Source organism: Mustela lutreola, chromosome 14 (assembly GCF_030435805.1).
Source record: "Mustela lutreola isolate mMusLut2 chromosome 14, mMusLut2.pri, whole genome shotgun sequence".
Classification (NCBI taxonomy): domain Eukaryota; kingdom Metazoa; phylum Chordata; class Mammalia; order Carnivora; family Mustelidae; genus Mustela; species Mustela lutreola.
The window spans coordinates 47,210,467-47,280,474 of record NC_081303.1 but is presented as its reverse complement, the minus strand read 5'-3'; the positions used below and the strand labels follow the sequence as shown (position 1 = coordinate 47,280,474).

At 53.2% G+C, this 70,008-nt stretch overlaps 1 protein-coding gene across 1 annotated transcript; it reads right to left on the bottom strand.

Annotated features, from left to right (window-relative positions):
- Positions 1–19,658: 19,658 nt before the first annotated feature.
- Positions 19,659–69,767, bottom strand: PKP1 (plakophilin 1). The gene is made up of 14 exons (XM_059146340.1): positions 69,166–69,767; positions 59,052–59,158; positions 38,573–38,967; positions 36,053–36,197; positions 34,941–35,148; positions 33,939–34,116; positions 32,548–32,662; positions 30,752–30,907; positions 29,749–29,925; positions 28,540–28,693; positions 27,976–28,162; positions 27,277–27,361; positions 23,758–23,864; positions 19,659–22,571 (listed from the first exon to the last, which is right to left on the bottom strand). Exons 1-13 carry the CDS (start codon positions 69,365–69,367, stop codon positions 23,790–23,792), a joined length of 2,184 nt encoding a protein of 727 aa, XP_059002323.1. The 5' UTR covers positions 69,368–69,767; the 3' UTR covers positions 19,659–22,571; positions 23,758–23,789.
- Positions 69,768–70,008: the final 241 nt, after the last annotated feature.

Sequence of the window (70,008 nt, the reverse complement as noted above, 5' to 3'; positions counted from 1 at the left end):
TCCCTCCATCCATCCCTCCATCTATCTGTCCATCGGTCCATCCATCCATCCATCCATCCTATAAATGTCTCCTGAGCACCAAGAGGTGCTAGACACTGTGTCAGGTGGAGGGGATGTTGTGATTTAATAAGCACATCCCCACCCTTGTGGAGATCATAGCTCATGGGAGAGAGGCAGCCAACAGAAAATTCCAGCCCCGTGTCACAGTTGGCAGGGCAGAAGGTGCTGGGGAGGCACAGACAAGAGGCAGACAAAGCAGGAGGGCTTTCTGGAGGAAAGGGTTTCTACATCAAGTTTCAGAGTCTGAGAAGAAGAAAGCCAAAGACAGGGGTCAGGGATGGGAAGAGGGAATAGCACATAGAAAGCCCTAGAAGTAAGGGGTGGCCTGGTGTGTTTGCGGAGCCCCAGTTACCACAGAATCCAAGGGCTTTGGCTGGGGAACCAGAAGGGCCTCTGGAAGTGACCACAAGGCCGGAGGTGGGAGCTCCATGTCTCTGCAGCCCCATCCTCTCTGCTACCAGAGACAGGGGCATGGAGTCCAGAACTGAAACTCCAGAGTTTCCAACCGCCAAATCCCCAGGGGGGCTCCACCTCCTGTCGCAGCCTCTCCTCAGAGCAGCAGGAGGGACTGAGGGTGCAGTCCTGGGTCCGGCTTCCTGCGCCTCCTTTCCCACCAGGGTCTCCTCGTGGTCAACCCCACTGCCCTGGTAGGTGTGATCTCTTCTTCCATTGCTGTGTTCCGAGGGGACACGAAGGCAGCCTTGCTGCTGTCTTACTCTGAGACTCCTTGAGGCCAGGTCCCATGTATCTTTTCTCCTGGAGTCACCTGGTGTTTAGGGAAGACCCTGTGAGTGCCCTGGACCGTGTCCCCACACAGGGCTTTTCCCACTCTGACTCAGCGACACCCAGGTGAGGTCCCCATCCCCTGGTCACAGCAGGGTGACCTGGGTGTTGTCTTTAGATGGGAGCCCCGCAGATCCCTGGTCTGCATGGGGCCTGGGGCATTTGTCCCTAAGTGAAGAGAATGGGCAGGTGGCCCTGTCCTGTCCTACTCGCTGAGGAGAGAGCAGATGAGGGTCAGGGTACAGGGGCACACCTGGGTAATCAGCCCAAGGCAGGGGCCCTTCCAAATCCAACAGGCAAGGGCTCTGGACCTCGTTGGCCTGTGCTTTCCCCATGACGTTCCTAGGGAACGGGGGCACCACGGATAAGTGCACAGAAGCACACTGTGATGGGTTCAGGAGCGAGTGGCAAGATGCCGAGAGGCATGCATGTGTCCCTGCTGGTTCAGTCACGAGTCTCTCACTCCGGTGCTCACCATGCAGCGGGACCCGAACCAGACACTCAGGGAGTGAGTAGTCCTGGGCCTCCTGACCACTCAGGAGCTGGCTGAGGCTGCAGCGGGACGACTGTGCCACCAGACAGCCTGATTCCCCCCTGCATCGTCCCCTGTGATCCCCCGGGCACCACTGTCTCCACAACATTCCCGCCTCCCTCTGCTCTGGGTGTACCCCTCACCGGGCCGATCTCTGGGCACCCCGGGTATACGCTCAGGGAAATGACCTCCAAGTTCTGCTCGGCCCTGGGTCAGAGAGATGAAGGTCCCTGTGCCCCCGCTGTCCTCCATCATCAGATTTTCTCTCCAAACAAGCTCAGGTCATGAATACATTCCCATGATAAGCCCACTTTTTTTTTTTTTTTTTTTTAAGATTTTATTTATTTGACAGAGATCACAAGTAGGCAAAGCAGCAGGCAGAGAGAGAGAGGGAAGCAGGCTCCCTGCTGAGCAGAGAGCCCGATGCAGGGCTCGATCCCAGGACCCTGGGATCATGACCTGAGCAGAAGGCAGAGGCTTAACCCACTGAGCCACCCAGGCGCCCCTATAAGCCCACTTTTGAGGAGGAAAAGCCGGGAGAGGGTGATGGATTCTCCAGGGGCTGCCTGCCTTGGCATCCAGCTCTTCCAGCGGGAGACTCCAGGCTCCGAAGCTAGAGTCTCACTTTCTTTCGTCAAATTCCCGCCCTACCCCTTCCCAGCTCTGCAACCCGGGGCGAGTTATCTCCCTTCTCTGTGCCCGAGTTCGCTTATGCGAAAAACAGGGATTGTCAGGAAGGCTGATGAGACAGTGTGTCTGGTAACTGGAGGGGCGCTTGGTGCATGGTAAGTGGGGAGCGCACCTCAGCCATTGATGCGCCCATTTTAGTGGTACCTTGTCACCAGTCCCTTTCAAGGGCTCAAGGTTTGGAAAAGCCGAGTCAGGCATGCTGGGTCCGAGCTGGCTAGTCCTTGTCTGTGGGGTTTCCTGGAGCCCCTGGAAGCCTCTCTTCCATCTGTGTTTCAGGGTCAGGTCTTCTGCCTGACCAGACCACTGGGAGCCCGGGGTGGTGGGTGGCCGGAGCCTGCTGCTGCTGCTGCTGACGGTCCTTCCCAGTGGCCGTGACACGTGGCTGTCCCAGGTTTGTGCACTGGCTGGACAGAGGTGTGCAGAACTCACTCCCAGGTAGAGTTCCACCCCTGACACGGCGGCCCGGTTTCAGGAAAGGGTGGGGCAACACCCATCCTTGCGGGGAGGGGGGGGGCTGGCTGGCCCTCCTCTGTGCTGGGCTCAAGCCCCAGGGCCAGGCTCTCGGGTCAGCGCAGGCTGGGGGGCAGGGGTTGGCCAGAAGTTCAGGGCAGACCATGCTGGCGTCCGTGTCCCCACAGGACGGCTGTGGGTCATCGCCATGGGCTTGGCTTCTCCTCAGAAAGTCCTGCCTGCCCCGTCGGCCCTACCAGGAGAAAGACTGAGTGGGAATTGGGGGATGATGCTGCTGGCTGGGGTGGTAACCCACCCTTTCTCCTACAGAACATCCCCTCCTGTGTTTCTCACCCTGGCCCCTGCGCCAGGCCCTGTGTTGGCCACTGGACACATACTCACTTCGGCCAACTCCCTCCCCTCCCCACCCCTGCCACTGCCATGGCCCTCAGGTCTCGTCCTCACGGTCTTAGGAGGACACTGAAGTTTGACGGTTTGAGCAACATGTCAAGGGCCATTCAGTCAGTAAGTGGTGAAGCTGGGAGTTGAACCCAGGCTTATGGCTTCAGAGCCAGGACATGAACCTTGTGGATCAAGACCTCAGATCTCCCAGAGCCACCTGTGGGCCGCTGGAGGTGGGTCCAGGCTCAGCATTCTCTGCCCCAGCACCATTCCCACCCCTGCCATCAGCCCCCAGCCCAGGGAGACAGCAGCTCCTCCCAGCAGCCTGTCTGCCCTGTGCCCATCAGCCAGCAAGGCTAGCTGTTCTGCCCCACAGGAAGCCCCGGGGTCTGATGGGAAGAGAGGGGCACATCCAGCATGAGAGGGGGCTTTGTCCAGAGTTGGAAGAGCACAGTCAGTGAGCGTCCTCCTTCTGGGGGTTGATGACAGCCCATGCCTGTGTCCACGGGCGCTTAGGGGGATGAGTGGATCATGGAAGCACCTGTCATTACTTTGCCAATGGGTCACCCCTCAATCCTGCAAAGAGAGGGAACCCAGGGTGGATAGAGGTTTGGCCTGTAAACAAAAGCAGTGTGTTGGTCCAGCTGCTGTTGGCGAGGCGGGCCTGATCCAGAGACATCCTCTTGCCCCCTTAGTCTACCTGCAGTGCTACTGCTCAGCCAGAGGGAGCTAGGAGTTTTGTGCCCCCCCCCCCCCCCCATAGCCCATGCTCTCCTCCGCAATGCTCTTTCTTAACACTAGAACGCCCTAGCTCCTTCTCCACCTACCCAACCTTTCCCCACCTCTCAGGTTAGGGCTCCAGGGGCAGTTTCTGCAAGAAGTCAGGGGGCCTCCTCCTGAGGACAATGCCCCCATTGCTGCCTTGAGAACCCCACACTGAGGCCCATTCACCCGGGGCTTGTGATTCACAGAAACCAGGTCGGGCTGCCCGGCCCCGCCCCGCCCTCCCCGCCTGGAGGCCGCTTCAGCCCCACCCACCTACTCATCCCGGTTCTCAGCCCCCACCCCGACAACTACAGGAATTTCAGCTGCTCTCAGCTGAAGAACTCAGGAGAAAAACGTTTCCACCTTGTGCAAAGCCCCCCTCTCCCCCGCCCCCCCACCGGGGGAGTCGCCCTGCCCCCTGGCCCTACGTGGGCCACACCAGCCACACCTTCAGCACACCCGAAGCAGTTTCCCCGGCAAAGTCAGGCCTGGGCAACGCACATCTGCGGGAGGCGGTGGGGCTGGGGTTGCTCTTCAGGAAAGAGGAGGGCGGGCCGGGAGAGGTGGTGAGATTCCCAGGCTGGCTCCGGGGCTCAGATTGTGCTGGGCTTGCGGAAGGTGTGTCAGGGAGACTTGTTTAGCATGGAGCTGCCTTACCCCTCCCTCATCCCCACCCACCCCTACTCTGCCAATTCCCCAAAGAAGCCAGCCTCCTGGGGTGCAGGTCCCTGAGGATGAAGGAGGGGGAGGTTGTTGCTTGGGGGTCATGCACACACAGAGTCTTCCCTCTGAACTTGACACAGAGACCCCTCTGGCCCCACATCTCTCAGCATTCTGGGGTCCAGGGGTGGTGGTGAGCAGTGGACCTCACTGGGAGAGACTGGACATAATTTATAAGCCGGCTTCATGATCATGTTAATAAATGATATCAGCCTCTACCTATCAGCACCTACTATGTGCCAGGCAAGGTGCAGCACAGTTTACGTGCACTCTCCAGTTACAGGAAGGACCCTGAGAGCTCCACGTTACAGGTGAGGATGCTGGGGCTCAAAGCAGTTAAGTGACTCATCCAAGGTCATACAGGGCTGGATCCCAATTGTCCTGCTTATGATTTTTTTATTTGCACGGTATACTTTCCACCAAATAAAACTGGTTATCTGATAGAAACAAAGAAAAGCGTAGTTTAAATTATTTCTGTATTTTAGCTAACAAATATTTGAGGGGTTTGTGACAATGTAATGCAAAGTATGTGTGCATTGATCCTTATAAGGAAACTCTGTGGAAGAATGCTCTGATTGGCCTATGGCAGACTTTTGATCACTCCCAGGGGCAGCCCAGGATGAGAGTGCAATCTTACTCATCTTAGGGCTGTTTCTTGCTCAGATAAAATGACTTGCTAATGAACAAAGTGGGGGTGGTTCCCATCCCCCCCCCGCCCCCCCCCCCCAGCCCCCAACAATGCCTGCTGCATTGTTGATTTCCTCATTGCTCTCCAGGTCTAGATGGCTGGGCATGGGCAGGGGGCGGGGCTCCTGGCTTGTTCGTCCTGAGGTCCCAGAGCCCCTCCATACCAGTTGAACGAATGTAGGAGAAAATCATTCTCATTCAGCAGATCTTGTATGGTATTTAGTCATTAGATTGTCCAATATTGATGGAGAGGAAAACTATGGTGAAACAGTTGCCTTATGGTTGTATTGTCTTTGATAGTTGTCAAAGCGCTGCAAGTCAAAACAAAACAATGGAAACCAGAAAAAGAAAAACTGATCTTAAAAGGTTTGGATGTCTACCTCACTCACGTGAATCAGTGTTAGCACGGAGTCTGCTGGATGACTAACGTGTCCGTTGTTGAGGGTTTGTTCATTCACCGGTTCAGTCCTTCCGTAAAAGTAACACGTATTTATGGAGCACATACTCTGGAACGTGGGAAGTGGCAAACCTGATGGGTGTGGCTCAGGAGAGAATTCCCAGAGGGGCCTTTTGAGCCCCGTCTGGGCCCCTCTGAGTTAACAGACCGCAAGACAGAAGAGCGGGAGCCTCCACGGGCAACAGTGGGACACCCATGGGAAGGAACCAAGGAAGAGCAGGTGCCTTCGCTTTCCCTGGTGCCTTCCCAGCCTGAGAGGGATCTGTGTGGTCAAGGGGCGTGTGAGAGAGCTCAGCCCAGCCCCCTCCCCCAAGTCTAGTCCCTGCAGGCCAGTGGGGGATGGGAAGCTGTGAATCAAATGGGAAGTTGGGATTTGAAGCCAATAAGGTTGAAGCCTTAGTAACTACAGTGGGGCTGTTGAAAGAATCAAAAGTGGCTGTTGAGTTTTGGAACCTTTACTGGAACCCACCAGAGCCCAGGTGGTAGCAGTTATGGAGAGAACAATGAGAGTTCGTAATCAAGCCTCCTCTGACCAGGTCTTTATTCAGCCTCCGCTGTAGGTGCTGTCCACCCCTGGCCATAAGGCAAAGATTATTGTACGCTCCCTTCCATTCCCTACCTCTGGTCCCTACCCCCCCATCTTGTTTTTGGTCTACTATGAGCTCCGGAAGACCCAGAGTTTTTTGTTCACTGCTGAATCCCCAGCACCGGGAAGGTGCCTGGAACCTGGGGCGCTCTGTAGCTACTGAATGAAGGAAGGAATTGTCATGTATCCCCAAGGAATCAAGACCTGACACTGGACAGGTCACGTATACACGGTTGTCTAAAAAGCCCAGAGATAATCTTTCTGCTTGGAAAGGTGAATAGAGAGATTTGGGGGCTCTGGGGCAGGGTCTCTTTGACATGGATATTTGACACTGAAGAAATGGACATTCTGAACATTTGCAGAATTTTAAGCTCGTGGAGATGAAGAGGCCAGGGCTTCAATGCCCTCAATGAATGACCGGGGTGGGGAAACACCAGTTGGAAAGGAGTTTTTCCCCAAGAAATCAGGTTGCCTTGCCACACCTGATGGATTGGTACTGGTGGCCGGCCACCAACAAGCCATTCTGCCTCCCAGTTGAGCAGACGGTGGGGCAGAGGGTGGAAGAGAAGTCTTATGTGCCCCAGAATCTGTTGTCTTCTAGAGAGTGCTTAAGGGCACCAAACTCCCTGGAGTCATTCCCCATTCTACGGTGTAGTCACTGCATGACCTTGGCCAAGCTACGGTCTCCGTCCGTTTCGTTTAATCTATAAGGTGGGGATGATATGAGCAACTGCCTCGTTGGGTTTTGGAGGATGAAACGAGCTTCTATAAATATAAGTTGCTCAGAACGGTGCCTAGCATGTGGCACAAGCCTATGGGTGTTTGCTGTTACCACTGGGATGTCGTGGAGATCCAAAGACTTCCCTCCCCCCAGTGTGTCTCCTTTGTCCTTTTCTCTCCCTGCAGTGTCTACTCCCCCTTCTCCCTCCTCTCAGATTCCCCCAGTGTAGGCCCCCCAGTTTAGGAGACTTTGGGCAGGCCTTGGCCAGCCCTTCCTTCCCGCCCTCTTCTTCCCTGAGCCGAGCCTGGGCCCCGCTGGTCAAGGGAAGATGGGCCTGGCTGGTGAGTCAGCCCATCTCGCCTCGCCCGCAGCCACCAGGGACGGGAAGCCCGGGGAAGAGGCTGAGGACATTCCCATCTCCTGCCAGGACATCAGAGATCTCTTCCGTAGAATGGGGAGACATGGAGCTCACGCGGCCACAGTCTCCTTCTGAGGGATTATCACTCAGGTCCCTAGGCCCTGCCCCAGAATTATTGTCAACCTCACTTGTGTGGCCACAGGGGTGGGATTGGGTGGAATTTGCTAGCTGCTCAACCTTGCTGTCCATCCTCCAGCCCTCGTCTGTGCCTCTTGGCCCATGCCTAGCTTTAAAATCTGAGCCCCAGACCTTGGCTTCCTTTTTCCCACCATCCTGTCTCAACTTCCGTCTCTCCCCATTCTCTCAGGATTCTGCAGCCCCAGCCCAGCTCTCTGGTAACTCTTCCCTCAAGTCTCCCTTCTTACTGTAGGCCTTCTCTTCCAGAAAGACTTCCTACTCTGGCTGGGACCTATCTACTCAACAGGTGGTCCATGGATGGACGCCTGGTAGCAACAATGTCCACCTAGGGGCTCCCAGAAACGCCTCATCTCAGAATCTGCATTGTAACACGGCCCCCAGGGATCCGCAGGTGCAATACAGTTTCAGAGTCATGGAGCTAGGTGACTCTTGCTCTTCCAATCCCTGAGAAGATGGAGACGCTGGGACTCTGGGTCAGCTGGTATCAGGCCGGCTGGAGACAGAAGAGAGAATTTCATCCTGTAAATGACGATATGGTCCCTGCTCTGCTCTACCATCCCTGCATCTGATTTTTGAATGGCCTTCCCACCAGCAACCCCCCCCCACCCCCCAGCTGGCTGAAGGCCGGGCACACCAGAATTACCCCGACCCTTGGTCAGCTGCAAGAAAGGTCTCATCGGTTGGCCATTTACTGTTCGAGAAGGACCTCTGCCCGGGATTCCAGAATCTCCCTTGGAAAGTAAGCTTAGCCAGTCTGAGTGTGCCCCAGACCGGCTCTCTGGAACACAACTATTCTGCCAAGAAGTGTTCCTCCATGAAACAAGTTCAGGAAGGACTTCCGGTCACCCCCACTTTCTCTCTCTTTCTCCTGTCCTCTCTCTGCTGGGACGCACATCAGCACCTTAAAGTTTCTGGGAAATAGGAGTAAAACAAAACTGTTTAACTTCATTTATCCCAGAGTGTCTAAAATGTAGACTTATTCTGTCACTTGACATCTATAAATGTCCCGTGGTAATACCTTTGGGAAATGCTAGCCTAATTCCCTTCTACACGCACACTTGCACACACACACGCACACGCACAGATACACAAACACTGAAATCTTGATGTGAGGCTCTCTGGTGCTAAGGGGTCCCTTGCCTCCATTTTCTGTGGTGAGAAACTGAGTCTGGTGGCTAAGGGGAGGGTCTTGTTGGGGGGTCCGGCCGGCCCCAGTGGGTGTAGGCAGTGTCACTTAGCCCAGAGTCCATGGGGCCCGTTGTTCTCACCAGCTTTTGTTCCAGATCGCAACTGCTGGTGTCCCCCAAGTCTACCAGCCTCGTCTGGAGCTGGCGTGCTGTCCCCACCAGCAGGGAAAATGCTGTTCCCATGGGCCCGATGGCCATTATAAAAGAAGGTGTAACTCCCTCCTGAGGGAGAGGGAGGGAGGGAAGAGCTTTCGCAAATCCAGCAGCTGACCTGGGCTTCTGCAGGAAAGCTCTATGCCTTGCCCACCTGGAGAATGTGTGGCAGCGGCTGGAAGAGGTTTCTAGCCCAAACCTGGCCTGGGCTTCTGCTGACACCGTGGTTAGATGGAACGTGGAACTGGCAGGGCCAGTTCTGACAGCCTGACTCACCAGCTTCTTCGGCCTCCCGCCTCTTGCAACCGGCACAGTGTGGCTGAGGAGGCCGAGGTGGGGCCGGTGTGGGGATCTGTACAGCAATGCCAGAGTGTGGGTTCCGTGGCCCCTGCCGTGGAGCTGGGGAAGGCTGGGACCACAGTCTGGAGTTCGTGGAGACCTTGGGGGAATCGGGGAGCCTGGGGAAAGGAGTCTTGGAGAACCCTGATGCTTTGAGAATCATCAGGTATAAGCCCAGAGAGGCAGAAGTGCACAGGACCCTAGACACCCCATTTTAGTGGAGAGGAAATGGGTGAGGAGGCTTTCCCAAGGCCATCCAGTGACTCTGTGGCAGAGCTGGGATTTCCTGGTGATTATACTGAGACACCATGTTTTGTGGCTTCTGATCACTTCCCCAGCTGGAACTAAATTACCTGAGAATAAATTTATTCCAAAGCTGGATCCGTCCACACTGGAGAATCCCATTTCCAAATACCAGCAAACACATGCCCAGTTTCCTGGCTTCTTATGAGTCCCAGCTCCCTGAGGAAACTCAGAATAGGATCCACCACAGGTCTGGGCCCCCTGCAGTCAAGAAAGACCTCTGCGGGAGTTTCCAAGGGACCAGAGCTCAGAGAGGCCAGGAACCCTGGGATTTCAGGGCTGGATGACTAGGTAGACTAGACATGTGAGCCTCATATTAGAGAGGTCCCATTCCACCGGTCCTGGTACCACTCAGGCCACATCCGGTGTCCTAGACCCCATTCATAGCCCCAGTTCTTAACAGGGATGATGATAATGGGAAATGTATCCAGGAGGGCGACCCAGACAGTGAAGGGAAGCTAACCCATGCCTGATAAGCAAAGTCTGAAGAGCCTGAAGAAGTCGTAGGATGGGTATGAGACCACGCAGAGGCACAGGATGGCAGCGCTCAGATATTGAGAGAACTGCCTGGAGGCCCCAGGGAGGGAAGCCAAGGACCAGCGAGGGCAAGCCATGGGAGGGACACCTCTAACAGCCAGGACAGCTTTGAGGGGACTTTCTCTGGAGAGGATCAGAGGGCGCTTGGCCAACTTGGAGGCTATCAGTGTGGACCTTTGAAATCAGATAGAGGGGAGGAAGGCCTGGGAAGCTTTTAAGACCCGTGCAACGCGAGATGAACCCAGAATCCTCTTTGATTCCGCGTCTATGCAGGCCAGAGCCCATGCTCCCTGCTGGACACTGGGCTAGGTGTGGAGTAAGGACATAAAAATGAGTAAGTCACTGTTGCTGCCCACAAAGGAACTCCGCGTTCCACAGAGGGCAAAAATAGAACCGTGTGCAAGTCAAGACCCGATCGGGGCCTCCGCGCAGGTGCAAACACGCAGGCCCCGCAGAGAGAAGGACATGTGAGTTGGGCCTCAAAGGATAAACTGGATTTTGACAGGCAGAGCTAGGCGGAGGGTGCACTGGGCAGGAGACACACACAAGGACAGTGGGATTAAACAGGCATGTCGTGTTCGGGGAGATGCCTTGCATGGGCGGAGTGGAGAGAGTAAGTGGATGGGAGGGAGCCAGAGACAGACAGGGTGGATGGGGACCAGCCAGGGAAAGCCTGGGGTGACAGGCTAAGAATTCTAGTTGCAGAAAATTGGGAGCGGGCAGATGTTTTTACACAGAGGAAGGATTTCTTCAGCATTGCTTTTAGTGATTGGGCTCATGGTGGCGCGCTCTGGTGGCTGGGAGGTCGGTGAGGGGAGCAAGAATTGGAGGGGCCGATTGGAGGAGCAGGTGTCTTGAAATGGTCAAGACCAGGCTTGCGAGGGGCCCAGTTTAGGACAGCAGTGGTGGGTATGGAGAGGAGGTGACATCTCAGCGCCGTCACGGGCTTGGTGCCCAGATGGGAAAGGAAGTATTAAAGATGAGGCTAGCGTTTCTTGCTCGGATGAGTGGGTAGGTGGTGATTTCATTAGCCTTTGTCTTTTGTTTCTCAAAAGCAAACACCCCAAAATATGTGTGGTTCAAGCTGGTTTTAAGCTTGGTGGAGCTCTGAGTAGAGAAAGGAAGGCCTAGGGAGGTGCCGGCAAGCTGGGAAGAAGCTCTCAGGGCAGCCATGAAAGGTCTGAGGTTTGCTCTCTGGGCTCTCCCCTCTTGGTGCCTCATTTTCTCTGAATGTGCAGCAGAAGCAGATGCAATGTCCTGGCTTTCTAGCAAAGCCCCAGACCTTCTCGTCTGCCTCCCTCTCTCTCGCCTGGTGCACTCCACACCCCTCTGCCAAACTCCACAGCTCTCTTCTCAAGATAAACAGGTAGACTGACAATGAAGTGTGTTTGCTGGGCTCCCTGCACTGGCCCCTGCCCGTGGCCTTGCTGGGAGTTAGCTTGCCCACCAGCTGGGCACTTGGACCCACAGGGCTCAGAACCACCAGCAGTGAAGTATGGATCCCTTCTCACTGTAATCTCAAACAGTGGTTTGTTCTTAGTGGCTCTAAGTTGTTTTCTTAGAGAATTTGGGGAAGAGCTCATCTTTATCACCAGAAGATACTTGTGCATTGACTAGACACTACTATAGGTAGAATCCAGGAGAGAAGAAAGTCTGGGGCTGCCTTGGACTTTGACTTCAGTTTCGTTAAACACTATCAACCTGTGCAGCTACTATCCACTGGCGCAGTCATGTAGAGACCCCCAGGCCATTTCCCTCATTCCCCCGAAGACTTTAGTTCCAGTCCACCATCACTTTCTCAATATGAGTTCTGTTTAAATTCTTGGTGATTTCAATGTCCGGGAGTATGATCTTTCCAATATCCTGGCCTCTTGGTTCCTTGATCTCCTGTCCACTGGTGATTCTTCCTCTGTACTGTCTTAGCTACGCACTCTCACGGTCAGCTCGTCTAATTGTTACCAATGATGACACTTTGCATCTTTTCCACTTCAAGCAATATGCTCTATGACTTCCTACCTTTCAGCTCACTCCTCAAGTCCTCTGACTCCCATAATTCTTCAGACCCCATAATCCATTCATTCTACTGCCTTAACTTTAATCAACTCTCAAAGCCCTCATGTTTTCTCCTTACTTGCCCAGGTTAAAGTTCTCAGGCCATCTCTAGTCACTCCTTTATATGCAGCCTTAACTCCCTTACTCCTCTTTTGCCTCATTGTACTTTCTTGGAAAAATCTCTGGTTAAATACTCTTCACCTATTCTACACTAGCAGCTGTGTGGTAGCAAAATGTGGGTGTAGAAAATCCAGGCCTACGCTGACTCTTTTCAAATTCATGACATTGACCTCAAGAGGGTTCTTAGCACTACTCAGCATTCCTACTATATTTTGTTAGTTCCTTAGTTCTTCTACTTTCCTAGAAAACTCTTTCATGCCTCCTCCCCGTCTCCCAAGTATCTAATACATCCCCCTCGATCCTCACTCTCAGATAATAATTGGGCTTCCTATCTTGCTGAGAACATGGAAATGAAACAAAGGGAACTCCAACTGGCCTGCTCCCCCACATCTACCCATCCACCTGCCACTGCGTGTGTAGACAAACTGTCCATAATCTATCCAAGGCCATTATACAGGTCCTATCTTCTCTCATCTGTTCAAGAACATCGTGCCAGCAATTCTTCCCTCTTTTTCTGTATCATCAACTTTTCCTTCTCTGCTGGATTATTGTCATCAACACAGAAGACATGCTTTTATCTTACAAAATGGCCTCTCTTGACACCACATCCACCTCCGGAAATGACTTGGTTTCTCTCTCCCTCTACAACAAAACCATTCATGAAACTGTAAATATTTACTCTCCATAATTTCATTTTCCCCATTTTCTCAAGAATCCACTCTAGTCAAGTTTCTGCTCTTACCATGTAACCAAAATTGCTCCTATCGAGGCACCAATGGCTTTCATGTCACTAAATTTGATGGTCAGAAGGTTCCATTTGCAGTGATGGTAGAGTAGAGCCTATCAAATCATCTTTCTTGCAGGTAATGGCTTAAAACTGCCCAAAATATGATAAGTAACAACTACATGAGGGTATTAAAGCATGGCCAAAAAAGCAGTCAGAAAATGCAGGGGAGTTAACACTAAGAAGAATAACAATGCATTGAGTAAGTTTTCTCTTTTTATAGTTTTCCTCCCAATGGTCGGCTGTAGTTGGCTCCATTCAGGCTGTCAGAAGCTTGAGTAGAAGCTCATAGTCTTACTGGATAGAAGAATTAGAGGCAAAAATTTGATGGAGTTGGAAAGCAGAGGAGGGAAAAATTGAAAGGAGAGTCACAGAGAGAGTTCCACAAATTCTGAATGTAAACTCTGCCCAAACCTCTAGGTGACCTTTGAATTATGTATGTGTGGAAAAGAATCCAAACAGCCCAACAAAACTAAATGAATTGAACAGAGATTTTAGCTGCTGCTCACCACAAAGGGAATTTGAGTCCAGCCAGTTAATTTCCTGTTTAAAAAAAAAAATTAATACTCTTCAAGGGAATATAACACAATCCAGAAGGTATACAATTTATCATTCATAAAATCCAGAATGTAACCCAAATTTACTAACAGAATAAGAAGTAAGAAACTGTAACCTGTACTTGAAAGAAAAGGCAACAAATGGAGACTGATCATGAATGTGGATAAAGATTTAATTTTTTAATTTTTTAAAAGACTTTATTTATTTATTTATTTATTTGACAGAGAGAAAGATCACAAGTAGGCAGAGAGGCAGGTAGAGAGGGGTTAGGGATGCAGGTTCCCTGCCAAGCACAGAGCCCGATGTGGGGCTCCATCCCAGGACCCTGAGATCATGACCCAAGCCGAAGGCAGAGGCTTAACCCACTGAGCCACCCTGGTGCCCCTAATTTTTTAATTTTTAAAACAGATTTATTTGTTTTTTTATTTTGGGGGGAGGGGGTGGAGGGAGAGAGAGAGAAATAATGCCAAGCCGACTCCTCACTGAATGTGGAGCCTGATATGGAGCCCAGTCTCATGATCCTAAGATCACAACCTGAGCCAAAATCAAAGTTGGATGCTCAACCGACTGAGACACCCAGGTACCCCAGCAGACAGAGATTTTATTTTATTTTGTTTTTTTTAATTTGTTACCCCGCTCTGATACTGCATTATCTTTTTATTGTGGAATTAATTTTTTAATCTTTTAAAATATCTTTAAAATAAAAAATCTTTAAAATCAAAGATTTTAAAGTAAAGATTATAACTTTGCTCAAAGATATAAAGGAAAAAATACTTGTAAATAATAAATAAATAGAAATTAGTAGAAAATATTATCAAAGAAATATAGAGTATTAAATAGCACCCAATAGAAATTCTAAGACTGGAAAATATAGTATGTAAAATAAAAACTCACTGGATGAACTCAACAGCACATTTACAATGATGGAAAACATTGTCAGTGGACTTGAAGATAGGTCACTAAAAATGAACTAATCTGAAGAACAGAGAATAGAAATAAACAGACAATGATCTGTGGGAAAATATATAAAGGCCTACTAATATACAGGTAATTGTCCTCTCTGTCTGATAGGACAGAGAAAACAGAAACATAAAAATAACTGAAGAAATAATGGCCCCAATTTCCCTAAACAAGGTGAAAGATTAGGCTTAGCACACCCCAAGCAAGATATATGCAAAGAAAATCATCCTTAGGCACATTATAGTCAAATCACCCAAAGCCACAAAGATAAGAGAAATTCTGGAAAGCAAGACCAAGGAAAATGATATGATATATACAAGGAACAGTAATATGTGTGACTGCTGGAGTCTCAGCAGATATAATGGAGGCCAGAAGATAGTGGAACAGCATCTTTATTTATTTTTCATTTTTGAAAGATTTTATTTATTTATTTGATACACAGAGAGAAAGCACAGTAGGCAGAGCAGCAGGCAGAGGGAGAAGGAGAAGCAGGCTCTCTATTGAGCAGGGAGCCTGATGTGGGGCTCTATCCCAGGACCCTGGGATCATGCCCTGAGCCGAAGGCAGCCACTTAATGGACTGAGCCACCCAGGTGCCCTGGAACAGCATCTTTAAAGAGATGAGAGAAAAAAGACACCAAGACTCTGGGACCATAACCTGAGCCGAAGGCAGATGTCTAATCAGCAGAGCCACCGAAGTGCCCCTTGTCTTATGGTTTAAAAGCTCTCACATCTTTCCTCAAAATGTCTGGTGTCTGGTTCCAGTTATTCTACATTCTCTTTAAGATATGGGACACCTGGCATCAATTTGTCCCCTGCTGTGTCCTGGTCACCAATGCTGGGACTAAAAGAAAGGTCCTCCTTAATCATATAGTGGCAAAAACACCAAAGACTCTGCTCTGTGCCCACGTGGTGCCAGGTGCTGTCACAGATGCTCCAATCAGCATGCGGCCGTGTGTGTGTGTGTGTGTGTGTGTGTGTGTGTGTGTGTATGTGTGTGTATGCGCGCACTGTCTAGCCTCTTCTCTGTGCTGGGGATCACCGCGCTCGAGGAGCTCACAGTCTAGTGCAGGAGGAGACGATGGGCTGCTACAGTTACCCAGGGTGGGTGTCATGCTATGTTCCAGCAGAGCACTGGGGGGTCGGCGTGAGCACCAGAAGGTACATGTGGTCCAGTGGGGGAGGCGAGGGCAGTGTAGGAGAAAGGATCTGGCCTGCTATTTGAGGCCCGAGCTCTAGACCTGGTTCTGCTACCAGAGCTTCTGTGTGACCCCACCTGTATCTCCATTTCCTTACCTGCAAAACCAGGAGCTGGACTAGACCAGAGATTTTCCAACAGCTCCTTGGAGCCTGGGGTTCTGAAGATTCCCCCTCCCAGGAAGACAGGGGTGGGCAGTTGGAGCTCCTTCAAAAAGGCTGCTTAGGTCTTAGCTGTTGGGGGCTTCAGGCTTCCATGTAGGATGTAACTCACCGAAAGGGTTCTGTGGCTGAAAACTATGTGAAAATCACCTAACAAGGGGAATCCTGAGGTCCCCCCCAATTCTGACAGTCTGAGACTCTGATAAGGGCCAGTTCCAAAGGGTGGGTCCCAGCTGCTGGATGGTGACGCCGGGGTGTCCCCTGAGTCCCGCTCCCTGCCAGCCTGCCTTCCAGCCCCTGGCTCGGGAGGGCTACAGCTCCCCCTCTGCCGGACTGTCCAGCCATCCAGGAGCTCTGGTTTGTTGAGATCCAGAGTAAAGGCTCTGCCCCAAGGGGGCCCCAAACTCAGGCAGGCCCAGGGTCCCGGGAGGGCCAGCTCTGGGCTGGCAAAGGAAAAACAGATGGCGACTTTGGACAAGAAGGGCTTCTCTCAGAGTTAGAACTGGCCACTTGTCTGCGAAATGGCTTTTTATCAGCTTGGAGGAGCCAGTGAGGTCGCAGGGGGCGGGGGTAGGGTTTGACTCGTAGTTTTGTCTCAAGAGTCTTTTTGGAGGACAAGAATTTTTTTACCCAGGAGTTTCTTGAATTAAAAAAAGAAAAAGTGAGCAGTGTGTGTCCAGGGCACAGGTAGGTGCTTGCTCTAGCCTCTGACCCAGGTTACGGAGGCTCAGAGCAGGAACTACGGTCAAAGGACAGTCCTGAGAGGGATCCCAGGGTCCTGGGATCGAGCCCCGCATTGGGCTCTCTGCTCAGTGGGGAGCCTGCTTCCTCCTCTCTCTCTCTGCCTGCCTCTCTGCCTACTTGTGATCTGTCAAATAAATAAATAAAAATCTTTAAAAAATAATAAATAAATGCGGTTATAGTGAACGGGGGAGAAGAGCGGTGACGGCCTCAGACTTGGTTCGAATTCTGAGTCCATCACGTACTAGCTGTGTGACCCTGAACAAATAACTAGGCTTCTCTGAACCCGAGTTTCATTATCTGTGAAATGGGGATGGTCAAACCTGCTTTGTGGCATCGCTATGAAGACGAAACATAATGGCATAATTAATATGAGGTTACTCCTCTCTAGGTCTACACCTGTGCCCCACAGCCCAGCTGTCCCCCAGGAAAACTTTGGGTCCTAGAATGCAGGAATGTGAGCTTGGGAGGATCCAGAATGACCCACCAGGGCTGCATTCGGCCTTGGAGAGCTGGTGGAAGCTTCCTTTCTGAGTGAGGTATCGAGAGCAGTATTTTAATGGTTTTGTGTAGAGGGGGTAGGATTACAGCCCAGAGATTTGAGCCTTGATTAATATGGAAAATTTTTAAAATTCTCCGGTCATGAAACTTCTTAATGGTTGACTCATGGGCCTGGAACATTGGGAGCAGGCAGCCCTTTCTTACATGGAATGTGTCTGCTGATCTGCCATCTGTGGAGTTCATCGCCTTTGAGGCGAGGGTAGACGTACTACTTGGTGACATTTGTACTTTGCTGATGAAGACACAGGTGTCTGAAGGATGACCGGTTAGGGTAGGGCAGGCCTGCTGGGGTTCATTGGCCCCATATGCTGACCTACCAAACCAGGTGGCCCCAGACTAGATGATCACCACCGTGGTTTCAGGTACCTGATATGCCACAAACCAGAACTTTCTACTCATCAGAACGTCTGCATAGCAACCCATGCTCATACGACGAGCAGTCTTAGCGTGCCTCAAGGTGGCGTAAGCTTCTGGGCCACTGGGCTGAAATGTGCACAGTCCTGTATTTGTATCGGGGTCTTATCCTGTCCTAAGTCCCCAACAGTTGGGAAGGCTCACGGGAGTCGATCAGAGCACACGCCTGGGCTGGGACAGGCTGCTTGTGGTTCTGCCACACACTTAACAACGTGAGTCTGGGTAAGACAATTTTTCTCTTAATCTACACATTGGAATGTAATACTCAGAGCTCTGCTTGTCTCACTAGAATGAGGCAAAGCTCAAAACAGAAAATGAATACCTTAAGGTTAACGGGGTGATTTTTTGGCCCCTTAATTAAAAAGACTATTGTTTTTTAACAACTTCTTTCATTCTTTCTTTGAGGCAACAGAATGACCTGCATTTTGAGAAGTGAGGCACAAAGATTGCTTTGTCTCCAGAGTAGCTGGGACTACCGAGGGGATCTGGGCCGTGGGCCAGGCCATCCGCAAAGGGACAGGAGGAAATGACTTCAATGCTCAGGGACAGAGAGCCGTCTGCAGCCTGCCCATGGGGGTCTGGGAGAGTCTTTCTCTAGGACCCTGGGACCCTTCCCTTGGCACCATCTAAGCTTCCAGTTGCTCCCGGTGGCTCCCCAGTTTTGTCCTGCCCTCTGCTCCTGGACCGCAGGGCCCTCCCTTGTTCATAGGCTAGTCGCCTGAGGGGCCAGCAAGGGGTCTGTCACTCTCTTGGCCAGGGATGGCCAATGCAGGACCTTTGGAGCCCTTTGCAATGCCAACACATTAGATGCACCCACACCCACATCAAGTGAAACTTCTTTGCTGTTAGTTTTAATTTCCCAGTGATCACGCCACATGTGGGAACTTTGGGGGAAGGGAGGTGGGGGAAGGGAGATGGCTAATCCGTACATTACTTCCAGATGCTTAGAAATCCTAGATATAACCATGATGGTGCTGTCAGACCGTATGTTGCGTTGCAGCGTTGTCCTGCGTTGGACTCCCAAGTTCACAGCTGTGAAGGTGACATATGATAGTAATGGATGAACCTGATGCCCACGAGCTAGGGAAGCTGGTCACAGCAAGCTACAGCCCGACTCCATTCATACAGAACGCCAAAAAGGCAAAATGACTCTTCGGTGTTACAAGTCTGGATAGTGGGGACTTCGGGTGCTGGTAACGTTTCGTTCTTGATCTGGGTGTTGGTTGCATGGGGTGTTAGTTTGCAAAGATTCGGAGAGCAGCACACATGTAATTTGTGTGTTTGTGTGTGTGCACTATTGGAGGGAAAGCTTAACCATCTGACATTCCTTGATTTTGAATTTGTAATTGGAGCTCACACCTCAGAGCCAATACATGTCTTCAGGTCTCAAGGCATTTTCCAGGGCCTCAGACTGAGTGTATTAACAATCTAGGCCATAGACAGGCCACCTTCCTCTCCCTGCGCTGAGGTGCAGACTCTCCTTCCTGGTTGCCCTGACCATTACGGAGCCCAGAGATGGCCCAGAAAGTCAGGGTCATGGATCTCTAGAGAGCCCATGCCAGGAACCACAGGAAGAGCTGGGCTCTTCCTGGGCTGGGAAGAGCTCCTCTTTAACACTTTCCTCAGCTTTCTCAGCCTTCCCCACCCAGAGGGCCCTGACACTCAGTGATGGCCTACAGTGGTTATGTCCAGACCACCACTTGGAATTTACCAGCTGTGTCTTAGAAAGTTCCCCAGGTGTGTCTATGGTGTATGGTCTATGGTGTATGGCCCTCTTGTGGCCGAGGCCCACTGCATCCTCTGCTTTTGTGATGCTCCAAGCACCCCATACGGGACGCAGGTAGGATGCACTTTCAATAAACTTGGGTTCTTCTAATGCCCTTGAAGTTCCTTTCCCTGCAGCTGCTCTGCCTGGTGCGTTCATGGGTGGGGCGCCTTTCCCCTCTCCAAGCTCTGTGATATGGGCGTACTCTCTCCCACTGGAGGGAGGGTGCTGGTGTCATGGAGCCCCTGTGGGGCTCAGATGTGCGGACATGGGGCAGGCACCTTTTCGTGGTGGTCCCCGTCTCCCTCAGGTGGTGCTCAGTCCTAGCCTGGCACAGGCTCAGTGAGAGTAGAGCCTGGGAGTGAGTAAGCAGCTCTTCTTTCCTCAACGGCACCCCCAAATAATCCACTGCTTGAAGAAGTTCAAAGAAATGCCAGCAATTTATTGATTTCCTATATTTCCACAAAAGCAAATACATAGTGCATCACACAGGGAAACTGGGCCTGGCCAGCGTGAGGTCCTTATACAAACATGGGGCAAAGGGAAGGCTGGGCTCTAGATGGGTTCCAGGATACCTCCAGCATCACCCCTCGGGCTTCCCTCTGCCCATCTCCCCCTGCCCATGCCATCCTCCCAGCCTTCCTCCTCCTGGCCATCCCACCTTTCAGCCAGGCTCTGGGGGTGGACAAGAGAGACTATCACTGTCTCCATATCTGGAGAAAACCTTTCACTGCATCATGAGGGAAAGCATGGGGTCTGCGACGCTGGTCTGGCCGCCCCCCTGGAGAGGCTGCTGGCGGTCAATGACCAGATCTATCTGAAGCACAGGAGATCCTGGGGTCAGGGCCAGGACAGGCAGAGACGGAGTGGTCTATGCCCTTCCTCATTGGCCCCAAATTAGAATGCCTTGCTTGGGGTGTCAGCCCTGCTAGGGTGAGGCCAGTGTGGGCGGAAGATACCAAGCCATCCCTGGGCAAACCCCTCCTCCCTGACTTTAGGAAATGCAGCCTCAGGACTCTCTCAGTGCTGTCTCTTCCAAAGGGACAGCCACGGGTCAGAGGCCCAGGTGTCGGGTCCAGCTGGCCAGCCAGAGAAAGCACGAGAGAGAATACAAAATCAGGTCTGGCCTAACTGTTCATCTTAGCCCGCTGCTCCCCAAGGCAGAGGGCTGGGCCCAGCTGGCCCACTCCACTCCAGCCGAGGATCGGAGTGGCAGGAAGTGAGGGCAGCGCTAAGGGAAGGGGCACTTCCCTGGGGGCCACTCACCACAGACTCACTGGTCGTGGGCTCTTTCCCTCACGCCCTGACTGGACAATCCACTCACACTGGGAGGGGGATCCCCACAGTCAAGTACCCCATGTGTCCTCCTTCCTCTCTGAGAATGTAAGCTGCACGAAAACGGGGCTGTGGTCTGTTTGTTCATGGATGTATGCTGAGGGCTTACAACACTGCCTGGCATATCTTGGTGCTCTGTATGTATTTTGTTTTTTTAAAGAAATGACTTCCTCTGAGCCCTGGTCACCAGAGGAGTCATCCTAGAACCTACGCCCAGGACGGCCTGGTGGGACCACACTCCCATGTGGCCCCTGAGAGAGATGGAGTCAGGAGGAGGCCTTCCATCATGAGCAAAAAGGGGGGAGGGCATCGTGGACCCACAGCAGCAGGGGACACTGATTAAACGGCCCGTTATCACAGGTCTGGCCGCAGTCTGTTACATGCCTTAGCAGGCACATCCTTCGTCCAGAAGGGTACTTTTCAGTTTTGACTGCTGGGGTAAGAAGCGGGGTTGGATGGGGGGTAGAGCCTGGTGGGGAGCAGGGGGCCTGGGAGGCTGATGAGGAGGAAAGAAGAGTGAGAAGCACCTTTTATTCTTCTAGAGAAGGCTGTGGACCAGGCAGCTAATTCCTAGCTGACACCAACAGTGTTAGTACGGGAGATGGAGGCAGACGTCAGGAAGCCTTGGGAACCCATGTTCTGCTCTACCCTATAGCGTACACCGAGGGCTGCTGACAGCGAGCTTTCCCTTAGGGAGTTGGGAGGTCCTTCTATTACTACTTCTCTGAAATGCACAAGAGTCTGGGGCGTTGGGGTGGCAGGTGCCCCTGACAAGCTTCTTCTATCACATCCTCTGTGCTTTTCCCCAAGACAGTGGAGATGGGAAGGCTGGGGTTCAGGGGAAGGTAGGATCAGCCTTGGGCTGGGGCTTGTTGGTGCCCTGAAGTGACAGCTTCCTTTCCTGGTCTATCCAAATTTCCACCTTCCAAGTGTCCTGAGACCCAGAACACTCCCTCTCTTGGGTCTCAGCAGGGAAGTCAGCTCCTGGTTAACTTCCAAGCCGCCAGCTGTCCCACAGGAGCCTGGCACGGCTGCCTGTCCAACACAGCCTATCCCCCTCCCCACCAGGGATATGAAGACCTAACAGCCATTCTCCAAATAGCTCTTTGGCTTTGAGCACCATTTTGCCTTCTTTCTCCCGAAACAAACAGATGACAAGCCCCCGAAGGCTGGGGCTTTGTAGGCTGAGCCCCCTCTGACAGGTGTGCAGCCCAAGACCGTGGCCAGTCCCATCCCTCTGGCTCCTACGCCCCCAGAGCAGACTTCAGATAGCAAAGCAAGCGTGACTGTCCTTGCCCGTCCCCTGGAGCCCCAACCCCATCCAGCCCCAGGTCCTGTGGCCCTACGGGAAGGGAGGCGTGATCAGACAACTAAAGTTTCCTATGAGCTGAACTTGAACAACCCTGCCAACCACCCTCCCGGCAGGACCCCGGCCCCAGTTACGCCCCCCTCCCACCTCCCCTTGCCCCAGGGATGGTTCCCTCGAGGCTTCTCGTGGACCCGACCCTGGTACGAGCCTCTTGCCCTGGCATGACACATTTTGGGAACTACGGACAGCTCAACCAAGAGCACAAGTCGTGGAAGAAATGTGGGAGAGTGAGAGTCCTTTTGACCACCTCATCAGCGGCAGAAGTGGCTTACTTAGCTCCTTGAAGTTTGTGGTCGTGCTTTTAGGCACTCACGCACAAGCATGCGCGCGTGCACACACACACACTTACATTATACATATATATATACATACCATTTCTCAGCGAAAGAAGTATTGACATGAAACATAAGCCCCTTTAAGTCAAGGAAAGTCCCCCCGCCCACCCTTCCCAACCCCCCTTGCCTGCCAGTTCCCCCAAGGAAAAAAAAAAATCTAAAAATATTTCCATCAGCCACAGTTTTGAGGTTTGCTTTCAATTGCAGTGGAACTTTTCCAAAACTGCACAGGGTGCGAAGAATCACCCTTCCAGCAAGGCCTGAGGTCGTCTCCACTGGGTTGTATCATTTCTGGAAAAGGAGAGGTCATCCGGTCAGCATTTCCAGGGAGACACCCCCACACCAGTAGGTCTAGCCAATGTTGCCCCCCCCTTTTCATCCACATCCACCAGGATATGCCCCGAGGCCAGCCAGGGCATTCCCAGTCGCCCTTGACACATCTGTAGGTTGCTCTTGATAACCAGAAGTGTGTCGGCTTTGTGCCTTCCCACCACGCCCACCCTGTTGGGCCAGCACTGGGCCCCGCACAGCGCTGAGGGTCCAGACTTCCCTCGCTGAGAATCTATTGACTTTTTTCTTCTCTCTTTTCCCATCCTCATGTTGTTGAAGCTCTTCTGCCAGGAGAAGGTGTCTGATGTATTTACTTTCGCCTGGACCACAGTCACAGCCACCTCCCCCACCAGGACCCTTCTCAGGTGATGGCATGCCGGCACAGAGCCAGGGTGCTGAGAAGTTCCCTTCAGGTCAGGAGGCCCTGTCCTCGCCCCCGACTCTCTGCGATGGCTCCCCACCAAGGCCATCTCTGGTGACCCTCTAGGGAATGTTGGTGATGTCACCTGCCTCAGAAACTCCTGGGATGATTGTTTAGTAATGTACTTTCCAGAGTCAGAACTGCTGGGATTGGGGCCAGGAGTGTGTGTTTTAGGAAGCACCAGGTGATGCCACTGGAAGCTAAGGCTTGCAGGCCTTTGTCATAGATACTGGTTCTGAGTTTTTGGTCCCTGGAATCAACAGCTGGAAATAAGCTTATCCACATTAGGCACGTGCAGACTGGAAAGTGAATTATGAAAAGGATAAGAAAGTGAGCTGTAGGTGTGCAAACCCAGACTGACATATTGTATCACTGCAGGGCGGGGGGCATTCATACCATATCCACGTGTAGGGCACCACCTAGGTTGTGCAGTGTGTAACCTACACAGCCTTACCTAGAAGTTCTGCCCAGACCTCTGGCCTGCTGATGCTATCAGGACATCATATATCCCTAATGTACTGTGATGGGACAGCCCACGGCTCCCTGACCGAGTAGCTATACAGCTGTCATCATAGGCCTTGTGTTGGCCACAGTTAGGCTATCTGTCAGATCAAAGGATTCTTCTGTGCCCCTGGGGAGCACAGGCCTGGCCTCTCCCTCTGAGACCAGCTGAGGCTGCTGCAGGCGTCCTGGATGTGCCTCTGCCCTGGGGAAGCCGATCCTTACCTGCGATCTGTACTTGCTGGGGCAGCCCCTTCTTAGAATCGGGAGGTGAAGTTCCTGAGGCTGTTGGGTCCGGCTAAGCTTCCCAGCATGTTCCTATCCAAGCCTTGCTGCAGGGGAAAGAAACGGCGACTGCGTGAAACACTCTAGGGTGAGAGTATGTGACTTCCGACGGGGCCAGACACTGCCCTCCCAGAGTGTCCTTGACCTTGAACCAGACACTGCCCTCCCAGAGTGTCCTTGACCTTGAGCCAGACACTGCCCTCCCAGAGTGTCCTTGACCTTGAACCAGACACTGCCTTCCCAGAGTGTCCTTGACCTTGAGCCAGACACTGCCCTCCCAGAGTGTCCTTGACCTTGAGCCAGACAAGGCCCTCCCAGAATGTCCTTGGCCTTGAGCCAGACACTGCCCTCCCAGAGTGTCCTTCACCTTGAACCAGACACTGCCTTCCCAGAGTGTCCTTGACCTTGAGCCAGACAAGGCCCTCCCAGAGTGTCCTTGGCCTTGAGCCAGAGCCCTCTGGATTCATTAGATATGTGTGTCTGGGCTAAACCTGGCCCGATTAAATGTGCAACCAAACATAAGGCCATTGACATCCATGGGTCAGTGAACTGTCTTGGTGTCTGGGCTCCCACCAGCGCTTCTGAATATCCTAGGCAGATCCGCAGAAATCTGAATTAAGGCATAAGGATTTAAGCTCTTATTCATTACTCTCTACACAGAACAATAACCAAAGTCAGATTAGAAAAGCTGTTTGTGGGGCGCCTGAGTGGCTCAGTGGGTTAAAGCCTCTGCCTTCAGCTCAGGTCATGATCTCAGGGTCCTGGGATTGAGCCCCGAATCGGGCTCTTTGCTCAGCAGGGAGCCTGCTTCCCTTCCTCTCTCTGCCTGCCTCTCTGCCTGCTTGTGATCTCTCTCTGTCAAGTAAATAAAAATAAAATATTTTTTTAAAAAAAGAAAAGAAAAGCTGTTTGTTTTTCCTCCCTCTGACTGTCCCTGTTCTTTTTTTTTCTTTTCCCCCAAGTCTTGACCGAGCTCTCGGCAACGAGGACATGTCCACCAGAGAGGCGTCTGGTGCTGGTAGCGAGGAGGCGCCGTGCCATGGGCTCGGGTTACCTGTCTGCTCTCCCACCTGCAGCCCCACCAGTCCCTGAGCTCCTGCTGGGGAGTGACAGAATCTTGTTTCTGTTATGTCTCCTGGCATACTGCAGGTGCTCAATAAATGCTTTGGAGTGCATGGGGATAGCAGATGGGGCCCAGACGTCCTTGAGAAGGGCTCTGAGAGTCTGTCAGCTCTCACTGGCCTGTGGGAACATGAGAGATCCAGACACCAGGTGGTTCAAAGCCCGAGGCCTACTTGGTCTGGGCCTGAATCATATGACGTTGGTTTTTCCCCTACAGATCGGCTTGCTCGTTCCTGTTGAGCTTGGCTGGATTTGGTGGAAAGAGCCCAAGAGTGGGAATTCCTGGGTCCCAGCCCTGCTCCTGCCCTGACCCACAGCATCAAGGCAAACTCCCATTCTGTGGGGTGCAACCAAGCCCCACGGTTGGCTTCACTGTGGTTGCAAGGACCCAGGGGGCAGTGCAAGTGCAGGAGCTCTGGGGACAGAAACACGACCCTTGTCATGTCCAAGCTGCTGTGAAGCATGGCTAGAGGGAGCCACAGGGACTGGATGACGAGGCTGGTTCCCACTGACACTGAACACAAGCATGCTGGCAAGGGGACTCTCTGGGGGCCTTAGGGTGGGTGTCGTGTCAGTATTTCTGGGTGAGCTGAACTTTCTGGACCACTACGGAACAGCTTGAGGAAGTTCTCACCCAGTCTCTTTACCTGCCTCCCTTCTATGGAGTCTCTCTGGCAGCTGTCATATGGCCAAGCCTGCCCACACCGTGGTGTTGCCAGGAAAGAGCACTGGGTTGTCCAACAGAGGACATGGACCACCACTGGCTGTGGCCTTCAGACTTCCCCAGTCGACCTTGACCACCTGGTCCTTCCTGTCTCCCTGCCCTGCTGGAGAAAGGGTTAGTTCCTCCTTCTGCCCCAGGGCAGGTGTCCTCCCATCTCCTCTCCTACATGATCAGGCCATCCCTGACCCTCTGTGGCCTCTCTGTTCTGTGGTCTTCCTCATCCTCCTGCCCCTTCACTGTCTCCTGCTCTGCCCATTCTTCATCTCATGACAGAGATGCTTGGGTCCCCTCTGTCATTAAACAGGGGCCTTTTACCCATGCCTTTTCTCTCCCCTTTCTGGGCCACACTGAGGAGAGCGGTTCTCCCCTCTGCCCCCCTCCACCTCTCCCCATCCCCATCCCTCCGTGCCCATGGCAGGGGCCCCAAGGGCTCCCCCTGCTTTGCCAACAGTGCTCTTACTGTGGCCTGGGACTTGAGATCGCCCCATTCAGGGGCCTCCCTGGTTTCCATCCTGCCAGCTGCCTCAGTGGTCCTCGGAACTGCCACTCACCTGCTCCCGCTCCTGGGCTTTCTCCTCCCACATGGGCTGCAGCCCCCTCCTGGCTAGGTGGTACAGCTCCTCCTGGCTCCTGGTCTTTCGCTATCTTTGTCCCCTAGGTGAAGGTCTTCTCCAAGCTTCTGCCCTTATTCTCCAAGGCTCACCCACACACCTGTGCCCCATGATGGTCCTGCCTGCTCTTGGGGCTTCCACCTGCCCTGTGCTCCTGTCTGGGTGGGAGCCTGGCCTCTCTCCTCAGGTCCCACCCCCGCACCCCAGTCCAATCCCCTCAGACTTGACCTCTTAAAATTGGAACTGCTCTTTCTCTCCCCACAAAGCCTACTTGGCCTCTCCCCAACCGATCTCTTTCTGCGCATGTGACCACAGGCTCTCCAGGCTTGCACTCGAGCATGGTCAGTCTGGCCAGTCTGTCTCTTCTGCATCCTGTCCTTGTTCTGGCCTCAGCACTGTTGACGTCTCTGTCTAAAGAATGGTGACACAGGAGTGGGAGAGGCCGGTGTGGAGAGGTTTGGTGAACTAAGACCCAAGGTAGGACTTTGTGTTTGATGAGGTTGGGAGGCGTTGAGAACAGAGAGGAGTGAGGGTCACCACTGGACAAATCCAGCTGCCCCAGCATCTTTCGGTCCCCTCTGCCCTGCCCCTGGCAATGAGGGAGATTGCCAAATGTTGCTTTAATCATGACACTCTCTACCTAAAATCCTCAATGGCTCCCCAGTGCTAAGGGCAAACTCTCACAGAGATTCAAGGGGTTTGTAATCAAACCCCTCTGCAGCCACAGAGCACATCACATTTTCTCAATTCCCTCTGCCCTCTGGGCACTAGGCATCCTCCCAGAATTCTAGCCTAGGGGTTTGTTCGGAGTGTGATCAAGTTCATCATCACACACATTGGTCTCTTAGCTCTGGTTCTCTCTGTCTGGAGTATAGCTCCCTCTCCCCCATGGGGTGGGGCGGACCATTCTGCCTCTCTCTCCTTGCCCCACTCGGACTTGATTCCATGCAGGGGCAGTGCAGGAGGGTCTCCTGGGGAGGGGTCAACAGTGTGGGCCCTTACCTGTCTGAGGACTCCCTGAAGTTCCTTGCTGGACCACATGTCAGACAGGAGGAGGCGGGCAGCTTCTGCAGCCTTGGGTGAGGCACTGGGCAGGCAGGAAGTTCATTTGTGAGGTGAGACTCAGGGAGGCGTGAGAATGAGCCCCCTCCTCCCTCCTTCCCTCCCCTTCAGGTCTTAGAGACGTGGGAGGCCCCAGAGGTGCCTGAGAAAGGAGCCCCATCAGGCTCGCTCTGCGCAGTGGGCAGGACCCCACGGCCCTGCCCACTTAGAGGTATCCTAGGATTTTCCTTGCGGGCTGTAAGGGGGAAGGTCCCCCAGCCCTTGTCCGGGGAGGAGAAAATCCCCTGGAGCAGAATAAAGTTCCCCCATGTAGGGTCTGCTGCTCCATGCCTCCTGCTGATGCTCTAAGGATCCAGTGTCCTCTGGTGACCCGCAGTGGAGAACGCACTGCCTCTGTCCCCTTTGTGCAGCCCCAGGACCTGCCTGCTGGACTCAGCCCCACAGTGCTCCTGGCTTCTGGAACTTCTCTGCACCCAAGCTTCCCTCCGCCCCCACCCCACCCTGGCTCTCCTGTCTATTCTAGCTACTGCTTCCGCCTTGCCTCTGAGACTTTGCAGGGAGTCATAGGAAAGCCTGCGTGGGGTGAATGGTGAGGGGGTGTGGGGGGCTGGGGAGGAGACCGCCCGCTGCCCCGCCCACCTGCTACGGCACAAGTTGATGACGTTGTTGACCATGCTGCTGGTGAAGTACTGCTTGGCCATCTGCGGCTGGGATGCCATCAGGTTCCTCACAGTGTAGCAGGCTGAGGACAGGATGTCTTCTGAGTTGCTGGTGTTCCCAGTGTGACTGGTGAGGAGCCTGGTCACCTCTGGGAATACTTGGTTCCCTGAGAGAGAAAGCATTGGAAGGCAGGGGCTCAGATGACTGAGGGAGAGAGGCGCTGAGGGGCTCCCTCCTGAGGCCAGAGTCCCGGCTGCCCTCAACCAGATTCCTAGACAGGTGACCCCTCAAGGCTCCATTCTAGCTCCAAGTAAGGGGTTAGGACCCAGATGGGACCTCTGCGCACCTGCACCCCAGACCCCCATCTCCAGGGGACCTGCCCTTTCCTACCTCCATGCCCCTCGTGAGCCAGTTTCCCCTCTTGGAATGTGAGGGAAAATTTAGAGGGGGACCTTCCAGCAGGCTCTGGAAAGCGGGGTTCTGCCAAGTCCTAGCTGGTGGCCCCGGGGAGAGGGCTGACCAGATGCTGTGGAGGGCGCTTACCCATCGCGCGGTGCAGCACAGGGTGGCGGGACATGTTGCTCAGGAGGGAGGCTCCGGACCTCACCACATCAGAGTTGCCAGATTGCAGGAGGCGAGCGATTTGGGGCAGGCCTTTTTCCTTGAGCCCAATCAACTGGCTCATGCCACTGGACATCTGAGGAAGAAGGGCCGAGTGAGGACCTAGCCTGTGGCTTCCCAGGCACTGTGGTGGAAGCAAGCCAGGTAATCCCAAATGAAAAAAACCCAGAATCTTTTCTCTTCCGTGTTGGAAGTGCGGACAAAGAGAGACACAAATGTGCTCATGCGCCGGCAACAGACAGAGCACCCAGGCAGAAATGCACCCCGACCTCTCCTGACCTTGAGCTCTACTCCCGGATCAGCCTGGAGGCAAGATGGGTGATGAGAGGGTAGTCTCAGACCCCTTGCTCCCCGGGGCCCTGAATCGGCTCCCAGTCTAACAGAAGGGTCAGATACCATCTAGGGGCCCCTAGAAGTAGGCCAGCTCTAGCAACAAAGCCATCCTGGCTGTAATCTGGTCCCGGCTGGTCTGGAGTTCTTGAAGACCCCTAGACCCATCCTCTCATAGTCAAGAAAGTTCCTTCCTTACCTCAATTCACCCTGGTCCTGCTTCCAACTGATTCTCTTTTGTCCTAAGTAAAGATGAAGGATTGTTGGCTGCCTCCCCATCTAAATGCTTGTTGATTGCAACAGGCCTCCTATGGCTCAGGGCCATTCCGTCGTGTCCTCCAAACTATATTTGGTTTCAAAATCTCTGCTGATCTTGCCACATTTCCCTCTAGATCTGTTCATGCTCCAAACCCTCTATTTTTCCCTCTGCCAGTTCAACACCTAAGAGACTCTTCCCACCACAAACATACCCTTCATCCCTGTCCTCCACCCCAGACAGGGCCAGCGTGGGGGCAGGAATCACAACGCTAAGGGGGCTCTGTGGGTACAGACAGAATCCTGCAGGAGTGGGTTTGCTTTGCCACGGCCTGGGAGTTCCCAGAGGGCGGGGCTATTTCTCCTCCCTCATCTCCCCCATATCACATAGGACGTTGTCTCTATTCGTGCAGGCAGAACGGAGCTCTGCAGGCCACAGGTGTTTGCTAGGACTCAGACCGGGGACGTGCTCGTGGGAGAACCGGGAAGGGAGCCGAGCCTGCCCTGAGTTGGAGGAATGGGGGTGGGGCGGGGGCCACTCCTCACCAGCCCCTTGCTGGCGGTCAGGTTCTGCAGGGCCCCCGCGCAGGCCTCCAAGGTGGCATCTTTCTTGCTCTTGCCCATGAGGTTCAGGTAGGTGCGGATGGCATCTGAATGGTACAGCCAGCTGCTGCCCTTGGGGCTGGTCTCCTCCTCCGGGAGGGGGCAGTCGTAGTTGTTGTTCTGAGGACAAAGGGTAGGTCAGCAGGGAGCCTTGGGAAGGGAGCCAACCCAAGCCTTCTGTGTGCCTCCCAGCTCTAGGGTCCTGGGTCCTGATAGGAGGGACCGGGGAAGCACCTTCCTGGTGTCCCTTTTCTCACTACGGCAGCTCCGCAGAAGTGAGGTAGGACAGGGGACCTGCTCCTTCGGGCGGTCTCCGAGGGAGGCAGAGGACAATTTTGGGATCCCGGGGAGTGTGCTGCTGGCCACCTTCTGCCCAAACTTTCCAGCTGCTTTTGGGTCTCACACCATGATCCTTCCTCCCCTCCCAGAGTCAGACTCCGAGCCGGACCCACCCTGGGCCAGCAGGTGTGGCCCAGAGCCCAGTTTCCATAGTTGTACCCAGTGGGGAAGACTGACCCTCCCTCCACAGCACCCTCCTGCTTCTGGGGGACCTGGGAGGCCTGGGATCTGGTGGGAACCAGGCCAGAGAGGGCTTAGAGTCCTGGCTCCTCCAAACCTTCCAGGGCAATGGACAAGATGGGGTCAAGCTTATCAATCACAGGTAAGAGAGGATAAGCTCTGCCAATGGAGGGCGGGAGCTTTTGACCTCCGGGTAGTCTGAGGTCTTACAGTCTCAAGTACACAGATCCCCTCTGAAGACCAGACGAATGCCCTCTACTCAGCTTCTGGAGCGCGACACCAGCCTGAGACCAGGGCTTCGGCCTGGGCTTGGCCCTTCTTGCTGGTTTCAGGCTTGAGGGAGAGAGGAAAGCAGGCGCCGGGCAGCTGAGTCCAGCGGGCTGCCTGGTGGGGAGCAGGCCCTGACTCTGTCATCACCATCACTCACCATTGTCTTGTCGCTCTTGTTGCTGAAGCAGCCCGTGGAGGACTTCTCGGTATAGGCGTTGCGCGCGTTGTACTCCAGCTGGCGGTAGCGGGTGGGCACCTCGGCGTCCAGGCGGTAGGACAGGTTGTGCAGGATACACATGCAGTTCTCCACGGACTGGGGGCCAAGCAGAAGTGTGGCACCTGAGCCCGGGCCTCCCCAACACCCCGATGGCATCCCGGGCTCCCCCACCGCCCTTGCTCACGAGAGAGAGGCAGCCCCTCAGTGGCTTCAGGACAGAGGAACACGGGCCTGCGTGAAAATCTCCCTCCCACTGTCATGCTCCCTGGGGTCTGGACTCGAACCCAGGTCTGTTGCTTCCTAGCTGCGTGAACTGGAGGGGCTTGCTTTACCTTCCAGGCCCCGGTTTTCTCAGTGGCAAAATGGGACTGAAGTCACCTGCTTCACAGGGCTCCTGGGAAGGCCTACCCGGAAGTACCTGTCACAGGGCCCCCCACACAGGAGGATACGACAGAGAGCGGCACCGCTTCTGCGTGACAGCCACGGTACCAGTGGTCGGGCTGGGCTATTGAAGAACACACCTCTGTTCTCACACATTCTCCCTCGGGAGCCGCTGGACTTATCTAGGTTCCAAAGCCCTACGCCTGCCCTGTGTTGTAGCTGGCTCGTCCTCAGCTTCCAGCAGCAGAGATGCTGAACCATCCCAAGTCCACACAGGCAGTGAGACCCGCACCTGAGACTTGGCTGTGGCAGCTTCTCCTAGGCCTTTGCCTTTGTCCTCAGTTAACAGGCTGCTGTTTGGGCCAGCAGACTGACTGTCCAATGGCCCTGCTAGGATTTAAGGGACTCTGAGTCACTGGGTCTGGGTCACACAGGTAGAGGGGATGCTGCATCCGCAGCAAAAGAAAACATGACGACCCCTGGGACCTGGCTGAGCCTCCACGGGACTGTCTCTCTCCTGAGGCCCTGTTGTTACTTTCAGGGGAGGAGCAGGCCGCTGGGAAACTGTATGCCAGACCCAGAGCCCATGGTGTGCAGAGAGTCCCCTGGTCACCTGGGGACTGTGGGAACTCACTATTCTCCCAAGTTGCTGTCCTGCCGTGATGGAAACATCCAGCCTTCAGTTCCTCTTCCCTCCATGATTTTTCCTGTCTATGTGTGCTAGTGTGTCCCAAAGCTCAAAGGGGACAGGAGGGCAGTCTGGCCAGTGGCCTCACTGGGGGGCAGTGGGAAACCAGTGTAGCAGAGGGAGCCTTGGTGCAGGTAGGATCCCTGGGGTATCAGTGGGGCTCCTCGGGGCCGTCTGCTGGGCTTGGCACTAGTGACAGTAATGGCTCATGGGGCGCTCTCTTGGCCACAGGCCCACTTTGAGTCTTGCTTATGAACTAACTGAGCCTTAAACCAACCCAGGAGGCAGATAGGATATGATCATCTCCATTGGAATAAAGTGCACACTGAGGAACAGAGATGTCACCAAGTGTCCCCATTCACACAGCCTCTAATTGAGGGACGGGGAGCTGCCCTGTAACCACTCTCCCCGGCAAGCAGAGCACTCTGCAGCCAGCCGTCCCCTTCACCGGCCCATCTCTGGGCCTCTGTCCTGTCACTGGACCATACCTTAAAGGCCACCTCAAGGGCAGACCTGCCTCGTGGAGCCTGGGAGAGAAAAATGCCAGGACCTAGAGCCCAAGGAGCTGCCCTCACTGATTCTGGGGAGGCCCTGGGCCTTGGAGTGCTGTACCGAGAGGAGGACTGGGGTCCAGGGCCGGAGTGGGGCGCTGCCTGGGTGCGCTCACCTTGTCATCACAGCGGCTGGCGGCCACGCAGTTCTGGACATAGGCCATGAGGGAATCAATGAGCCCCGTGTAGTTTCGCATGGTCTGGCGGCCCGCATCGGCAGAGCTCAGGTTCCTGCGGGAGAGAGCCGAGAGGGGGTGAGGAGGCAGGGGAGGAGGGGTAGGGGTGGAGAGTGGTTGGGGGGCACGCAGGGAGGAGAGCAGGTGGCAGAAGGGGGCCCGAGGGGATGGGGATGAGGTTGGAGGTTTGGTAGGACGAGAGCAGAGCAAAAGGCACGAGGAAGAAGTAAGGAAAGATAATTCAGGCCATTCCGCCCCATCGTGGTGGAGGCTGGACGGGCTCTCATCTGCACTGAGCTCTTTCCACCCCTCCTTCCGCCCACCTGGGCCCCAGGCCTGTAACTTTTATGACCGTCGAGGGCTCTAATGCAGCTAGCACCCCAAGACACATGCGCTACCACTAGTGGGCACCTGTTAACGGGGGCTGGAAGCTTCCCCTGCCCAGTTTCTCTGTGGGGCCAGGGGCTAGATCTGGGAAAGGAGCTGAGGGGTGCTCGGCTGGGGCCACATGCCCCGTCCCTGTGGAAGCTGTGTTCTGCCCCAGCAGCGGGCTCCTTCCGGGCCTGTTTGCCTGGTGCCTGCCAAGTGTGGTTCCTGTTGCCACCAATAGCCCTGCAGCCCATCAGGTCCCTAACACCCCAGTTTTGCTCACTGGAGCCCACTGCTGGAGGCTGACAGGGAGGAGCCCCAGCTGAAACACCGCACCCCTCACTCTGCAGCATCCAGGAGCTGGAGGAGACAGACGCCATCAGAGCAGGGTATGATCCTCAAAGGAGATCCGTTCTACGGCTTCACCTCCATACCAGCACCCACAACCCAGCCTGTAACTGCACTCCTGGAGCGAGCGTACCCGCATCCCTCCTCCCTGCCAAGGGGGGACGCAGGAGACTCTGGGCAGAGCCATGCCATCTTCATGCCGATGAATGTGGCAGTTAGCACCATGGCTGGGAAATGACTCATTAGGAGCCCATCAGCCGCCTTTTGTCTAAAAGCACACTCTTCAAGATAGTACCAGAAATGGATTTTTGGGAAACAGAGGAGAGGGAAATGGTTGAAGCAGTTTGGGTATTCAGATCTGGCACTTCCACTCTTAGATTTCTAAGAAGTCATTTGCGGTCCCTTAAAGGAGGTCATGGAGTCCCGATCCTTATCTGGGTGCAGGGACATCAGAAATACTGGGGCTCCGTTTCTTGGAGTCTGCCCGTGAAGACCAGTGCCAGGCAGACTGCATTCTATGTTCTCTTCCCTGGCTGGTCCTGCCCGAGATGGGGCTGCCTGGGCAAAGCCCAGGGCTGGGGCCAAAAGACTCCATGGGCATACTCTTCTCTCACCTCAAGCAGCCTGTGGCATTGAAGAAGACTTCAGGGTCCACCATTTCCCGGCTCATGTTGCTGTTGCCATCACACCAGCCGGAGAAGGGAATGATGACCCGGTCCGCCAGCACGGGCAGGGCATCGGCGATGAGCTCCTCCTTCAGCTCATCAGTGGAGGACAGGTTCCAGAGCAGCCCTAGAGGTCGGGGACAGTCAACTCAACACATGCCAGGCCAAGGAAGACTCCAGGCAACAGGGGACCACCCTCCAGCCTCCAGCCTGCTTTGGCAAATGAATCCTAGTAAAAGGTCACCTTCTAAGTAGGCCTGGTTTATTTCACTTAGTGTCTGATTGTTTCCTGAGCCCACTTCCCAGCGTCTCAACAAGACTGCAGGTTCTGTGAGAGCAGGGAGCATCTAGAGTTCTTTATCTAGGTCAAAATTATGAATAGGGAAGGTGATCAGAAACACTGGATTGATTCATGGTTTTTTATATAAATGTTAGCATGCAGAGTCTTCTAATTCTATTTTCTTCCTAAAAGTTATTCCAGAAATACTGATCTTGGTTACTCTGTGCCTGGCCTCATCTTCCCCGTCCAGCCTGAGGGTTTCATAGTTTCTTCTGTCTCTTGTGCCCCTGACCTGAGTGCTTACCATATTGTCTGGACACAGGAAGATGGTTAAGAACTGTTAGTTCCTGCTTTCATTGACTTCCCTTTCTCCCTGTCACCTACAGATCCCAGCCTCTGCTGAACAAGGGTCTTGTCTGGGCACTAGCCTTCCATGCTTTGCATTCTATCTTCAGAAAGACTTTGACCCCTTGCAGGTATGCACCATCTGGACACCACTAATCTGGCCAAGGTCAGTACCATGGAGGCTCCCAAGACCTCAGCCTGAGGTCAAGTCTGCATGGCTGTGCTCTGAGCCAGCCTGGAGGGGCTGCCCCACACCCCATCTTGGGACTGCAGCCAGCAGTCCTGCCAACCCCAGCCCCGAGCTCTCCACAGCAGGGGCTCCCTACCGGTCAGTTGTTTCTGGATCTCAGTGCTCCCAGTTCTCCTCAGGAGGCTGACAGCCTCTCGGATCCCATTCTGCCTCCGGGTCTCCAGCTTGTTGGTGACGCTTCGGAACACCAGGTTACGCAGGGCCCCGGCCGCAGCCTGCTGGACGTTCTGGTTGGGGCTCCGGAGGAGGTCCACCAGCTTGCAGATGCCTCCCAGCTGATAGACCTGTCGGGATAAGGGGGCCGTCTTGCCCAGTTAGGGAGGTGAGGCTGATCTCATGGCTCTGCTCAAGGTGAGTCTTCTCAGACCCAAAGTCGACTGTCAGTTCAGAAATACTCAAGCCAACCAACATGAATGAGCAGGTTGGAATCATAGCAATGGGCCAGACCAGAAGCCAAGATGGATTCAGAGGCAAGCTCCCCCACCTCCTCGCCAGGAGACCCTCAGGAAAGCGCCCCTCTGCTCTGAGCCCCACTTTCCTCCTCTGAAATAGAGCAGTGAGGACCAGAGGAGGAGACAGATATAAATATACTTCAAAATCCTAAACCAGGACAGACGTAAGAGAGACCCTCCCAGGGGAACTCCTTCTCCTCTGGCAGGAATTTGGATGCGGGTGGATCATGGAATTTTTGGAAAACCCGTTTGTTTAGGGCACTACACCCTTGGGCTGAGCTGCAGAGCCCCAGAGGCGTCCTTCCCACCAGCCAGGCTCAGGAGGCAAGAACAACGCCTGGTGAGAAAGAGGATCAGCTATGAGAGGGGGAGAGAGATGGAGACCGAGAGGCAGGGAGGCAGAGACAGACAGACAGACGGTGGGGAGGGGAGTTGAAGGATGGAAAGCAGTCATGTTTTCTAGTGGCATCTGAGAAAGGGCATGTCTGTTGAACCCATGACTATTTCTTCCATGTGACCAGTAGGGGAGACACGCTTGACTAATGTCCACTCACTAGAGGGTTAAGATGCTCAGCTGTGATCTTAGGCGATGCCAAGCACGCTCCTCGCCCCGGGCAGCCAGGCCGGGTGAGAAGGAGCGAGCGCAAATGCCCCCACCCATCTCTAAATGGGGTCAGGCTGACACGCCCAGTCCCTGCCCAGGCCTCCAGGGGGAGGAAGGTGTGCAGCCAGCTACCTGTTGTTTGGCCGATTCATCCTGGAAACAGGTGTGCTGGATGTAATAGGCCCCGATGGCCTGGTACTTCTCATCCTGGGAGCTCAGGTACTGCACAGCCTTGGGGATGGTCAGCCCACTGCACTCAATATCCTCGCTGCAGATCCTGTGGGCAATGGGCAGTGGGGTGGGCTCCAGGGTAGACTGGGGCTCAGAATTCCCCCCATGTGCCCAAGCTGCCACAGCCTGTCCATCCAACCACCCACTCACCCCTTCATCCGCCCGTCCGTCCGTCCATCCATCCATCCATCCATCCATCCTTCCTTCCTCCATTTTCCCTCTCTCTCTATCCAACCATCAATGCCTCCATCTCTCCCCAAGTCCAGCTAATTTTCTTACATAACAATTCTCACATCTGCTCCTTCTTCCCACCCTCACAGCCACTGCCTTCCTTCTGGCCATAGTCACTCTCACTGGAACTACAGCAAGACACCCCCACAACTGGCTCTCTTCTCCAAGCTCCCCCATCCAAAAATTTCCTCCCTTTTACCAGATTAGCACTCCTAAAACCTAGTTTGCTGAGTTGTTCCCATCAGTGCCTTCTCCATCCTGCAGGTTCAAGTGCAGACTGCTTAGACTAATATCCAAGGGCACGGGTTAAGCTGGACCGTATGAAATGGCTGATAGTCAACCTTTTTGAGCCACAAAAAAAATTTCACGTTTCAATCTAATCGTTTGGCTCTGCTCTGCCCTCTGGCCCACGCTCCAGCCCCTCATGAGGTCGGCTCCAGCAAGACTCATCTTTCCACTGAGCACCCACATGGCTCTCAGGTGTGGCCGTGTCCCTTCCCTTCATAACACATGTGCCTCGCTGAAGTCCCGCTTCCCTGAACATTCCAGGGAAAGGACACCTCTCTTCTAGGAACCTCTCCAGCTCCTGTGATGTCAACTCTCGGGCTGCCCTTTCCACCTGCCTGTGTCCTGGTTCCCAACAGCGGGGGAGAGTTCCGGGGGGCAGTCCTTCCTGGGGCAGCCAGCCCTCCTCAGCACTTCTAGAGGTGCCTTCTCATGGGTACCGGGCTCAGTCCTGCCAGTAAATGCTCACTAAATATTCGTGGCTTTAGCGTGGCATCCTAACTCCATTTTGGGAAAAATCTCCCATGGAGCAGAGCTCTCTGGTTTTCTATCAGCAGCCCTCCTACCCCGCGTTGAGAAAATGTCTCATTTGCCAGTCAAACGTCAGCTCGAAATGGCTCATCATACATCCCCTTCCGTGTCTTGCCCAGACCTTGTCCTCTCAGGGCCTCTGGTTTGGGGCAATAAGCCAGGGCCTGTTGCCGCCCCGAGTCCTGCTCCATAGGAAAGGGTTTCTTAGTCCTTCTCCAACTCATCCTAAATATCCCTGATGGCCTCCGAGTAGTTAGGAGAGGTCCAGCTTTACAATGGAGTTCAGCTTATTATCGAAACAGTGCGACAGACTGGGGAAGAACACAGGGTGCTGCAGCAGCTGTGTGACCTTGGGCAGGTGAGTTAACGTCTCTGTGCCTTGTTTCCTCCTTGGGAGTTCCTGCACCTGTCTAGAAGGGACTATGAGGTTTAGAGACGAAGCAAAGCTCCTGGAGCTCTAGGAAGAGAAGTTTATCAGGTGAGTGTGTGGCTCTAGGATAGCTCTGGGCTGTGTGTTCCTGGCTGTGTCTCCTACACTTACCACACACCCTGGAACATAGTAGATGCTTAGTAAATGTTTGCCAAATAAATGAATAAATGACCATTAGGTGGTGATAAGGAACAGTTTAGAGGTCTATGGAGCTCTGAGCCCTGGAGGGCAGGCCCAATGACCCCTAGAACCCTGTCCCATCCCCAAGCCACCCTGGCCTGTGGATCTTTACAGGACACGTGCTTCATTTCCTTCATTCTCCCTGGGCCTTCAGGGTCGAGGGACAAGAGAGATCCTCTGTTCTTCAGCTCTAGATCCAGTTCCTCAGTTTCGATGTCTGTCTGTCCTGGTTGTCTGTTGTCCTATAAGGTGGAACATGGCCCCCTTGCCCACTGGCCACATCTGGGGACACTCCTTTGCTCTTCCAGAACACAGACAGAGACTTGCATGCCTAAGGTCACAAACTCTCCGTCCCCTGGAGGGCTTGCTAGAACACACGTTGCCAGGCCTTTCCCTGAGTTTCCAAGTCAGTAGGTCTGGGGACAACGCAAAAATGTTCCCAGGTGATGCTGTCACTACTATTTTGAGGCACACGCTTGGAGCACCACTGGTCTAGCTAACCTTCTCTAATTAGCCCCACTCTGTTCATAACCTGTGACCCTTTAGAACCTACATACCCCAAGCATTTGTGTTAATGTCTGGACTCTGTCTCCCCCTTCACACTGAAGACTTCCTCAGTCCATTCCAGGAATGCCCCCAGGCAGGAACAAGGGAACTCTGGGGACCAAGGTGGTCCTTTCTATCATCAGTGTGCAGCCAGGCGGACAGTCTGCCCCCACCCTGAACCCCCACCCTGGCCCCCTGCCCAGCCGGGCAGCACTTACTTGGAGCTGGCCCTTGAGTGGCCAAAGGACAGGTCCTTGTTGCAGGACATGGGCGGGACATACACGGGTTCCTGTTTGGAGGTGCAGGAGGGTGGGCGCACAGGGCACTTCTTGACCGCCTTCTGGCCGCTGCAGGTGCTGTAGAAGCTGTAGCGGTTCTGGGTGGTCTTCTGGCCCCTGTTGCTCAGCGTGCCCTTGCGCAGGGTGCCCCGGGGGTCACAGTAGAGGTCAGGCTCGCTGCGGCTCGCCTTGATCTTCTGCATGAAGCAGATGTCACTGCCCGCGCCGGTCGTGGGACAGGGGCCCCGCTGGTAGTGCCGGCCCCAGTTCTCCATCTGGCTGTAGGAGCTGAAACGCCTGTTGTCATTCTCCCGCTTGAGGGTCCCGTTGTAGATCTGGTCAGAGAAAGGAGGGAAGGCTCAGTGGGGATTCCTGACCGGGGCTTCTGGATCCAGCTGGCCACGGGACCCCATCCTCCCTGGCCTCCGTAATAACGTTCATGGAACCCCAGGACGTTCAGAGTGGAAGGCCTCTTGGCCTCATCATCTGACATATTATTTTTTCAAAGCGCAGGTTGTGACCCATTATGGATTGTGAAATCCATTTAGCCGATTTGTGACTCTCGCTTAAAAAACCAGGACAGCGTGGTAGATGCTGGAACGGAAGCCCTCAGAGTGCAAGGCATGAGGTAGAGACGCGTGCTGTGTTGTGGGCTGGGCTGGGCTGGAAAACACATTTCTTACTATGGGGGTGCAGGAACTCATCCAGTCCTACGTGGATGGCCCTGGCCAGGTGGGGATTCGGAGGCCCAGAGAAGACGGGGACTTCTAACTCAGGAGGGAAGGGTGACACCGGACCTGCCCCTGCGTCCCCAAGTCCTTGCCCTGTGGCGCTGTGCCATTCCCAGATACCGGCAGCTTCCAACATGGCCCACCTTCCTTGTCCACTTGTACTCAGAGTGAGAGAAACGTCTCTTTTTCTGGCCAGGACTGTTCACCACTGTTATTTCCCTGCTGAACTCCTCGTGTTGCCTCCCCTGTGCTGGGCAAGAAGCAAAGGGTAACAGGCCCTCCAGGGGAACCCCTAGCAGGCCAGAGGGAAAAAAAATGCTTCTGCTCCTGGGCCTTCTATGGCAAGAGCCCCGGTGTGCATGGAGTTAGGCCCAGGGGCTTAGGGTTGGGTGTGAGGGGGGCTTCCTGGGTTTTTAGTCAGGCTTGCAGGAGGGAGAGGCTAGGCAGAGGTTCAGTCTGACAGGAAAACATATGGAAATGAGGCAACCCCCAGGGGCTCTGTGAGAGCTCACCTGGGGATGCAGCCTCCCTGGGAAGAGCCTACAAAGCTGGAGATTCTGTGGGAAGGAGCTCGGAACGGATCTGTCGAAGGGGGACTTTCCCAGGAGCTTCCAGGCTGGTGGTGGGTCTGCCTGCTCTGACTTGTCCTCAGACTAGAGGGTAACACTGGGCCTGTGGAGATGAAGTGTCTCCACACAGGGGCTGACTTGGACCTCACCTATGCTGGGATGAGCCAGGGCCAAGCCTAGCCGCCCAGAGGCTGCCTGCCTCACCCCCTGTGTGTGTGTTGAGCGGGGAGGGAGGTGGTTAGACAACTGGGTTATTCTCCTCCACACCAGATCGAGCCACCCAAGGCTGGGGAGGGCCTTCTCTTGGCCCATCCCCTTTCAGCACCCGCTCCGGGAGAGTCTTAGCAGGAAACCACCCATGGGTCAAGGTCCCAGTCAGAAGTGGCATCCAAAAGTCAGAAGCCACAAACTGTTCACCTTGACAATGGCGCTCTCATCTCCTCTACCTACATGCTCAGCTGGGCATTCGGGGGGGGGGCACAGTTTTCTTCCCTAAATTGGGTCCAACCAGCCCACCCCAAAGGGAACAAGTGTGCAGGTGTTTGGGGAGGCAGAAATGAACAGCAACAGGCAGAGGGGAGGGAGGGAGGCAATTTTCTGAGCATTTTTGACACGGAATGTGCACCTTGCACAAAATGTGCGATTAGGCCTCCCCTGCTTCAGGCCCATGGCCACACGCCTCAGCCCTCCATCCTCTTGGGGTGGGGGAAGGTGGGGGAAGGTGATGATAGCAGGGCAGGCTGAGCACTCCCATGGCGGGCTAAGCCTTAAATGGAAATGCAACAAGGAACTCTCTTGTTCTCAGTAAATGACACTCCTGACGTCAGCCCAGACACCTGATGAGGAGTACAAACGCTCATCCTGGACCCAACCCAGCGACCGTGTGATCATGCTGATGAAGACTGACAGAGGCTTTGGGCCGCTCCTGTGCTGGGAAAAGGAGCAATGGGCCATCCTGCCAAGTCTCCGCGAGGGTGGGCTGCCTCGGGGAAGGGCGCCGGCTGCACCCGCCGGGGAGCAGGTGTGGTGGAGAAGGCAGGGCTGACCCTGTGGGACTGCATTTCCTGCCCTCCCCGCACAGCCGCATCTTAGTGGCATCACCCATTCCCGGGAGCCCCACCCCAGCTCCTTGTGTTATGGCTGCTGGAGGCTGAGGAGAGCCTTGGGTGACTCCCGTCACTTTACTGTTACTTGGACAAGTGGGGACCACACTTCCTCTTTGCCAGGCCCTTCCCTGTCCTAGTCCGGGGGTCGGGGTTTCCCTCCAAAGCTTAGACAAAGCAGGCCGTCACCAGCCTCCTTGCCTGTGACCTTTCCCCTTTGCTGTCCATCAGGCTGAAGGTTTGGGACTCCAGGCCATTCGTCCAGCTCCCTGGGCAGAGGCAGACTCAGTGGTCAAGGACACGGGCTCTGGAGCTACACTGCCGAGGCCGAGCCCTGGCTATGTCAACGGCCCGATGGGGGGGCCTTGGCCAACTCACTTGAACACAACACACCTCAGTTCCTTTTTTTTTTTTTTTTTAATCTGTAAAACTGGGATTATAATTGTACCCAGTATGGGGAGAGTCCAGTGAATGAATGTTTGTAGGACAGTGCGTGACCTAAATGTTTGTTTAGTAGGCACATCTGTATCCCTCGGATATCTGTATCCCTGGGATCCGACCGTGGGTGGCCTTTCACCACAGCCAGACCTAAGGAGCCACCAGGTTGACACTTGACGGGGACGGACCTGGGAGTCCAGGCCAGTCCAGGAAACGGGTATTCAGAGCCCCACACTAGTCTCACCCAATGGCCACAGAACCTGCCTCAGAAGGTTTCAGAAAGAGGAGTGAGGCCCTCCTGTACGGCTCCATGACGGAATGGAATGACGTGGTGTTTCTCTACGTGGGCACTGTCGGCATTTGGGGCTGGACAATTCTTCATTGTGCAGGCTCCCCCAAGCGCGACAGGATGTTGCGCTGCCTCTGGCCCCCGAGCCCTAATGCTAGCGTGCCTCGCAGTCATCATGACTAGCAAGAATGCCCCCACACATTTCCAAACCCTCCCTTCCAGGTCCTGAGCGAGCAGCTGCAGCCGGAGCGGAAAACACGAGGGGAGTGAGCACCCAGGTGCCCACAGCAGGTGGGAAAGCTTCACTGCCAGTGCCGGGTCTCCCAGGCACACCCCCATACCCAGATAGTGATCTGCTGGCAGCATCCTCTGCTTTGAATACAAAGGACAGTGAGACACAGACACACGCCCCTTGTCTGGTTAGCTCATGCTTCCTTGGGAAACTCTAGCCTTGTGTGGTATGGTCCATGCATCACACATCAGAACATTCCAGAGGCTAGAAAGTTGACTATTGTTGGGGACAGAGATGACCCTCAACCAGAGAGTAGGCTGGGCTGGACAGCTGGGGGTGGGGGGGCCCAGGGTGTGTCCAGGGAGACATGTTACTCCACCTGGAAGACAAGTGAGGCTCTTCAGGAGGTCAACAGTTGGAACTACCTTCCAGGTGGCACAGAGAGATCTGCCCTGAGCGAGGAGACTCTCTTAGCCAGGCCCTGTTCTGCTTTCCCTTCTCTAATGACTTAGGTCTTGTAATTCACCTATTTTCTCTCCTTCCCTTTGTTCTTGGAAAACTGTGGCATTTTATGTCCTGCTGAATGCTCCCTAGACCATATTCCTGTTCCTTGTCATGTCAGGAAGTGCTCAGAGGCCTACCCCCTCATTTTGCAGGCAAGGAAACTGAGTCCTGGAAGGTGACTAAACTAACACAGCCGAAGACCCAGGGCCTCAAAGAACTGAACATAGTCAGTTTCCCCTTGAAAGTCTCATTCAGTCTGAAGAGGCCCCGAAACTGGAGGAGCTCCTGTTGGCCCAAGATCATGGGACATGACAGTGACCAGTCATTTAGGAAGAGATGGCATGCTTCTGTCCTTCCAACTGAGACTCCTTTCTGACTCCTCCCTTCCCACTCCCATTGCCCAGACTGTGGCCCCAGTAAGCCTCAGGTCACTATTGGACAATTCCAGCGCCTCCCGCCAGCCTCCAACCCAGCCCTTGGGGCCCTGGTGCCATCCACTTGACCTTCTTCAGACAAAGCTTTCTGTGCTTTACAAGTCCACAGTATCTCTCTGCTTCTTCTTCTTCTTCTTCTTCTTCTTCTTCTTTTTTAAGATTTTATTTATTTATTTGACAGACAGAGACCACAAGTAGGCAGAGAGGCAGGCAGAGAGAGGAAGGGAAGCAGGCTCCTTGCCAAACAGAGGGCCTGATACAGGGCTTGATCCCAGGACCCTGGGATACATGACCTGAGCCGAAGGCAGAGGCTTTAACCCACTGAGCCACCCAGGTGCTCCTCTCTCTGCTTCTTGCAAGAAGAACTCATCAGCTTGGTCCCCTTGCCTGTCCAGTCACCTCTTCCCTCCCCAATACATCCCTTTATGCCGTCTGGTGACATTGACCACATCCTGCTTCTGCCCAGCCTCTTTTCCATCCTGCATAGCTTTCCTTGCCCCTCCTCCCAAATGCTATGTTTCTCGAAGACCTCTTCCCCAGTCATCTGCACAGAGCCTGCTCTGACTCAACCAAGGCCCCTTCTTCAGATTTCTGTCATGCCCAGAGCCAGACTTCTTCAACTGCACACCCCCACTGGTTGTGACCTTATGTGTTCTTTAGTTGCTAATGCTTTCTGTCATCTTCCCCAAGCTCTCCAGGGAAAAGACGCCCTTCACTGTGCCTAGGGCCCTCAAGCAGGGCTGGCCTCACTAGAAGTGCCCAAAGGAGGGCCTTGACTTGCCACGGGAATCTGTGCCAGCGATGGAAATCAGGGCCGTTGGTTGGCACTGGGGTTCCCACAGCCTCCATGGGCCACAGGGGGGTCCTTGACAATGAAACAAGCTGCCAGGAAGGCAGAGGGGTTCTGGATGAGGCAAGCCAGTCAGTGAGGGTGGCCCAGTGAGGCTTTTTCAGGCTATGCGGGTCCAGGATTCTTCCCTTTGCTCCTTGACCTAGGCCTTATTAGCTGGTTGGCCAAGCCTAGAGAGTTCCTTTCCAGCTCTGGCTGACCAGACAGAAGGAGTCAGGCATGTGCTGGGCAGACCAAGATGAAAAGAGTGTCTGTGTCCCCAGCTATTAGCCCATTTTGAAACCAAGCTTCTGCCAGCAAGGTGGGGCTGGCCAAACCGGCTCTCCGGCAGGACACACCCTGCTCTTCCCTCTGAGTCCCACACCCAGCGCAGTGCCCAGCAGGGCAGCCTTCAGCAGTGCGCTCTCCAATGCCCTGCTCATGAGAGCGCGGGGCGCACACACAACTGCATGGGGTCCTCTGTCTCCTGGGCCGGGGGAAGCCCCTCCTGAGAAGGGACTCACACTGAAAATGCCTTGAGGACAGATTCCATTTGCTACTCCCCTTGTACCTACTGGTCCCCCCTCAGTGCCCATTTGCGGGCCCTGGTGCAGTAGACATGCTCTCTTCCATCTTCCTGGGATTTTGGTCAGGACTGGGCACAGCTGGCCAGTCACAGAGGGGCGGGGGGATGGGGGTGGCGGGGAGGAGAGGGAGCTTCACAATGCGTGTGGCAGCTCTGCTCCTCTTCTTCTGGGGGGACTGGAGAGCACAGGTCCTCTCTCAGCAAGGGCTGCCCAGGAGGGGGCATTCAGGCCCCAGGGCACAGGAGGTTGGGGGGAGAGGGTGTGGGCAGAGATGGCTGCTTACTCAGCAGCTGGAGGCATCGAGAGCAGAGAGCTGCTGGGCCTGAGTCACCAAAGGTGGGACTTGGGCAGGAGGAATGCCGTTCCCTGTCTCCTCCTGAGCTCTGCTCCCTCTCTGGCAGGGAGCAGCGGGTCCCACCCTGGGCTAGTCCTCCTTTCTTTCTTTGGCACGTGGCTTTGTGCAGCATGTGGAGAGCAGAGCTGCGCACCACTCACAAAACCCTGACATCCAGGCAAAGAGCAGACCTGTTCTGTTTGGAGGCTGCGGTGGTGGGTGGGTCCCTGCTGGGGAGCCCTTCGGGGCGGGGAGGAGCTCTCCCATGATTCCATCCCCAGCATCCTGAGTCCTGCAGTGCCTACTCAGGAAGGAACTCCAGTTTGCAAACTGAAGGACAGGGGCTGGTGGGTGTCTACTCAGACGAGGCACAACGGGAATTGGAAACAGCCTGATGTCAGGTGTTGGGCAGCTTCTACCACCTGAATTTTAATATATACTGTATATATTATATTAAAATATATATTTATATATATAATATATAATACTAAAAATATATTTCTATATATTATATTTAAAATACATATTTTTATATATTATATAAAAATATATATTTTATATATTTTTATATATTATATAAATTACAATATAATAAATTATATTTATATATATAAATATATATTTATTATATATTTATATATATAATATAATATTTATATAAAAATATAAAATATTTATATTTTATAATATAAATAAATATTATATTAGAATATTATATTAAAAATATTTATATAATATATATATTTATTATATATTTATTATATATAATATAATAAATCATATAAAAATTATTTTTATATATTATATAAATTTATATATATTATATAAATTTTTATATATTATATAAAAATATATATTTCTATACGTATATATATTTTATAATATATATCCTGTATATATAGAACCCCAACCCATGAAAGTTTTGGTGGGAGTGCAGAATTCATCAGAGATCTGCTTAGTAATGATTAGTGTCCCTTGTCATCTTGAGAGGTGGAAGCTGGGAGCTGGCATTGATCAGGGGGGTAGTATGAAACTAGTGGGTGATTCAGAACAAGTTTTCTAAAGTATCTGGACAGCGGCAGCCCAACTAGGTAAGATCCTAAAAATCGCCAACTCCAGGCTGTGGTTTGTGGGTCTTTCAAGATGGCGCTGCTCTCTCCAGGGAGCTCACAGCTCTGGTGAAAGAGGCGTCCTGTCCTGATGGGCTCCAGGCTCCAAGTCTGCATCCCAGGCTGGTGGGAGGGTCAGGCCCACCCAGGCTCCTGGTGCTATCAGGCAACTGGGCCCAGAGTGTGCTTGGGCACCCAGCCCCTTGCAGAGAGCTGGTGCTCCATGATACCTGCTGTCCAAACAGACCACTGTGGTGCCCCCCACCCAGCTCTGTCTCCACGCCTGGCTCCCTGCTTCACTGCTAGCCTGGGGGGAAATGTGGATTTTCTGAAAATCTTCTCCAGAACCTCTCCCCCTTCACAGCTGAGCAATGGGTTTTTCTCAGGCCCTGGAACTCCCAGGATGGGTTTGGGGAACAAGGACTTATGTTTCATGTGTACACTCTGTGTCATATTTGGAAAAAGAAATCCCCAGCAGGTGTTTACTACCAGTGAGAACAGGCCCCGTGGCAGAGGAACCCTGAACCTCGGCCACCTCTCTTTCACAGACTCATGCTCAGATAAGTCTGAGGCATGACTATCCTGCCCTCCAAGAGCCCCCTGTTCTGTGGCCACAGCTTCTGCCTTTTGAACCCAGGGGCTGACCCCATCGTCCTAGCAGCTGTTCATCCTGGGGAGAAGCCCTATAAGGTTTCAATGTGAAATAACTCCTGGAATCTGCGAGAACACATCAGCTCCTTGAAGAGCATAGTTGAGAGTCAGGAAGATCCCACTAAGCTGGGCACCCGCCCACCCCATGCAAGCACTGGGGAAGGTCTGGGGATGCTCAGTAGCCTTCTTAACCACTGCCTCCCACACATGAGGCCACGGGGTACATCCAGACCTAAGAAGAGGAGGCCAAAGGCCATGAGGTGGGAACATCCTCAGGGGCAGATGCTTACTTGGCTCCAAACAGAGCTCCCTGGAGACCCTGCTAGTGGAAGGAAACTACTCCCACTGCTGAGAAGGCCAAGAATTTCACCTGGCAGGAGGAAGAGTGTGGCTGGCTCTCCCCAGGCTCGGGTGGTAGAGCTCCACTCTGGAAGATGGGCCTGTGTGCCCGTGTGTGCTCCCATATGCACACCCGCCTACACAGACACACATCACTTTGCTGGCAGTGGATTGTGGTCGGGAAGATCTTTGGAAGTTCCTGAACTTATTGTAAAAACACCTTAGCAGGCATGACGCTCTGCTCTGTCTTGGCCGGGACCACAAGACTGAAAGTGCAGAAAAGTGACTGATACCCTTTCAATCAAATGCAAAGAGCTTCCCATTCATCATCTTGTTGGAGACCCCTGTGGGACAACACTCCTGCCTTGTGCCTTGCCAGTGAAGTGTCAGGGCAGATGGCGACATCCTCGTGTTCTCTGTGAGCATTTATTAAGTGCATAGAACTCGAGGCTTGGCTAGGGCCACACAGCTAAGATGTGGCAGACCGTGACTCAAGACTCAGGTCTCCGACCTCCCTCCTGGTGTTTGTTTTCCAGCCACTCAGCTGTCAGAGCCTGGTGACATGAAGGAAGACTACATGGCCAAGAGCCCCTGCAGCTAGGGGGTGCTCTGCAGGAACGCCACCTGTATCTCTGGCTAGTTGCTGGCCCTGAACTCCTAGGAAGCTCCTTGCCCAGGGGCTGCATATATAGGAGGTCTCCGCCGCCTGCTTTTGGCCTGTTATGGGAGATCCTTAGAGACATTTAGGAAGAGTATAGCTCCTTAGCTGTGTGACACAACCTTACTGCCCAAAGACCTGAGCTAGACGTCCCTCTGTTCCAAGGGACACCAGTGGGCCAGGAGACCTTGGGGTCATGACAACTGGTCTGTCTTGGCCAGGACCACAAGAGTGAAGGTGCAGAAAAGTGACTGATACCCTTTCAACTAAGCCTTGCTCCAATGCACCACTGAGCACACACAGACTGGGCTGGGAAAGCAGGGGGTCATGTCAAGACCGGTGACTGTGGCTGGGCCTGGAGTTCCTGGAATTAGCCAAATCTCACTGAGCTTCTTCACGTTGAGGGAGTTGGGCCATCCTGCTTCAAGCCTCAGGGGCAGTCAGGAAGGAAAAGGGAGAGCTGGGCCATTCGCTAGCCCTGAGCCCCACTACTCTCCCAGGCTTCCTTTCACAGCACCCCCATTTTGGTCCCAACATCGTGGGGCCTCTAAGAGAGGATTAGGGCTGTAGGCAGATGTGGAGGAGGCCCAGGATTTCCCAGGGACCCTCTCCTGGCTGGCCCCAGGGAGCAATCCCACAAAGTTTAGCACTGACCAAGCCATCAATTAGTTCAGAGAACTGTAAACATTCAGTCAGAAACATCATCTTTGGGGTGCCTGGGTGGCTCAGTATGTTAAGTGTCCAAGTCTTGATTTTGGCTTGGGTCATGATCTTGGGGTCCTGGGATTGAGCCCCAGGTCATTCTCTGCACTTAGCATGGAGTCTGCTTGGGAATCTCTCCCCTGACTTGGGCTCACTCTCTCTCTCTCCCAAATAAATAAATAAAATTTTAAAATAAAAAAAGAATCATCATCTTTACCTGAAATCGTAAAACTCCTAGAAGAAAACAGTAACCTCCTTGACATAGATCTTGGTGATAATTTTTTGAATCTAACATCATAGCAAAAGAAATAAAAGCAAAAATGAGTAAGTGGGACAACATTATACTAAGCTCTTCTGCACAGCAAAGGAAACCATCAACAAAATGAAAAGGTAACCTACTGAATGGGAGAAAATACTTGCAAATCATATAACTGATAAGGAGTTAATGCCCAAAATATATAAAGAACTCAGACAAATCAGCAGGAAAAGACAAACACAAATCTGATTTTAAAATGGGCAGATATGAATAGACATTTTTCGAAGGAAGACATGCCAATGGCCAAAAGGTACATGAAAAGGTACCCAACATCACTCATCATTAGGGAAATACTAATCAAAACCACAACAAGATATCCCCTCACACCTGTTAAAATGGCTAGAAAGATAAGAAATAACAAATGTTGGTGACGATGCAGAGAGGAGACCCTTGTGCTCTGTTGGTGGGAATGCATACTCGTGGAAAACAGGATGGAGTTTCCTTAAATAATTAAAAATAGAACTACTGTGTGATGCAGTTATTCTACTTTGGGGCATTTGTCCAAAGAAAATGAGAACACTAACTTGAAAAGATATGTGCATTCCCGTGTTCGCTGAAGCAGAATTTACGATGGCTAAGACATGGGAATGACCTAAGTGTCCATCAATGGATAAATGGATAAAGAAATTGTGGCGTGTATATATATATATATATATATATATACATATATATATATGTATATATATATATATATATATATACACACACACAATGGAGTATTAGGAAGCCATAAAAAGAATGAAATCTTGTCATTCCCCACACCATGGATGGACCTGGAGGATATTATGTTAAGTGAATTATGTCAGACAGAGAAAGACAATTATCATATGACCTCTCTTATACGTAGAATCTAAAATCCATCTCCCTCAGGCCCCAAAACCCAAGAAAAAAACACACAAAAACCAAGCTTGTAGATACAGAGAACAGACTGGTGGCTGCCAGAATTGGGAAGGGGGGTGCTGGAGAAATGGGTGAAGGCGGGTCAAAAGGTTAAAAAAATATATTATCTTTAAAATGTTCCGTTAAAAACAAACTGTTCAGTCTGGCATGTGGCTGGTCACCTTGGGGAGGGGGATGTACTCTGTAGCTTTTTCCCTTGGCTCTCAGCTTTACCTGACCTGCTGGACCAGCTTTAGGCAAATTATCCTGCACGATGAGTTTGTGACCCAGAATCTCCCCAAGGGTGGGATAGGCACTCCTGGTGATTGTGAGGTGACGTCAGAGCATTTAAGGCACCACAATAACCCACATCAGAGCGCATGGAAAGCGCTTCCTTTTTCCATTTGATCACCACAAGGAGAAAGTCTAGGTTGGTGCCAGCATGTTTTTTTAATACTTGCCAGCCTCCCTTTTCTGAGCAGAAAGGGGAAAAAAAAAAAAAAAAAAAAGGCTTTCTCTGGCAGGAATTAAATAAATTTGTTTTTATTTTATTTATTATTATTGGTTATAAGTTATGGTTAACCATCTATGGCAAAGAATATTGGGTGTTTTTTTTCCCACTTTTTAGTGATATAAATTTTCCTTTCAAAATTTCCTTTGAAATTTAAAAGTAAGCACATTAGCAATAAATCATAGTTGGTCAATGATTTCATAAAAATTGTAACAGCAGATTGCAAATGACCCAGGTTGGGGAAACACTGTTGCCCATGGTGGCAAGGGTACCCAGAGACCACAGTGTGACAAGATGCTCTGGGCAAGAGTCCAAGGGAGATCCGGGGCCCAGTTCTGTTTCTTCGTGTCGGGCTGTGCAGCCTTGGGCAGTCACCACACCTTTCTGATTCTGTTTCCTCAGCTGCAGAGGGCCCTATAAAGGCTTCTTCTGACTTCAGCATTCTAGGATTCAGCCCCCACTGAAGTCACAAACAGCCTCCTTCCCAACTTAGCTCAGCGCTTCTCAACAAACTCCACAAACCCCACCTTCATCCCCTTCATGCCACACCCTTGGGCGGCCTGCCGGGGAGAAGGAGAGAGGACTGGAAGTCTAGAGCCCCAGAGCTGCTTCTCCTCCCAGCTGCGTCTCTAACCCCTCCCCTCCTCCACTCCCCACCTGATTTGATTTTGTTTTTCAGCTGAGCTGGCTCTCCTGGGGCAGGAAGGCCTCCGTAGAGACTTGCCAGGGCCCTGGGGGAGAATGCTGAGCCTCACCCGCGCGAAGGGTGGGGAGAGATCTTCCACCCACTTGGGAAATGCCGCTGCCTTCGTCTCGCTGAGCTCTGTGACAAAAGGAAAACTCTCAAACCAGAAAAGAGGCATCAGAAGATCTACCCAGGGCTGAGTTTTCGTGGATCCCCCTCAGGTCCCCCTGTTTCCCGGCTTGGGAGCGTCTGCAGCATCCCAGGCGGGCGGGTGAGGAGATCCTCACTCACTCCAGCTCACTGGGCTCTGGACTCCGTTCTGCCAAGTCTGCCTGTGGGGTACCGGGCAAGTCCCTGCACTTTTCTGCAGCTTGATTTCCCTGCACAGAACATCAGAAGAAGGAGAACACCTACCGATCTCACAAAGACGGAGGAATCAAGTGGGGAAGTAAACACAGGAGCACCGGGGGTAAATTCGATTTACCAACTGAAGGGGTTAGTGAGGACAGGGATGCTGGAGATCGGAGTTCTTCCCTGTGGGAGTCGGCTGCAGATGAAGGCGGGAGCCCGGTGGCCTTCTGGCCAGGTGTCACCTGCCCGCTCACCCCAGAACCTGGGTGGGGGGGTCCTGCCCAGACCTCCTGCTCCTTCTGGGACTGGGGCCCCATCTTGCAGGGGCTGGAGGTGGGGAAGGAGACCCCCACCCACTTCCAGCTGAGGGAATGCAGGCCTGCAGGGGTTCAAGCTCACTCTGAATGCTATCCTCTCTGACGCTCTTGCTTCCTCCTTGAGTTGTTGTTAACTATAGTGTCAGGACTTTAAAGACTTGTTGTTGGTTGAGTACATTAGTTCTTGCCAGGACAAAAAAAAAAAAAAAAAAAAAAAAAACCAATCAAGCCAGTCAACCCCCCAACCCCCCAACCACACAAAACACCAGGACCCAAACAAAACTCTGCTAATTTTTTTTTTTTTCTGGAAAAAAATAAAGAAGTTTACAATTATCCTTGGTTCTTCTGATCTTCCCTCTAAAGTCCCAGAGGGTCTCCTTTAAGTGTGAGAGGGAAGGTGAGAATAGTGACCAACTCATGCAGCTTTCCTTCTCCGGAGAAGCCATTTCCGTTCTATGGGGCCAGGGGGTCAGCGGCCTCACAGTGCCCACTGCGGCGTCTCACCCCCACCTCAGAGCTCTCTGTGAACCTAATGGAAGTACTTCCGGGGGCTCGCTGACAGACTGAGCTGGAGGAAGATGTAAACCAGGCTCTCCCGTCTCTCCTGAGGAGAGAGGCACCGTCTGAGGAGGGCCAGCGGCTGACCGTGTCCAGGGCTGGCAAAGCCCGATGCTGCCCACCACCTCTTTGGCTGCCCCACCGAGTCCCTGACCCTGACCCTGACCTCTGTCCCTGAGCATTCTGGCCAAATTGTCTGGCCTCCCGTCCCCCATGAGGATCCTCACTGCCTTATTCTGGGTCTGGTGCTCCTCAGGGGCACAAGGCAGGGGTGGGCAGCAGCCTTGCTGAGCTTAGGGGGCATGGCAGCTCCTACACCCCCAGGAATCGGTGGCAGGAGGCCAGGGAGGCTTACGAGACCCCTGGAGCTGGCAACATGCATACAGCTGCCCTCCTTGGGGGCGGTCAGTCAGAAAAGAGGGCCCAGACGCTACTGTCAGACCGAGCCCCAGGCCTAGGAGAGTTTGTCCTCCGCCCACATTCTCTCTGTGAGGGGCAGCCCTCCTCTCCTTTCACAACCCACTCCAAGCTCAGCTTAGCTCCTCTGGCGCCTGGCCTGGTTTTCTCCACTTGGAGCCCACCCTTGGACACCGCTGGCATGTACTTGCTGGAACCACGGTCCCCTCTCTTTGCAAGCCCATGGTGTGTACATGCGAGGCATTCCTCGATTCCTCTCTCCCAAGGAAGGCCATGGGCTCTGTGACATCAGAGCTGCGAAGAGATGCTGTCTGCTGACGGTCAGCCTGAGGCCCGGCCAGGGAGTCCCCGAATCTTAGCAACAGTCCCCAGGGCAGTGATGTTCTGAGAAGCCCACGGCCAGGCTGGGGCTTCTTCCTTCCCTCTGCCCCTCCCCCTCCCTTTAAGTTCCAACTCCAAGGCAGCGGAACTCCTCACATGGAAAGCAGAGCCCTTCTGGTAGACTATAGTTTAGGAAGGAGGGCCCCTCCCTGAGGGACACTCCAGATGTAGGTGTGGACCACAGGCTTCTTCCATAGGAGTGTCTCTAGCCTCAGCAAGGTGTCTGTGAAAACACACTACAAGCCAAGCTACTGCTTTCCACAGGGAGGGGTGGCCCGGGATCCGGCCCTGCCCACTCTTGCTCCCGCGCCTTATTCTCTCGGGCACATTCTGTCCCTCAGCAAGTAGGATCATTGTCTCTTCTTGTTGGGTGAGAGCCTGGGGCCCCGTGGGACCCTCCTATCTCCTAGGGCCGAGTGGGAGTGAGTCACGGGCTGGCAGCAGGGACACTGAGTTGGCAAACACATCAATCACTCCCTTTTGGGGCAGGAGCCATGCCCGCTTGGGAGAAGGAGACTGTATCCCCTCTATCTTTCTTCCCCTGGACTTTTCAAGAACAGAGGCCTGGCAGGCACAGCCAAAGGAACCCAGGTGGCTCAGGTGACATTCAGAGCTGAGAAATGGGAGCAGGGGAGGAGGTAGAGACTGAGTTTTACATCAGGGTCCTTATGAGGTAGAGCCATTGTCTGTGTCTGTTTCCTCTCTGTGAAGCTGAAGTAAATGAGGTCCTATCACCTTTCCGTCCTGTTGCAAGGGTTAATTAACTGCTGTTCTCCTGGTGCTTGGAGATGCTCAGATGAAAGCGGGGAGGAAGTGCAGAAGCCAGTATCCTTCCAGGGGCCTGAGGTGGGGGTCTTAGCGGGAGGACCTGCCCCTGCTCTCGGGGAGACCTCCATGTAGGCTTTGGCTATGGAGACCTGTGGCTACTCAGCTCTCCAGTCACATCTGAGAAGCTGGAGCTGAATGCGTCCTTGTCTCGGATCTAATCCCAATGTGCCTTCCTCCCTAGATGGGAAAGCCAGGGTCTGGAGAGGTGAAGACCACCCCAGATCCCTTAGCTGGTCGCAGCCCAGCTGAGATGAGAATCTAGGCCTCCCCTTAAAGTTCGGACATGCCAGAGCCATATCCCCATGCTGCCTTTTGGAACAGGAATTTCTACCCATTTTAGAGATGGGCAAGCTGAGTCTCAGTCAGGTTAAGAACCGGCCCAGACCACATAGCTAGTTAAGGGGCAAAGCCAAGATTTAGATCTGAAGTTCCTAGCCAAAGGGCAAGGCTTATTCCTCTACACCAATCTTTTTTTTGGGGGGGTGGGGGACAGACCGTGTTAACTGTGGATTGGTGAAGATGGTCTCTTTTTCTACTTCAAGGGCAAGGATCCTGTCATGTTTCTTTCTGGCAGCTCCTCTGTAAGAGTACTTGGCTCAGGGCCCTGCTTTTGTGGACACTCCAACCACATGGCTAACTGGAGAACACTGTGATTGGGTTTCCCATCCCCTATGGAAGCTTCATGCAGTTTCAACCCTCTGTCTGTAAAAGCGGGTCACCCAGGTGGCTTTAGGTATGGGTTGGGCAGGATCACTTCTTCTCAGGGTCAGGGTCTCTAACATGTCCACAAAACGCTGTCATGGGTAGATCATCAAATACTGGCACGTCAGTTAGGCAAGTTCAGTTAAGAATGGTTCAGGAGAAAGATCTGCCAGTGAATCCTGGATTAAAGTAGAGTAATAGGGACCATAAACAGGACAAAAGCAGAATTTTCCCTGGTTATACTCCTGGGGTTTCTCACCCTGAGGAGCATGGGGCTGACTGTAACTGAGCATGGATGAATGGTTCAATATGGCAGCACCCCAGGTGTGCCCTAGTCCAGACCTCCCGGCTGACGATGCCCACATGGGTTCCCTCTCCTAGAAATCAGGTCCTGGGCGGGAGGGGCTAGTTCAGTTCCTAACCGGAGAACATTTTACTTGATGTGACCTCCCAGAAGACCTGAATGCCTGATTTGTAAGTAGGAAAACCTTTTCAAGCTGGAGATGGTAGGAAAAGAGATAATTATCTTAATCCAGAAACATTCCCTGTAAATCAAAATTGTCCACTTGCCTCAGCTAGGACAAAGCCCTGTTGTAGGAACCCACTTTCAGCTTTGGAATGGAAGGGCTATGCCTTCCAGGGCCTCGAGCTCTCTACTCCCCTCAACTTGGTCTCAGCTGACCCAGAGGAAGGTATTCAAGGGATCCATTACAAGATCCCCTAATAGGAGTCAAACAGCTTCTACTTTCTCACCAGTGGCTATGGCGTGAAGTAATTCTGTTTGCGTCTCTGGCCTAGGAGAGGACCACTTAAGGAAGTCCTGTTTTTAATATGGGGGATGTGTGGGAAGATACCCTGACCTAGGGTTGCCAGATTTGGCAAATAAAAATACCAGATCTGAATTTCAGGTAAACAACAAGTAACATTTTAGTGTAAATATGTCCCAAGTATTGTATTTTATTGCATTTTATTTGGCGCCTCTGCCCTGACCCCCATTAGGCCCTAGAGCTGAGTGATTCCAGCTTGAGTTTAGGAAGGAAAAAATGGCTGCTCTCCTGCTTTTGAGTGAGACTGGCTGCTCAGGGAAACAGTAGGCTTGACTGGGGGACAGGAGAGGGAGGAAATGAAGGGATCTAAACTTGTAGGTTTCTTGTAGGTCCCTAAAACGTGGTTGTGGTATTAAAATATTGAGTTGTGAAAACCAAAACCAAACCAAAACAAAAACCTCAGATAAAGAGACTATCGGAAGTCTGGAGTAATGAGAGCAAAACTCCATTAGATTAGGAGTTAGGAAGCCAGGGGTCTAGTCTGCTGTCCTATTAAGTGGCTATGTGACTCTTGCTAATATACCCTCTCCGGACCTGGATATCCTCCGCTGTAAAGTGTCAGCTTCCCTGGGGCCCTAATATTTCACTAGTCTGGTTCTGAGAACCAGAGCACGGCACAGTCTGTTGATCCGAGATACTGAGCAGCGGGGTTAAAAAACTGCCCCATCCTTTGCTCCACCTCCCCTAAATCCTCCCTCTCCCTGAGGTCTGTGCCATCCTGGGGCTCCTGTCACGTCTCTGAAGGAGGAGGAGGTTGGAATGGCTGATAGAGAGTTGACTGGGTCGATGACTTTCTTTGTATCAATCTTCCCCTTTCTTTAAAGTCCTTGATGCTTTTTGTGTATCAGACTAACTTTAAGTTTTATTTTATGATAAGACTCTCTCTGGGGCACCTGGGTGACTCAATGGGTTAAAGCCTCTGCCTTCGGCTCGGGTCATGATCTCAGGGTCCAGGGATCGAGCCCTGCATTGGGCTCTCTGCTCAGCAGGGAGCCTACTTCCTCTCTCTCTGCCTGCCTCTCTGTCTACTTGTGATCTCTGTCAAATAAATAAATAAAATCTTTTCTTAATTTTTGATATAAGTGATCATCAACTATAAAGGTAAAGTTATACATCTATTTAAATTAGAAGACTATTGCTGATATAAAATATAAGATCAAATCATAAGGTAACACCATTGCTTTTTAAAGATTTTTAGAACTTTTGTTTGGGAACTGCCCGCAGATCCTTTGCATATTTAAATAACATATATACTTCATGGTGACCGATCTTTGTTATTTGAAGTTCATTTGATATTTGGAACTGGAGCTAAATCTGGGGAGTGAGGGGCTCAAAGTGGCTAATATTGTTTCTGGTGAAACACAGGTCATGCCAGTAAAGAAATGAGGCTGGTTTTCTTATATTATACGGCTCCTAAAATGACACTGATGGTTGTGTTTAAAAATTTTTTTCTTAGAGGGTCTGGAAATATTTTGAGCAACTGCAGAACTGCTGCAGTAGTCCAGGAGAGAAACTCCTGCCTGCATTCGACTTATCCTCCGACCTCCACGCTTCTCCCAACTTGACTACAAGTTCACTGAGGGCAAAGAGCGAGTCTCCTCAGCTGGGCGTCCACGGTGCGCGTCTCGCTCCCTGCCCTACCCCGGAGTTACTCAATGCAAGTTGGCTGACGGCGTGGACGTGAAGTATCTGAGGGAAAACGGTTCTTCAGCAGCTTTCAGCAACTTCTGAAACCTGCTGACGAGGCTTGTGCAGACGAAGCACAGCCTGCTCCTCTCATTCCCTGACTTGTGCCGCCATATTGGTTTCACCAGAAGGGAGGGGAGGAAATGGTCCTGTGCCAGTTGTACCAGCCATGGGAAAATCCCTCAGATGTAGATTATCTCACCGCCACTGAGCTCTATTACCTTTTGTCCCCCTCTCCTTCTCCCTAAGTCCTGGCCCCACTTGGTTTTGCCCCGTCCTTGGCTGATTATATGCCTGGCTCCAATATCAATTATTCCATTTCCTCCCTACCTCGCCCCCTCCCTCTGCCAAATCCTCGTGTGTGCTCAGCTCTTCACCGTTCCCATAGCCTCTCCTGAGCTGAGAGGAGACAGGACGTGCCTCAGCAGCTACCCTGACATGAGTCATGTCTGAAGTCCCGCCAGCGAAGAAGGAGCAAGGAGGGCTGGGCCTTAGGGCGCGGGAAAGGGAAGGAATTTTCGTGGATTGTCAGAAAACAGGCGCAGGGAGGGGTGGGGGCAGTTTGGGAGCATCAGAGGCTGTTGAGATTATTGAAGACAGAGTTGATTAACTAGAAGAAATGCCAAACGTGGATCATGTGGAGATTTTTTTTCTAGAGAAAGACCTCTGAAGGAATTCCTTTGCAGCTCTTGATTACAAATTTCCACGTGTAATGACCTCACACTGCCCATCTGATAACACTTCCCTGTTAACGTAACATCAACCTGTGGGTGAAGTATACACACAGATATCCTCATTCCCATTTTACAGATGAGAAGACTGAGACTCAGAGAAGTTAAGAAGTTTATCTAAAGTCACAGAGCCATGGAGTGGTAGAAACTGGACTAACCCAACTAAGCTTTAGAGGCTCTGATTTGTAACGAAATATATATGTAAAGACCTGTACCATCCAGGATTATTCATTCATACTGCTGGTGCAGTCCAGGGTCTCATATAAGCCTTTCTACTAAGTCATTTTCTCTAAGTCAGATTTGGTCTGGTCATCATTCTTGATGTCAAAGCACTTTATCTACATCTGTGCTTGATCTGTCAGCTTCTGGGCTCAGCCAACTGTCTATATGTTGTAGTGAGGATATCAACTGACATCAAAAATTAGAAAAATGGGAGGGAAATAAATTTGCAGGAAACCCGGTTAACTCTTTCCCTTGGTCCCTAACCTGGAGCATACAAGAAAAACGAATACTCCCCAATTAGCCCCAGCAAGAACTTAGAAAGGAAGGATCAAATTGACAACAAAAAGAACCCTTGACTCCTAAACCACCCACCCTCTCCCTTGCTCAGGACCCCAAAACTCAGGGGTGACACTTGTAAACAATGTGAACTCAAAGCAAATGCCACTGAAGCCTGGAGCCCCAAGAAGACAGTGCCCCAGATTCCTATGGAAAAGCAGCCTTTTGCTCCATCTGCATAATGTCTCACAAAAGAATTCCCAAGAACCATACAGGCTGATGTTGGAATTAGCAAAATAAGTGAAAGTCACAGATTTTGGAGACAGAGAGAAAAAGAAGGTGTCATTTAGCCCAATACCTCTGATATTGAAGAAGAGGAAAACTCCTACAGTGGCTTGTATATTTAAACCAGAACATTTACCATTGACCTTGGTGCAGGGGTAGGGCTAAATAAATATTTGTTCAGTAATGGATGGGTGGGCATAGTAGCTGGAAATCACACAGAAAGAAACTGACAGGGCCAGGATTAAAAGATCTAGAATAACCCTACCTTTGTTAGTTAAAAAAATAATAATAATAATAACCTTAAGACTGATGATCATCAATTTTTTTTTTCATGCACATTATTTCATTTTTCCAACATAGGGCTCAAACTCAGGACCCCGAGATTAAGCATTGCATGTTCTACCAACTGAGCTGGCCAGGTGCCCCTGTCCAACTTACAAACTCAACACTCCACTCCAGCATGTACTACAGGGGACAAGCTCTCTCAGCTCCAGGGGACTTCTAGAGCAGCGTCCTTGGTCATTGGCACATACTGAGCAGAAGGACCCCTCTAGGATTTTCCTCAAGATCTCGAAGTTAATCCATAAATGGAACTTAAGAATTCAAACCCCTCTCAAATCTATATCATAGCAGACATTCTAGAAAATGGACTTAAAACACATGCCCTTTTAAAAATGCTTTTTCTAAAATGTTCCCATTAGAGACATCTAGAAATATCCAATCAGCCCAAACAGCAAACTATACTGAGAGCCATCCACGAAGTAATGGGCAAGCAAACGGACCTGGTAGGGGCTGCTGGGCCTCACCTCAGGGACCAGCACAGCCCCTTCCCACCCCATGTCACTTTTCTCAGCAACCAATACAGGTTTGCTCCGCCACAAACCCTAAACCATCCCCACGAACATTCTGGGTCTTTTTGAATGGAAGTAGCTCCTTACCGGATATCCCCATGAGCCATTCCCCGCCTGGAACTTGGAGTAGTAGCTGCTCCGGCTGGTGGTCCCATAGTTGTTGTAATTGTCGGCCAAGCCATCATACATGGAACCTTGAGGACAAAGGCAGGGGGTTAGGACAGGGGTGGCCATGCTCTTCACTCGCCTCTCCTCCCCACAGTATCTGGGTCCACCATGCCCCATGGAAGAGACCAGGGCTGAGCTCCTGAAGGAAGAGAATAACGAATACATCATCTGCTTGCTGTCTCTGTCTCTCTACTCTACCTCCTCCACGGTCAGGGCCAAGAAAGGGCCCAGGCCGACTATTGCAGGGACAGCTCTGCAAATCTTGGCCGAGCCCTTCCTGGGCCGACTGAATGTCTCCTTGCTGCTGGGGGTCGTTGACACCTACAAGCCAGGAGTTGGCCGGGAGGGCCATGGAGCACCGCCATTCGGTTCTGGGGAATCACGAATCCACATTCCACAAGGATAAGCTCCCCACTGGGGGAGGACTGGCAGGATCTCAGCATTCCAGGTCCAGAGCTCTGGGGTCAGAGCCACAGACCAGTGAGAGCTGATGAGAAGCCAATTCAGGGCAAGACTCTGGTTCCAAATCTCAGTCCACCGCTGCTAGTGATGACACGGTCTCTTGTCCCTTCCTTCATCTCCTACATGCTCCAGATGGGGAAGGGGGGTGGCCACCAACCTCAAAGGCCCCAGTGAGGATTAATTAATGTTTTCAGAGTGTTTGGAGACCCACAAATGACAGGCTCAGTAAGAGGACAGAGTGTCATTAGGGTTATTAGCGGCAAAATGGCTTTGAATCATAGAAATCCGAACTGGGTTTTGGGCTCCTGGTGGGGCTGCCTTCCCTTCTCCCCTTCACCAGGTGGGCCCTAAAGGACAGTCCCCCAATTCTGCAAAAGTTGGTCTGTTGGCTGCTTTACTGTCCTTGAAACACAGCTGACTGGGACAGAGCCATGACTTTGCTCACACATGCCCCTGGCCGAGTCTGCCTTCCCTTCTCGGCCACAACATTCAGATCTCACCTATCTTCCAAGGCCAAGCTCGGGATCTCATCCCTTTGGGGAAGCCTCTTCTGTCCAGCCTTGCCCAGGGTGATCTCTTCTACCTCTAAACACGTCCTTCTCTGCTGTCTGGACCCTGAGTCACATCCTGCCTGCTGTCCCACCATTCCCTACACTGGGATCGGCATGAGGGGGAAGCCAGGGCTCTGTGGCCTAGGCATCCAGAGCAAGGCTTGCCCTACACTTTTTTACATGATGAGCTTTCTGGGGAAAAACGGAAAGTGGGATCCAGTGAGAGCCTCCTAAGGGGAATGGGCACTTCTTTTCAGAAGTGGTGGTCAGACTCCAGCGTCAGAAGCCCCGTCTAGTGGGAAGGGTTTGACAGTGATCTTACCTGGCCAAATTAGCTCCTTCCCTTCTGCCACACCCACTCAGATTCCTAAGCCTTTTTAGGGTAATGGGTGGCCGGGGGGGGGGGGGTAGTACTGAGAGAAGGAATACCAGGGGTGGGGAGGGCGGCAGCTTTGGAATGTGCCAGGTGTCTCTGCTCGGTGCCATTTCTTCTGTCTGAAGCCACCTAGAGGACTGCCCCATTGCACACAGGAGGGGTGAGCGGCCCTGATTCCCATCCCCTCCCCTGCCATCATGGAGGATCAACAGGCCATTAGTGTTATCGGCTGTGGCAGAGATAACTTGCCCTGGGAGCGCAGAGCTGTTGACATTGGTCTTGGCTCTGACATTTGGGCAAGTCACTTGTTCTCTCTGGGCCTCAGCTGCTTCTGTAGAAAGAAGGGGTTGGCCTCTCTATGCCCCGAAGGCCCCATACAGCGCCAGCGTTCCATGGCTGTGTGATTACAGGGACCCGTGCGTGCCCCATGGCATCCATAGAAGCTTGCAAGGAGGATGAGGAGACATCAAAGCCTACACCACCACTTCCTTTGCTGCCTGCCTCAGGGTCCTCCCTGAGGTATCCTGCGGGCCCAGGCCTGGCTCCTGAGGGGACTCTCCCTGAGCCTCTGACTTCATCCAAGCTCCCTACTAAGTGCAGGCAGCTGGTTCCTCTTCCTTTCTTGGGAAGCTGCCCACCCAGGAAAGGCTGCACTTTGTCAGGAGGAGTCTAGAAGCAGTCTCATGGGCTGAGATCCAGACCCAGCTTACTCCAGGGAAGGGGCTATAGGCAGGACCCTAGGCACACACAGTCGGGCCCTGAGGCAGCTGACAGCTGGTCTTGTCTGACTCCCCTCCATACAGCCTACTTCTATCATCCCTTCCAGGGTTTCACGGGCCAGAGGTCACTTGGCTGTTGGCCCGGGAGCAGGGATGTCTCACCCAAGGACAGCTGCGGGTCAGCCAGCAGCTTTTAGAAGGAAAATCCGGGATGGTGACAGACAAAGAGTTCTATGGAGCCCCAGGGAGGCCTTCTGCTAGGGGAGGCATAACCCAGGAGGCTCAGTGGAAGGCAGGCTCCCATGGGATCTCCACTTCTTCTCAAAAGGGAATCTGTCAGCAGTGACATCACTGACTCTCTTGGTCATCAGATGAAGTACCTCCTCCATGTCCTGTGCCTGCCCGCCTCCCTCGCTCCTCCATGTGGGAGGCAGAGAGTTCTCTGCCATGGAGGCAGGGGTGAATAAGACCTCTGGAATGCTCTATGCTTCCAAAAGCCAGTCCTTGTGTCAGAGTGGTGACTTTAGTGATAACAGGTGTGGGCTATGGCATTTACTTCTGGTGGGACCAAGGCCTCCAGGCCCTTCCACGTGGCTTCTGAAGGCAATCCCTAAGATCCATCTGCAACTGGGGGTAAGATCACCACCTTAAGATGCTTTGCTTGGCTTCCTCGTGATAAAGAGGCTGCCATCACACCAGCCAGCACTGCTTCTCTGGCAAAGGTTCTGGTAAGGCCTAAGAGGAGTGCCCGATGACCAAAGACATGCAGGTAGGAGGTGAGGTAAGCTCTATTAATAAGAGTGCTGCTCCCCTCTCCTGACCCTAGGGTGTCTGCATGGTACACATTACCCTCGGAAACTCAGGTTCAACAGCAAGAACATGGGGGTTCTCCATGACAGTGATGGTAATAGCTCTGACAGCATTTCCTTCTCTATCAAGTCTGCTGACTTCTTCACAACTCATTTCTAGGTAGCCTTTCCAGATTAACTCCACCTGGTCCCATCACCCCTGGCTGACCGCCTCCTCATAACAGGGGCACTGTCAGGTGTAGTCGGTTCTCCATCTCATGACTGTGACAGTACCCACCGTCATGTACTTCGGGCACTCACTGAAGCAGGCATCATGTCTCTCCTTTCCCTGGGATCTTGGGCACAGGGCATGGCTCTGGCTGGGGCCGGGCCAAACCTGGACTAAGTGGGTCCTTTTTGTCAACCAGTTCACACCTCATGGCCGAGGGGCTTCGGTGCCTGATGCCTGGAGGCTCCATGTCCCCCAGATTGTAGCATGGGACTGGGGTCCTTGAAGGCTACTCAATCAGGCCCTTCTCCCACCCAAAGACATCCTGCTGGGTGGGGTAATCCAGGAAGATGGAGGATCTGAGAGGAGCTGAGAAGACGCACATCTACGTCCTTGAGGAGGAGTCTTGGTGTCGGGGGGGGGGGGGTAAAGGGAGGTGATCCCAGCACCCAGCTCACCCCACAGAATCACCCCGGACTCTTGTAGCCGAGCGCCCGCATTCCCACTGTTTCCTCCATAAGGGTGCGCACGCCAGAAGCAAAGGGTGGCGGCTTCTCAGCGGAGCTGCCTGCCAGACAAACTTGTGCCTTGACCCTAGGAGGCATCTGCCTACCCTCAGAACCCCAAGGTCAAAGAGCAAAGGTCTCAGAGAACGTATTGCTTTCTCCAGCGTACCATCAGTTCCAGCTGCTCTGTCCACACAGCTTGTCTCATCTGGGTCAGCGTTCCAGGGTGAAAAGCCATCTCAAAAAACCCACCACTCAGATCGTCAGTGTCCCTGGATGCCGCTTGCCTTTGCTGCCTATGACGAGGGTCTGGTTCTCTCTGGTGTCCCAGGGGGCAGTGCAAGCTTTCTTGGCTACCAAAGCTTTACGGAAGGCCACTTCTTTTTTGGGATACACGGGCTTCTCCCTCCGGCGGGGATGGGCCAACCCTTGCAGGAATGACTCATCCTCTTCTACCTTCCAAGCCCTCAAATGGGTCACACCCACCGCACCTGAAACATTCTTTCTCTTCTTCTCAGCCAAACCCTCTCCCTGCATTCAACACCCTGCACCAAAATCAGCTTCTTCTAGAGGTGACCCCACCCAGCTCTGGGCACTCCAAACCCTCTAGCGTAACCAGATCGGCTTTCTGGCCAGCTGCTCCACTCACTCTGTGCTGGCCTGTGTGTTCCTCAGTGTGGTTTCTGTACACAGGTGTGTGTGTGTGTGTACATGCACATGTGCTTATGGGCCCTTCTCCCAGAAAGCAAGGAGGCTGAGAACTCCCTGGAGCAAGAGATCTTCTGCTTGCCCCCTACTCCTGACCCCAGGACCAGGGTCTGCCTGGACAAGGCACTCGTGACTTCTGCCTGCCTGACCAACAGGCTGCCCACAGGGACAGAGTTCATCTGAAACCGCTTTCCTCCACTTCCTCCTTCCCCTGATCCCTCTCCCTTGCTGGTCAGGTGGCCTTGCCACAGCACAGGCCGCACTGCATGTGAGTCTCTTGTTTGGTCTGTGTCCCATAAGGCCCATGTCCCATAAGCTCTTCTGGCTTCTACGCTGATGTAAAGCCCATCTGCTCCTCGACGCAGAACACTTGGGAAAGGAAGCTCATTATCTTTCAGCGCTGAAAATGCTCTTATTTCACCCCTGGAAATTTCTTCTACTCATGGTGCTCAGTAAGGCTAAACCCATCACCAGAAGAATTTAAATGAGGTACTAGGAAGAGCTGCCTGAAGACATTTCTGGGAGGATATACCTCTGGGAGGTTCAAGATTGGGCACAAAGGGTGCCCGTGGGAATGTTCAGGTGCCCAAGGGAGGGGAATGGCCAGATGTCCTCCCATTTCCTTCTGCTCAGGCCAGCTGGGAGTGTTGTCGACATTCCTGTCTGGAAGCTTCCACGCCTAAGAAGGGCAAGGAGTTCAGCGCAACCTCACCAGGCACTTTGGTGTGGTTCTTGCCCTTCTCCTGGGCACGTGTATGGAAGAGGGATGCTGCCACAGGGCTCTCCCCCAAGCTCTGCTGGGACGCGTTCGAGCCCAGCTCTGCTGCAGCCCCCCTTTCTCTTTCTGATCCTCTGTTCCTGGCCACCACGAAACCCAAGGCCTGGGCAGGGAGTGGGAGCATCTCGTGGGGACAGGGCTGGCATGGGGGCAGGGTGGTGGATTCGTGTGGACAAAGGTCAGAAGAGGACACAGCTCCCCTGCTGGGGATCCAGACTAAAACACGGTCATCAGCAATCACCACCTTAGATGACTATCCGTCTTTATGCCTGTCTCTGTGTACGTGTGTGAAATCAGAATCTCTGAGGTGGGATGGAGGCATTTGCCTTTTTAAAAATTCCCAGATGGTTTCAGCATATAGTCAGGTTTGAGAGCAGCAGAGTGGATGGCTTCTGGTATATTAGGATGTTTACAAGAAGGAAACCATGGGATTATCACTGAGGGGACGAGTTTTTTTGTAGGACAGCTACAGACAGTGTGGAGGCACAGTCTGCCAAGGGAGGGAGTAATGGGATCTATTTCCAGAGATGGCTACCATCATAGCACACTTTTGAGATGATCTAATCCGATCTCGTACAGTTGTAGAGACCCAGAGAGAGGCAATGACTTGTCCAAGGTCAAACACCAGTTAGCAATCCGTCCAGGTAGAACTCAGGTTTCCTGACACCAGCCTGGACTCCTGCCCTCGCACAGACTGCAAGGTGGGGTCTGTGTGTGTGTAAGAATGTGCCTACATGTACGTATGTGCATGGCTATGAGTATATATGCATGTAAGTGTGTGTGCATGTGCAGTGCGCATCTGCAAAGAACATCACCTGAGGATAGCTACCATGCTTCCATCTTATTTTGTCCAAACATCACACACCTTCTCGGGGCCATCCCCGTGATAGAAATAGTTTTCAGATTTGTAGACCTGAAATGATTGGCTTGTTGATATTTACAATCTGGCGTATGGGGAGAAACATTTGTTTCTTTTTCTTTTTCTTTTTTTTAAACTTCTGCCAATGAGTTTAACTAAGGAGCAGGGTCCAGGTAAACAGCATTTGCTGTACAACATTCTGGAATACCTGGCATTTTTGTATGTGTTGTAACAGGCGAACGGAAATTCTGGTAAAACCTCAGCTTCGAGCCAAGATATATTGTAAAGAAATAGGAATTGGTTCATCTGCAGTTTAATGAGGCCGTTTCGCTGCTGGGACAAGTTAAAGCTCAGACACCCTTTACCCTCTCCAATGCCAGCTTTGGTCCCGAGAAAACAACCCCAGGAGTGATGTCCGTTCATGGTCTGTGGTCAGGAACGGGCAACTTTCAAGACAGTAGAATGAGCAGAACCTCACACGGGCAGAGGTTCCTGCCGAGACACAGCCAAAAGCGGATACAGAAAGGCCAACAAAGGCGGGTCCCGAGGCAGGGACCTTCACCTGTGCACACCACGGCCACCAAGCCAGCACAAGCCTGCCCCCTAGGACAGCCTTAAATAGTAACTGCCCTATGAGGGACAGATGGAGCATGACGAAGTGGGGGATAGGCTCAGAGTGGCCCCAACCCTATCTCCGATGAGGGGGAAATACAGGTTTGGCCATGTCAGAGAGAAGAAAGGAGAAGGTTGAAAGTGAGGAATCACAGATGTCTCAGCATGGAGTGAAACAAGCAAGGACAATGACTCTGCTCTGCTCCTGTTGAGATTTCTTTGGAATGAGAAGTGATACAAAAAAGAAAGGCGGTGTCGTTAGACTGTCTGTGGGATGTGTATTCATGGTGACGCTGAAGTTGGACCAAGTGAGATTCAGGTTAAGCTTTAGGAAGAGGTTCCGAGTGATGTTCTAAAGAACCGGAATGTGGGAAAATATTTCCGTGTGGGTTGCCTAACTGATGCACTAACCCTTGACCCCCCCCCCCCCCCCCACCAGGGCAGCTCAGGATAAACACCTGTGTGGACTTTCCCGTCCCAGGCTGGTCAAGTCTCCCTAGCAAAGGGAAAATCTTCCCTAGCAAAGGGAAAACCCTAGCAAAAAAAATCTTTGGCTGAACAGCTCCATCATCGCCTCGGTTTTCTCCGCCTCCCATAGTCTGAGAAGACGCCCTGCTGTGCAGACGCAAGGACACTCTGGAAACACAGGACAGCAATACTTAGCGGCCAGTTCAGAAAAAGGCCCAGATGGGCAGGCAGGTTCAGAACAGCCTCCTTCTGCAGGTCTCCCAAACCGAGCCCCCTCCTCCCTCCCTGGGGACGTCCTGACCAGGGCGAGGCCTTTATCACATCTGCTGGTTTTGGGGAAGGCATGGGTGGAAATAGGTGTTGAGAGTCAGGCTCCTTTCAAGGGGCTCCTCTCGCAGCCCTTGGGGACTGGGACTTGGGGACTTCTGTCTTGCCAACAAGACAGAAGAGAACCCTCTTGGGGACAGACTCTGGAGAAAAGCAGGTTCTATTGCTGGGACCACCAGTGGCCGATTCCTTACTGTTCTTTACGAGGTACAAGGAGAGGTTTCAACCTGCCAGGGAACCTGTGAGGTGTGACTTGCCTTCTCCGGGGTGGATGTTCTCAACCCGAGGAGCCCTGGTGGGATTCTGGGGTCCCAAGAGAACCAAATCCCCTAGAGAATTAGACTCTTCTCTCTTGAAGGAGAATTCTAGTGTGCCCGGGATGGGGTTGGGGAGTTGGTTAAAGCAATGACCCCCAGGTATGGTCCTTCCACAACTCCCAGCTCACCCCTCCCAGCAACCAGAGCAGATGCGTGCTAAATAAACCAACACAAAAAAAGAGAGAAAAGTTAACAGGAATGGCCACTGAGCAAATAGGGAATGCCTGGGCGGTTCTGATGAAGAGAGGAGGGAAATCTGATGAAAACAAAGCCAGATAAACCAGAAACACCAGCTCCAAGTGACCCAACCGCCTCTTCCACATAGGATGCCTCTGGGGAAACTGCCCCTGTGGGAAGCTCGCCAGAGCTGAGGGCAGAGGGGACACACCTACAGGGTCAGTCCTTGGAGAGGCCTGTTTCTGGAGAGGGAGGCATTAGCTGAGGAAGTCGAAGCTCACCTGGCTGGAGTCCCCTGGAGGACCTTGGGATGGTGAGAAGGAGAGCCCATCGAGTAGGTGTTACCATCAAAGGGCAAGGTCAGAAACAGAGCACACGCCCCGCATCCCCATAGGTGGGAAGGAGAAGGGGTGTTTGGAGCATCCGGGATTTTTGAGATCTTTATGGAGCTGTGGCGGGGGATGGCATGGGAGTGGGAGAGGGACAGCTAAGTCTTGTGCCAAGAAGAGAGTAGGTTGTCTTGAGCTGTGACTGCGCTGTGGCCAGAAATGGGGACATTTTTTTTTTTTAATCCCAAACCTACTTCCAAAAAAGGTTGGTCAGCAGCTACCAAAGCACTAATTAAAAGAGGAAGCAAATACTCCGGAGTCTGGATGACATTGAGCAGAAGTGTGGCAGGAGAGCAACCAGGAGTCCAGGCCAGGGCAAAGGGCACACACAGCCGCAAAGACCTTTTAGGTTCGGGATGCAGGGAAATCCTTGGCCAGCCATTTTCTCTCCCTCAGCTTTACACAGGGGCCTCTCGGGAGTGAGAGAGAGAGGAAGAGAGACCAAGCCGGAGTAGGACACGTGAGCTGGTTTGTGTTTGTGTGTGTGTGTGTGTGTGTGTGAGGGATGGGCAGGGGTCTGTCTGTCTCTTTTGCCTCCTTCCTCTTTACTACCCCCCACTCCCCTTACTCTCTCTTAGAGGCCTGGCTCCATAAACAAGTGTTGGCTGACCGGTGCTGGTTTGCAGTCTGTAGAATCTCTATTAGCATTTACTAAATTTACCTAAACACACAAATAAGCAGAAAGTTTGCTAGTTTGAGTGGAATTCTTATGGGAATCCTTTGTATTAACGTATGTGGTCTATAAATTTTCCACAACCCTCCCTGCCAGATATTGTACCTTCCTCCTTGAGTTTCAGGAGTCCTATCCCTTTCTCCTAACCTCCCGGTGTGGGGGACCTCTCCACCGAGAGTGGGGACCAGGGCATTGATGGCTGGTCAGGCTGAGCACCTGAACTGGAAAAGCGCTCACCATGAGGTCTCAGCGCTGGGCGCCTTCTGGGATTTCCAGCCTGGCCAACCTCATTTCCTACCCTCCTCTAGACACTTGTTCCTTTCTACTTAAGCCAAGTGAGGCAGGGAGAATCCGGTGGGAAAGAAAGCCTCTGCACTAGCTACTGAGCAAAGAGGGCATCCGCAGCCACCCTTCCGGGCCTCGGGGAGCCTCCGGAGCGCACTAGTCTTGACGTGACCTTCGAACCAGATTCGCCTCTTCCAGGCGTGAGGCTCCCGCTAACGCGCTGCGCGTTCCGAGCGCTGGTCCTCGCTCCCTGCGGCACCTCCCCGTCCCGCTGCGCTCTCCTGAGCCCCTGCTCCCGCCACCGTGACTCCCTCGCCCGGACCGGCGGCCACGCACTGGTCCCACCTGGACGGGAGACCTACCGGCCCGGGCGCCGGCTACCTGGCTACCTGCCGATGGCGCCGCGTAACTCGAAGCGCAAAGGAGGGGCGGGGAGTGAGGGGTCGGGGGAGACCGAGCTGAGGGGCGGGGGGTGCTGTTCCCGGAACAGCCTGGGGTAAGAAAGCCTCCCCGACTCTGGGCCCGGGTGTACCGGCCCGCAGGCCGTCCTCAGCCTCGGCGCGCTGGAGAGACGGCCTTGGCCGTGACCCTCCCCTCGCCGCGCGAACCGCCTTCCCGCCCCCAGCCTGGGGCTTGCGCCAGCCGCTCGCCCGCCCCCGCCGCCGCCGCACCCCGTCAGACCGGCCGCGCAGACCCCGCGGTCCCTCGGCTCCCGGCAGTCCCGGGAGGCGCGCCACCTTGGGTCCCGGCCGCGCGGGCGCGGGGCGCGGGGCCAGGGCGCCCAGGTTGCGCGGGCGCCGAACCTTTACCTCGGTTGGAGTGGCTCAGGGTGGACGACTGGGAAGACTTGGACTTCTGCCGCTTGACGGTCATCATCACCTGCTCCTGCACGCGCTGCCTGCCCGACGTGCCGGTCTTCATCTTCTGGTCCGACGGCAAAGCCAGCGTGGAGTTGTCCTGGTCCGGGAAGCATTCGTACGCCAAGGCGGTCTTGAGCGGCGAGTGGTTCATGGCGTCGGGAGGCGCGGGCCGGGCCTGCGAGAGCCGAGAGGGGAGGCGAGGGGCGGCGGGCGGCAGGCGGGCGGCGGGCGAGCGGGCGGGCGCGGCTCTGCTGCGCTCAGCGGCTCCCGAGGGCCATAGAGTGAGTGGTCCTGGTGAGGCTCCCGGCGGCGGCTCTTGGCGCCTCCGCCCCGGCTTGTCCCTCTGCTGGCACTGGCGAGGCCCGCCCTCGGTCAGACTGGATATACCGCCCCTGCCCTGCACCACCCACTCCACTGGCTGCGCGCCGCCGCCGGGGCCGAGCTGCAGGGCGCTGCTGCTGCGGGAGCGAGCGCTCTTGAGGGGCAGGGCTGCGAGTCCCGATTATGGAACCTCGGCGTCTCCGGGCCCTCCACTCCTTTCTCTCGCTTCCCTCCCCTGTGACGTGCAGGAGGTGAGGCCCCCAGGGAGACGCCCCTCTATCCTGTCCCTGCTCGCTCATGGAGAAAGTATGTGCTCAGCTCAGGAACCCAGGGAGACTTCTCTCCAGGAAAAAGGAGTCTTTCTTGACCAGGTCCCCGGGAGAGCCAGAAATCCACCTTCTTCTGTCCTGAGGTCATGGCCTGGGGTGGGGAGAACTCCCAGGCCGAGGGATGAGGTACAGACCCTGTCCA

Bases quoted from the DNA above. Each gene is read 5' to 3' on its own strand.
- PKP1 (XM_059146340.1), bottom strand. From the start codon at position 69,367: ATGAACCACTCGCCGCTCAAGACCGCCTTGGCGTACGAATGCTTCCCG. The intron at 30,908-32,547 runs GTGAGCGCACCC...CTTGGCCCCCAG, and splicing joins CCAGCCGCTGTGATGACAAG to TCCGTGGAGAACTGCATGTG. The intron at 28,694-29,748 runs GTGAGGAGTGGC...CTTCTTCCTCAG, and splicing joins TGACCGCCAGCAAGGGGCTG to ATGTCCAGTGGCATGAGCCA.